The sequence below is a fragment of the Hemiscyllium ocellatum genome, chromosome 20, assembly GCF_020745735.1.
Source record: "Hemiscyllium ocellatum isolate sHemOce1 chromosome 20, sHemOce1.pat.X.cur, whole genome shotgun sequence".
Lineage (NCBI taxonomy): Eukaryota > Metazoa > Chordata > Chondrichthyes > Orectolobiformes > Hemiscylliidae > Hemiscyllium > Hemiscyllium ocellatum.
Window position 1 is genome coordinate 12545536 of NC_083420.1, and position 72089 is coordinate 12617624.

At 41.6% G+C, this 72089-nt stretch overlaps 1 protein-coding gene across 1 annotated transcript; it reads right to left on the bottom strand.

Annotated features, from left to right (window-relative positions):
* Positions 1 to 5053: 5053 nt before the first annotated feature.
* hapstr1a (HUWE1 associated protein modifying stress responses a) lies at positions 5054 to 22306 on the bottom strand. The gene is made up of 4 exons (XM_060840500.1): positions 21494 to 22306; positions 20881 to 20961; positions 18048 to 18326; positions 5054 to 6105 (listed from the first exon to the last, which is right to left on the bottom strand). The coding sequence occupies exons 1-4, from the start codon at positions 21732 to 21734 to the stop codon at positions 5861 to 5863; spliced, it is 846 nt and encodes a 281-aa protein (XP_060696483.1). The 5' UTR covers positions 21735 to 22306; the 3' UTR covers positions 5054 to 5860.
* Between the last annotated feature and the right edge of the window lie 49783 nt (positions 22307 to 72089).

Genomic DNA, 72089 nt, shown 5'->3' on the forward strand with positions numbered 1-72089 from the left:
TAAGAAATAGGGATAGGTTGGCCTGAACAGAGAAGCACCAGGATAATAACCAAGCAGTTGGGAAAAATAGTAGTGTGTGTGGTGCTGGAGAAACACAGCCAATGGAGTAGATTGGCTCACAAGCCTCATTCCTGATGGACTCTTGCCCGAAACTGATCCTGCCTGACCTGCTGTGCTTTTCCAGCACCACACACTCAACTCTGATCTCCAGATCTGCAGTCCTCACTTTCTCTATGTTGGGAAAAATAGTAGACACACCCGCTTTCACGTGTTCCTGCTCTCCAAACTTGCCCTACATCTTCAGCTAGACCTGTTACTGTACCACTAATCCTATTAAAAATTGACACCAGCTATCTTCAAGGATATACAAGCAAAATTGTTTATTTCTGAATCAGATTCCAAACTCCAAGAATTTTAAAAGAGGAGGATTGGCAACCCATTGTTCAATCTAGTGCCTTTCCTCCCCCCTGCCCCACACCCCAATTATTCCATATCAAAATTTTATTTCACATTTACACAAACAGGGAAATTGCAAAAATACTTATGTCACCAAATTGAACTAGCAGGAAATGCCTTTGTGAAACTGTAACAAATTGTCTCAAAATTGCAGATCGCAGGTTTATTTAGAAGTCTCTGCACAAATGGATTACTTGTGTCATCAAATCACGAAATATTGGGAGGGGCCAAATTCCTCTCCAGTCAATTGGAAGTGGAATTGGGGGGGGGGGGGGGGGGGGGGGGGGTATTCAATCATACAGCAAAACAATATTGTCAAGTCTGGCATAGCCATCACAGTCAAAAGCAGATTAAGTTAAAACCAATTGCAAGCCGCCAAGATCCTGTTACCAATATCCATATGGTTTTACAATGTGGCTCTTTCCCATAAAAGCATAACATCATTACTACAAGTGATATAGCCAGGGCTACTTTGCAATAAACTAGATTTGACTCAAAATATCTTCAACAGAAGCCACTCATCCAGTATCTACACTAGATTCTTTCCACTGCGCACCCACCCCCCACCTTACACCCCAAAGAGAAATTCAGCTCGCCCCACTCACCCACTTCCTCCTTGGGTGGTTCCACAATTCCTGTCTGAAAGCCATAAATGAATGAGCAATTGGCTCACTGTCAAGCAGCACATTCCTGCCTAAGTTGTTTTTTTTTAAAATACCACCCCTACTTTATTTACCAGTCGCCTTAAATCAGCTGTCTTTGCTGACCAATATTTTCACCAATGGGAATGTTTTTCTTCATTTATTGAATCTAGATTGGGTCTCAATTTTCAAGCCTTTGCTTGAATTTGGGGTCGCATCCCTAGTTCACAGTAGTAGTTGACTACCTGATGAACAAATCAGCAACATGGAAAATTTTATATAATCATTACTTTATCCAAAAACACCAAGACTGAAGTAATAATAAAGACATTTGGTTGTAAGAATTCAGAACAGTGCATAATATTACTGGATAGAAAATAGAAATGTTTTTAAAAAACTTGCAGATATAACTTGGATGCATAAGCACAACATGTAGTTGGAATTTTACAAATTACTGGCTGAATCAATGTGAAACTTATCAAGTGCTTTGCAGGAAGCACTGAATTTGCTTCTGTGTCATTGCAGTAAAGCTACACTGCAAAAAAAATAACTTCCTTAACATAAAATGAATCTTTTAACTATCTGCATTGTATGTTCTACTTTGCAGGCAAATGATCTACATATAATGGCAGCATGCTATTATATTCAGCTTATAACAGTCTTTACACTTTGAAATTGCACAAAGGCTGCCATGGTCCAGATGGCTAAAGTTATGGTGACAGCTCACCATCACATTCAAGGTTAATTAGAATTGGGCAGTAAACACTGGCCTAGCACATCTCAACTGAATATAAACAAATATTCTAGGAATTGTAAAACTTTTAGTTGAAATATCAAAGCTCGGTGTTCCTGACTCTAATGTACCACAGATGTTGACGCAAATAAGCTTTCCACGTGCAGAAATACTAGCATCGGCCTGAAGTTTTCACACGTGACTTTTCAAACCAGGAGTGGAATGGGTTTGGGATTGAACGCGTCAACATTTGTAACAATAATTGCTGCATTACACAAATTAAAGCGTAGAGATTTGAACTTAGTCTGATAAATCAAGGACACGTAAAGAGATTTAGCTGTGATACTGAACTGTCACATTTTAACAACAGTTAAGCAGCTGTAATTGGCACTGATGTTGTTGCCTTTTAATAACTGTTTGAATGCCACTGTCCATATTTTGTTCCAGAAGGCTAGCTTTACAAATCTCAACTTTTCTCCACCCCAACAAAAAATGGCAGGGAAAAATTTACAAATTCTTTACTTCCACATTCAAGTGCTCAGAGGACCTGGTCAGGTTTGTGATTGTTCCATTCCCCAGTTACAAGAATTGTAATCAAAAGGGAGGAAACTTTACAGGAATTAACTTTTATACAAGTGTAATTCAATCAACCAAAAAGCAATGAGAACAATTTTCAGCAGTGCTCTCAATTAGTTAACAACCAGAAACTTGCAACTATTATCTACTCTGAAACACTCCGTCACGCAAACTGGACGCATAATATCATTCACAGTTCTTTATTACCATCATACTTAAATTAGACACTCCAGAAGCATAGTAATACTCATTGGACTGTTTAAGTGTGTCAAGTAAACATTTGGGGTAAGAGAGGCCAAAAGCTTCATTAAGCCTTAAAAGCTAATGTACTGGCTTCAAAACATTTTTCATATTTGCAATCAAAAACCTTTATAACTACGTTCAGCAATTAAAATGAACAAAACCTTATTACATGGCAAATACTGCACATCTGAAAAACTACCTGTTGACCCCTGCCCGTTGAACACTTATTTGGCACCGTATTACACACTTAAAAGACATTATAGCAAAGTGCACAATGCCAACACTTGTACATGGGAAGGACAGGAAGGGGGAAAAAAAATAAGGGAAAACCAAGAATAGGAAATCAAACTTTGTTTTGACAGTCAAACCAATTACCAAAACAGTCATCTTAAAGTTTCATTTAGAACTTCCAGTAACCCGAATTTTTTCCAGATTAGTGTTAATATTTATTTTTCAAGTTGAACTTTGAAACCCCCCCCTCCCCCAACAAAGCTGAAGTGTAACAATGGAAGAGAATGGGTGGGCAAGACAGAAAATTTCTAAAAATTAAGTAATTTTGAATTAATTCCACGTAAACAAGTGCAATTGAAAAAGGCAATGTCCGATTTGCATGGTGTTTATTCTTTCTCCAAGTGCACGCTACAATTAGATGAAATAACAGTTTGGTACAGTTAACTCATTAAAGTGAAGTGCTACCTATCCTTAAATGGTGATGACAGATTACAGTGGTTTCCACCAAATCAAAATGACTTAGCAAGTGAAACAAACAGCGTGCAACTTAGAAAGCCATCCATGTAGCTTTACACCATTAGGTAATACCTTTTCAGCACACTATTAAAATTCAAAATTTATCAAAACATTGTATGGAATTATATCAATTGCCTCAGTGGTGGTGGTCTACCCCTACTGCAATTTACATTATACTAGAAATTTACATTAAGCTAGAAAAGTGACAAAATAAAATTCCTGCAAAAAGAGCCATAGGAGTTTGTGGTAATAATGTGATAAAAGCAGACATGCAAATGTCATCGATCATTGTAAACTGAAAATCTGTTAGTGCAAAATTTACTGAAAGCCATATCTTGACTTTTAGAACGCACACAAGTTTTTCTCCCCTCTCCTGTCAACCTTTGATGCTTATCCTTCCCATCCTCACAGAAAACAAGTTCATTCAAAGGATTTTTTTCTCTGAAGGTGTAGCATAAGCAACATTATTTTACATTCCCCTCCCTTCCCCCCCCCCCCAATATAAGTTAATACATCTTTTAGCTCCACATAGTCTAAAACCAGTTAAACTGATTAAGTGACAGCATCCAGCACTCCCAATTTCAAAATGAGCCTAAGCATCTGAGAAAATAAACTAAAAAATTCATATCGGTTGCCAGTGTTTACAGATGGGCCCAGAGTTCTCACCAGACAACCCGTTGTAAGAATTCCGGTATCAGATGTCTTTTATACAGTTTCAAAGATCACTTATTTAAAATAAAGCTTCTTCAGTTATGCTGAAGCCATATTTTAATGTTATTGATATGACCTATAGATGGCTTGAGGTTGGTAAATCACAAAGAGGAGAAAATTGAAGAGGGAAGGTAACCACTCTAAAAATTATACTGTTATTGTACAAGGGGGGAAAAAAAGTGCTGTCTTACAGCATACCCGACTGCCTGACTGAAAAAAAAGACAACCTTTTAAGGCTGTCTGGGTCACATACTGTCAGTGGTGAGGGTAACAGCCAACCCTCCAAATTAGTATTACATAAAACAATTAAAATTGCACTTTGCATAGGCTTCCCAGTGAGAAAACAAGACAACTTAACATTTGCCAAGAGATGTATCTGCATGTGCAAATGGGCAAAATAGCTCAAGTTAGTGTGTACACATCAGCTCGTTTAAGTTCTATTCAAGCCAGTGATTACATGTAGTGACCTTGAGTTTTGATTTTTTTTATAACAAAAAGCAAATTCATTGAAAGGTTGTGCCACTATGTTTGCAGTAAGTGACAGGGGTTTTTTTGCTAATCCTGTTTACCACAGTGTAAATTCATCAGTTAAAATTTCTCCATAAACAGACTTTATAAGGCTAGGTATTCTTTCTCAAGCATCACTTCATAAAAATGCAAGCAGATGTGATAGAAATGTAGCATTTGCAACAAACGGGCTTGAAAATCAGGTTTGTGAGAGTATGTTTACACAAACATCAGCAAATGAAAATAAATCACCTCCATTAACAGACTACTGCAGACCATTTTGAAAAGTGAACGGTCGCAAGTAATTGACTACGTTTTTTTGAAACTCACTGTCAAAGACTCTGCCCCATGAATTATCTAACTGGACCAGCTCCACTATGTGAAGGAAATGCTTAAACCGAGCATGATGCAGTTCTGATTTTGGATATCCACTCCAGGGTTTGGTGTGCACATTTTATTTACATTATGTAGCACGAGTACTATACCAGCATCCAAATGCTTAGTATATACATTACATATATTTATATATATTTATATATTTAAACATAAGTTTTTAGAATTTTTATGGGAAAGTCAATATTATTGTTGTAATTTTTGCAACACTTAAAACACAAGAAGTGAATCCAATAAAGATCTTTTATGTTGATTTGATATTTAGTATTAATTGCATGACCATCATAGCACCATTTCCACAATCCACAGAATTAGCAGCTGCTTGAGTTTAACTAAAAATAGTCCAATATTGATACAACTTATACGCTTGCACTATACAAAAACCAGTAGTGTCTTAGTACAGTGCTGTAAAATGGAAGTCTGCAGATTTGACGGAAGATGCCATTTTAACAGACTATCAGTGATATACTGGCAATACTGTTGAAGCAGACAGTCAACACAAGGAAATAAAACGGGCAATTAACAGGTTTAACCAAATTAACATCCAATGTTACCCTCCCCTTTAAAAGGAAACAAGTTAAGGTCACTTTAGCTTGGAATCTAATGTGTTCACCTATGATGATCTTGCTAACTAGCACACAAATGATTGGATGTCCTCTGTCACAAGACCAGTATTGGAAAAGCCATAATTACAAGAGGCATCTACTGCATTAGTTAGAACTTCCTTTACGGCAATCATTATTGAATTCACTTGTACTTTCACAAATCAAACAAGTTATGATGGCCCTCCATTTCCATTCAAGAAAGTGTCGAGTATCAAGTGGCTTTCAAGTAGCACAGCAATCATAAAAGTTCAAAGCATTCGATTGCGCTTGTGCGTTGGGGAGTCTGTGATGACATCAGTACACTGGGCTGAGGTACGCTTCCTTGTGCCACCATTGTCCAAATGGAGTGCCATTTCTTCTGATATGAAAGTGTTCAAATCCACATCATGGAGTCCATTTCTCCTGCGGGAAGTGTTGGAGCTACCACTCACATGAGTGGGAGACCCTGGAGTACTTGAGCGCACACTTATACTAGCCATTGCTCCACTAAGACCTATGGGGGCAAAAACAAAAAGCATTAAAATCATCAGCTTAACGTGCAACACTCAGGCACAGTGCACTGACCACAAAATAGTTAGTTATTTTGCCAACCCACTAAGCTAGCACCAGATTTTGACAGCATTTCACAAGGACACCAGCTCAAATTTAATCATTCAGGCCAATAAATAAATGGGCTCAGATAACTGAGTGCGCACAACAGCACATGTTGTTCATAAGCTTGTCAATAGAGCAAAAAGTGACAAATTTAAATCAGCTTACAGTGACCAACACACTAACTATACCTTGCAAGTAATTAGCAAAGAGCTGTAACTGGGACAGGAAAGTGAGTGACAGGCAGGTGAGAAGGAGAACAGTGTGAAAGACACTCAGAACAGGCCAACTGAAGAGAAGAAAACACAAGTGAGGTGATGAAAAAGGGGTGAGAAACAGAAGTCCAATTTTTTTTTGGGGGGGTGAGAGAGAGAAGAGAGAGAGAGGAAAGAGAGAGAGAGGAAAGAGAGAGAGAGGAAAGAGAGAGAGGAAGAGAAAAGAGGGGCAGAAGAGTTCAAGGAAGGGGTGGGGAGAGAAGGATGGCAGAGATGAAACAAAGGAGATGGGTGAAAGAAAAGGATTTACTTCAGTCATACAATACCTTTCACAATGTCAATACATCTTCAAGTTACCTGTAGCCAATAAAGTACCTTTGCCATTACAGTGGATTACAGAAGGAATTACAGTGATTAATACATACATAGCCACCTCCAACAAACTTATCTGATGGAAGCAGTACTGCACTGGCTGTCAACCAGGATTCAATACTGGGGTTGAGGAGTGAAAAGGGATGGAGGGGGAAGTGTAAAAAAAAGTAAAATCCCACACTGACATGCATTTCAAGTGTCATAACCTTGCATTCAATACCATTTTGTAAATACTTGTAATAGAAACTGCAGAGTGTGGACATTTTGTAAACAATCTTGTGATTGTAAAGACACAGTGATGCTGGCAAAATATCAGAACTCAAACAAATATCATATATTTCATCGAGTCAGACATACAGCACCAAAACAGACCCTTTGGTCAAACTATATGCCAACCAGATATCCCAAATTAATCTAGCCCTGTTTGCCAGCATTTGCCATATACCTCAAAACCCTTGCTGCTCATATACCCTTCTAAATGCTGTCAAATACCTTCACCACTTCCTCTGGCAGCTCATTCCATACACAAAAGTGTGGAAAAAGTGCCCCTTAGGTGCTTTTTAAACAATTCCTCTCTCACGATAAACCTATGCCCTCTAGTTTTAAGCTCCTTCTACCTGGGGGAAAAAAAGACCTTCAATATTCACCTGATCCATACCCCTCATGATTTTATAAACCTCTCAAGGTCAGTCTTCAGCTACCAACACTCCAGAGAAAACAGTCCAGCCTATTCAGCTTCTCTCAATAGTTCAAACCCTGGCAATATCCTTGTAAATCTTTTCCGAACCCCTTCAGGTTTCGGAACATCTTTCCTATAGCAGGGAGACCAGAACTGAATGCAGTATTCTAGGAGTGGCCTAATGAATGTCCTGTACAGCCGCAAGGTGGCCTCCCAATTGCTCAGTGCACTGACCAATAAAGGCAAACATACCAGATGCTTTTTTCACTTCCCACATATATCTACAACTCAGTTTAAAGTATGAATATGCAACAAGGTCTCTGTTCAGCAACGCTCCCCTAACCTCAAGCATACAAGTCTTGCCCTAATTTGCCTTCCCAAAATACAGCACCTAATTCCATCTACCATCCTCAGCCCATTTGCCCATCTGAACAAGATCCCATTGTACTCAGAGGTAATCTCCTTTGCTGCCCAGTACAGCACCAAATTTGGTGTCATATGCAAACTTAATATCTCACAAAAGGCCATCATTTAGAATTATGTGGCCATTAAACTGAACATATTTCCCCAATAATATTTGATCAATTAGCCAGCTTGCCAGGTCAAAGTAAAAATGCACACAAACCTTGGAGTGGAATATATATTCTAGTATACTGAATTTGCACAGTCAACATAATTAAAAAGTCACTACTTACAAACTGCGCCATTTCTCCCAGATGAAGACATTAGCAAGATTTGCCTAAAGCAGTCTTGGAAATTTTCAACTTATATCTTAACAGGCTGTCATTCTTTCTGATAAAAGAAACCACTGAAGTTTAAAGTTTATACAAAGAATGTCTACATGGGCAAACACGATGGCCACACAAAACCCGGTGTAATGTTCCCCAAAAACTGGTCCACCACAAGACAACTAAATGGAAGTCAACAATTCAAAACAATAACCATTTCATTTGGAATACTAATACAGGGAGTTTCAGTTCCTAAAGTCTCACCTAAAATTACAGACAGACATTCTTTAATAATGTAAGTTAATGGTTTCTTGGCATCATTTAACCATGGTTTTCTCAATGGAGGTGGGAAAGGGGAGCACACACGAGAGAGGGGGAGAGCGTGCACGCGCGAGAGAGATGTGGAGATGCTTAGGCAGAGAACTCAGATTTTGGTGCCTAACCAGCTGACAGCATAACCTCCAATGGTAAAATGGCTAAAAAGGGAAGCTCAGAAATCCAGAATTACATGAGCACAAATTTTTCAGATATGCTTAAACACTAACTAAATTGGCGCCAAACAAACTTGAGTTAATAAACAGCTATGATCTCAAAGGATACACATTGCAGGTAGTTGATAAGCTTAGATTTACCACTAATTAAATAACCTGGGCTAATTCAACAAGAAAATAAAACCAATTTTCAGAACTCAAGTTCATAAAATTCTGGCTTGAAGAGTTAGTTGGACTGAATTGGTATTTACATCACTAAATATAGAACGATGTGCCACCAATTACTACACTACCTAATGATACCGAGGTCAAGATTTCATCACTCTTCAATTCAGAGAATGTGCAAAAACGAGGTATAGAGGGTCAGAACTAGCTCAGTCAGTGCTGAAATCATGGGGTGTGCTGGGGGCAAGAGTTAACCTATAAGGAATTGGGTGAACATGGATGAATTCACCCACAGATAATAATTAACCCAAGATTTAAAATCTCGTCCCATATACGTTAACAGCACAACAGCATAATTCTTACATAATAGAAACCAATTGGCAAGACTGTACAATTTTTTTGATGCATCTAAAACATAGCAGAAACTATGTCCAGTGGTGTTCACACTAGAACACCACAGACTATTGTAACTTCAGAATTGGAGGTTTAAAAATAATTCTCTGTACATGCTAAGTGATAAGAATTAACAGACCAATGTATACTGCATAAAAATGCAGCACCTGTTGCAATTTCAAAACTCATTAATAACTCACATGCACATCAACAGCAATAGTACAGTATCTGACATTTCTCTAATTAAAAATCAGACCAACCACACTTCGTTGCTTCATGTGTTTCATTTCATAAATGAAAATTAAATTGACAAAGATCAAATGAAACATTTTCCACCTGAATTAACAGAGGCTAAGAATCCATTTAAAAGGGGTACACATGAATCAATTGTGACAACATAATTTATGCTGACCCACATTGCAAAGATATGCACGACACAGAACACTTTCTGCAACACAAAAGCAATGCCACATTGACGTTTTCTTTGCTACCCAAGTTATGGATTTCAGTTTAAAGGTTTCTGGGAAATAGGTCTCAAACAAACCTTCACAAAGCTGTTGCGTACAGCTTCAAAACTGATAAGACTGTGAAACCATAAGAAATAGGAATGGAAGGCAGGCTATTTGGCCCATTGAGTCCACTCTGCCATTCTATCATGGCGATGGACATTTCAACGCCACTTATCCACACTCTCCCCGAAACCCTTAATTCCTTGCCAGATTAAGAATTAATCAATCTCTGCCTTGAAGACATTTAAAATCCCGGCCTCCACTGCGCTGAGGCAATGAATTCCACAGGCTCACCACACACTTGCTGAAGAAATGTCTCCTCATGTCCATTCTAAATTGAGCGGACCTCACATTTGTCCACATTGAATTTCGTCAGCCATTTCTTGGACCATTCTCCTAAACTGTCTAAATCTTTCTGCAGCCTTCCCACCTCCTCAGAATTACCTGCTTGTCCACCTAACTTCGTATCATTGGCGAACTTCACCAGAATGCCCCAGTCTCTTCATCCAAATCACTGGAGTCCCACTTGTCACCAGCTGCCATTCTGAAAAAGAACCTTTTATCCCAATTCTCTGCCTTGTGTCAGACAGCCAATCCCCAATCCACGTCAGTACCTCACCTTGAACACCATTGGCCCTCACCTTACTCAGCAGCCTCCAGTGAGGCTCCTTATCAAAGGCCTTTTGGAAGTCTAGATAGATAACATCCACCGAGTTTCCCTGGTCTAACCTATTGTTACTTCAAAAGAATTCTAGCAGGTTTCTCAGGCACAACCTTCCCTTAATAAATCCATGCTGACTTGTTCTAACTTGACCCTGCACTTTAAGAATTTAGAAATCTCATCTTTAATGATGGATTCTAGAATTTTACCTACAACCGAGGTTAGACTAATCGGCCTATAATTTTAAATCTTTTGTCTTGACAATGGATCGAGTCATTTGCTCAAAAGCTGAAAACTGAGCATTTTATTCCATTAAGCGTGCATCTCCCAGCACCCAAACATTAAAAAAGTCACAATTTCTCCTCAGACAAAGACACCTAGCAATTGACAACCATCATGCATCAGTCTACCCATTTCCTCCATCGCTGCCTTCCGACTAAGCTCAGCGCTGCAGTTCACATGTACTCATCTCTCCTGAGATTAGAATTAGCACAGGTGAACCATGATTCATAAGGGTAAGAAAGAGAGAAAAAAATATATAGGCAGGAAATAAACATTTCCAAAAGCAGCTACCATTACATTTGCTGACAGTTTCTTAGAATCTACATGAAATATCAAGAGGGAAAGCTCACGTTCTGCACCTATTTCACCATAACTAATTTTGATCTCACCCCCACCCACTTGCAATCTCTTCCATTTCTCCTCCTCAGTTCAGTCTTAAATAACAGTAATTTATTACAACAACCTGAATTTATGTAATGCCTTTAACGTAACAAAAGAGCTTATTATCATTTCAAACAATTTGACAACCATTTATAATTTCAAAATCTTGGTAAATGAGCTAGGTTTTAAAGAAAAATCTTAGAGAAGTAGCAAGGCAGACAGGTTCAGGGCCTCAACATCCAAAGACATGGGTAGCCTTGGTGGAATGATTAATCCAGGAGGTGGAAGAGGTCAGAATTGAAGCAGCATGGATCTCAGAGGATTGAGAAGATTACAGAGACAGGGATTAAGAAACCTTGGTACATCAATTCCCTCATCCTGTGAAACACGTTTTATACGAGTAGGTTTGAATCCTCAGACTGCTGCTGATATTTTCAAAAGTAATTTCTTCCGATATGCAAACAAATAAAAAACTTTAAAAGACCAAAATGATTCACATTCTAAGTATGCAACCTGAGAAGGACCAAAAACTTACAGTAAGTAACTTTGCAAAACATCGTATGGTGCTGCTCAGAAATGTTGTGAAGCAAAATTTGACACCAAGCAACATGAGCAATAATAAGGCAGATAGCCAACAGCTCAAAGGCTTGGTCAGAAGGTCAGACTTTAAGGAGGGCAGATAGAAAGGCTGAGAATTTTAGGGAATAGAAGGCTCTGTCACCAGTATTTGTGCAACTATAATCAGAAATGCTCAAATAATCAGAATTGGACCATGTTTGATTTCTCAGAAAGCTGGAAACAAAGATCGGAACAGACAAGATCAGAGCGAGATTTCACAATATGGGTGACGATTTTTACATCAAGCATTGCACACTCAAGAGCCAATTCCGTTCAACAAACAAACAGGGGTTGGTGTCCAGGACTTGATGCAAATCATGACATGGGCAGAGTTTTCAACAAATTCAAGCAAACTGAAGTCAAAACATAAGAGAAAGTGAGAACGGCAGATGGTAGAGATCAGAGTGGAAAAGTGTAGTGCTGGAAAAGTACAGCCAGTCAGGCAAACAGAAAACGAGAACTGTGGATGCTGGAGATGAAGTCAGAACATGGGGGTGGTGGTCAGCAACGCATCAGAATAATCAAATTTGGAAGTAATTAAGCCACGAAGAACAATTCTGCACCAGATGAGGGGGGCTAGGGTAGTTTCACAAATGAAAATAGATGATCTTAGTAATCTTATAGATAACAATCACAAAGTATGTTTTTCAGAAAATGTACAAAATTTAGTAAGATCTTAGCAAACATGACAAAAGAACTTTTGAATATGAGCTAAATTTGTATTGATCATAATGCCATACAAAGTTAAAAAACAGTAGAAGGAAGCTATTCACCCTTTTGAGCCCGCTCCGCCATTCAATGATCACAGCTGATCATCCAATTCCATACTCTGTTCTGGCTGTCTCCTTTTAGCCCCTTTGTCGAGCTCATTTACAAGATTCTATGTCTTAGCCCCCTCTACTTTTTGCAACAAAGGCTTTCACAGGCTCACCACTTTCTGAGCAAAGAAATGTATCCTCATTTCAGCCTTTAATGACCTACAGCCTAATGCGACCCCTGGTTCTGTACTCCCCAGCGACATCCTGTCTTTACCATCTGATCCTGTGAGAATTTTGAAAGTTACAATGAGATACTGCCTTATGAATACAATGCCAACCAAACCAGTACCTCTTCAAATGTCAGGAACTGCCATCCAGGGAACCAGCCTGATACACTTTTGATGCATTCCCTTCATAGCAAGAACATCCTTCCTTAGATTAGGGAGACCAAAACTGTACACCACATTCTAGGTTTGGTGTCATCAAGACCCTGCACCTTTAGAGCATAACAACCATTCTTCCATGCTTTAATCCTCTTGGCATGAAGGCCATCATACAATTCATTTTTTTCATCTGCACACTTACTTTCAGTGACTGGTATATAGAATAATCTCAATTATCCAAATGAGACATGCGCGGAGTATTTTGCTCAGATAACAGTTTGGAAAACAGGTTGTTCGGCTAATGAATAGCGCTTTTATGGGACCTTGAGAGCTTGTTTGAATAATCCGAAATTCGGATTACTGATGATTGGATATCCAAAGTTGTTCTGTAAAAGGAGATCCAGCTCTGGTTGAATCTCCCTTTTCCAAAGCCATCACCATTCAGATAACCTTCCTGCTTTTATGACCAAAGCAGAAAGCCTCAGTTATCCACATAAAATGTTCTCTGCCATGCATTCCCTCACTACCTCAACTTGTCCAAACCACCCTGAAGTATCTTGATCCTCCTCACATTTCACTCACTTGGCCGGTTTTGTCATGTCTGCAAAACTGGAGATATTATCTTTAGTTCCCTCATCTAAAATCACAAACATTTATTGTCAACACTTAAGTCCAAGCAGTGATCCCTGCTGAACCACTTGGAAAGTGACGCACTTATTCCTACTCTTGGTTTCCTGTCTGCCAACCAATACTGTCTCCATGTCAGTGCACAATCCCAATCCCATGTGCTTTAATTTTATATGCTAATCCCTTGTGGGATCACATCAAAAGCCTTCTGAAAGTTCAAGTAAACCACATCCACCAGCTCCCCCCTATAAACTGTATTTGTTACATCAAAAATTTCCAATAGATTTGGCCAGCATGATTTCCCTTTCATAAATCTGTGCTGTCTCTGACCAATCCAGTCACTGTTTTCCAAGTGCTCTAATAGAGTCCATTACAAAAGATTTACTAACATTTTCCCTGCAATCCATGTCAGACTAACCAGTCTAGAATTTCCATTTTTCTGTTTTTTTAAAGAAATACAGGTGCCATACTAGCTAGCTTCCAATACACAGGAATTGTTCCAGAGTCAACAAAAGCTTAGAAATGACAACTCAGGCATCAACTGTTTCTGGGGCCACTTCCTCAACTACTCTGGGATGTAAAATCAACCTTATCAGCTTTTCATCACAATTACCCCAACCCCACTTCCTTCAGTGCCTCCCTCACTATACCTTATATTTCCCAATATTTTTGGAATGTTATCCTTGTTTAAGATGACAAAACCAAAAACACATTTTGCCAACTCTGCTCCCCATTATAACAAACATTGGGACCTATATTGCCTTCACTCATTGTGAAATTCTCTGTAGTTTTGTGAAAAGAAAACAGTTTGTATGTTCCCCACGAACTTACTCTCACGCTCTATTTCCCCCTCAAATCAAATTTTAGTCACCTGGGATACTGAGATCAATTGAATAAGTCTAAGTGCAGCCACAAAATAAGACAACAAAAAGGAGGTAGAAAGATCCATGCCAAAAAAGTTGAAAAACCAAAACATATTGAACATTGTGACAAATATGCATATTAAAAACTAGTTGCAATAACAATGAAGTTATTAACCATGTAAAAGGTTTTGGTAAGCAAAGTAAGGAACGTAATTTCCATGACTTTAATCTGTATAACAAGAAGAAACTAAACTGAGAACACACTTAGATGTCTTTGCAATGAATGCAACGTCAAATCTGTACAATATAAACAGACAAATTAAGAGTGAGGGGAGGTCATTTGGCACCTTGAACCTGACACCTTCAAAGCAGATCTGATTGATCTGACTGTCTTGTAGAACTTACACAGAAATATGGGGGAAGAAAATCATAGCACAAACACGTAGATGACTAAATGGATAACTGATTTTTCATAACTTGCTCCCTTAGTTAGAATCTTTCAATTAGGATAGGCAATTAAATCAACAATTTCTGAATGACTTAATGAGCTAATTAAATTTGTGACAATGAATTTGAGAAAACAAAACAGGTCAGAAACCTTCACACTTAGAATTTCCTCAACACACGTACACTTTCAAAGAGCACTTCAAAGGTTTTTTCTTTCATCAGTTCATTAGCTGGACACTTCATTAGCTGGGCAAGACTATTATCCTCTTTCTTTGCAAAGAGGATCAGAAACAATTCTTAAGTAGCTCCATTTATCATTCTCAGGAATACAGTCAATAGATCACTAGCAAATGTATAGTATGGCAAGACACTGATCAAGCACCTACACATTTGACTATAGTACACTAAAAACAATACTTTTGAGTGTCCACACAGAAAGCAACTCACATTCTACTCCCAGCACATGCATGTTGGTTTTAGTAATACTAATGCAGGTTGCCACCCAATAAAACATAGAAACATGGTACCAAAGTGCAGGAATAGGCCATTCAGCCCTTCGGGCCTGCACCACCACTCAATATGACCATATGTGTAATTTCAGTATCCCACTCCTGTTTTCTCTCCATACCTCTCAATTCCTTTAGCCACAAGGGCTACATCCAGCTCCCTACTGAATATATTAACAAACTGGTCCAATAGCTTACTGTGGGAGAGAATTCCACACAAAATCTCTAAATGAATGAATGAATTCTTCCTCACTTCAGTCCCTCAGTCTTGGGCTGTCACCCCTACTTCTGGATTTGTCCAACACTGGGAACATTCTTCCCACATCTAGCCTGCCCAGTCCCCATCAGGATTGTTTGTTTTCCTATGAGATTCACCCCCACCCCCAGACTCTCTCAAGTCGCAAGAGTCTCCTTCCTCAGACAAGGCAACCACAACTGCACACAATACTCAAGGTAAGGCCTGAGGCCCTGCTTTACTGCAGCAAGACATCCATACTCCTGTACTCAAACCCACTCACTCTGAAGACCAGCATGCCATTAGCTTCCCTTACTGCCTGCACCACCAACAGCAACTTTCAGCGACTATTCCATCATGACAACCAACTCTTGGTGCACCTCACCTTTTCCTAAACTCCCATCATTCAGACAATAATCAGCCTTCCTGTTTTCACCAAAGTGGATAACCTCACATTTATCCACATTGAATAGGTAAATACTTGGCAAATGCAATGCCATCAGCCATCCAAAAATCATCTTTGCATTCTCCTCATAACACACACTGCCACTCAACTTAGCGGCAGCTGCAAATTTGGAGATGTTGCATTCAATTCCTTTGTCCAAATCGTTAATGTATATTGTGGACAGCTGGGGTCCCAGCACTGAACCCAGCAAAGGGTCTGTTTATTCCAAATCGCTGCCTGCCAACCAGTTCTCTATCCACATCAATACACTCCCTCCATAGCCATCAGCTTTGATTTTGATTACTATTCTTTTGTATGGGACCTTAAAGGCCTTTTGAAAGTCCAGATACACAACAACCACTGATTCACCCTTGCCCACTCCACTGGTCACATCTTCGAAAATTTCAAGCAGATTTGTCAAGAATGATTTCCCTTTACCAAATCAGTGCTGACTTGGTCTGATCCTGTCACCACTTTCTAAATGCTCAGTTATTAAATCCTTAATAATTGATTCCAGCATTTTCCCTACCAATAATGTTAGGCTACACTGCCTGGAATCCAGTTTTCTCTCCCTCAAGAGGGGTTACCTTTCAGAAAATTAGAACTTTTTGGAGTCTATTGCATGCTTGAAAATGATTGAAGTGTCCACTATTTGTAGGGTCACTTCCTCAAATACTCTGGGCCACAGAGCATCAGCCTTTGGGACTTAGCAAGTTTTCATCCCAATTTCCCCAATACCATTTCATGACTAATAAGTATCTCCTTCAGTTCCTCTTTCAAGCTTGACCTTTTGCTGATAGCATTTGTATAAAGCTATTTGTGCCCTCCTTAGCGAATGCAGATCCAAAGTATTAATTAACTGGTCTGCCATTTCTTTCTTGTCCATTATGAATTCACCTGATTCTAATTGTAAAAGGATCTGCACTTGTTTTCAGTCTTTTTCTAGTCACATATCCATAGAAACCTTTTCAGTCAGTTTCTAATATTTTCTGCATGCTTACTCTATCAATGAACACTGATCTACAACCCAAACTCCAGGAGTACCATTACCAATGCGGTTATCATACAGGACCCTCTCTTGTGAAGCAGCAGCATGGGAGCATACGGTTTCTACTGTATCAAAGCAGACACTGGCTATGTTCCTTGTACCCATCAAAAACATCTGCAAATACGTACACCCTGATGAAAGACTCCTATTGCCTGGATACATCATGAACAATGAGGGCTTGTGGTGCAGCAGATAACATCTCCTCAGAGGCAGAAGTTGAAAAAGTTTTGGCCAATAAGGTTGCATTCATAACTGAGCCAACCAGGTTGATTATCAACCTGCAAATCTCTCTAATGTGCCCACAGCAGACAGCAAGAATGAGATCCTTCTAATCAGTCATGTTTAAAGGAAATGGTACCACTCAAGCTGTAGCCTCTGGCTTCATACTTGTTACACGAAAAATAAGTCACAAAATCAGATTCACGAGTTGCCGCATGTATTTCTGGATCTGGAAACCTCTCAAGTTCAAGTCTATCTTGAACTAAGACTTGATTCCAAAAAACTTAACCAAAATTTATAGGGATATATACATTAATCATTTGGCTTTATTAAGTTAAAAATCACAACACCAGGTTATAGTCCAACAGGTTTATTTGGAAGCACTAGCTTTCGAAGCGCTACTCCTTCATCAGGTGGAACTACCTGATGAAGGAGCAGCACTCAAAAAGCTAGTGCTTCCAAATAAACCTGCTGGACTACAACCTAGTATTGTGTGATTTTTAACTCTGTACACCCCAGTCCAACACCAGCTCCTCCAACTCATGGCTTTATCAGAGCATACAACTATAATTACAGGAGCAGAAAGCAAATTAACAAATTCAGATGAATTGCTGACATAGCTGTCCTAAACATTCGTTATCTGGTTGTATAACTTCATGCATTTGAATTGGATCCTGAGACCAGTTAAACTATTTTGTACTCAAAGTTGAGATCGGACCAAGTTGACAAGGTGAAGTTCTTCATGTGCATATCAAACGTATCCGACCCATCTCCCACCCTCAACCACACAAACGCTTAATCACTTAACAGTATAATTACCATGCAGTGCAATGGCTTCACGAAAAGGCTGCAAGTCAGTCTCTACAGATGAACTAGTTTCTGTTGTGGGTGTTCTAGTGGGTGAGGTTACTACTGTCAGTCTAGGGGGTGCTCTGGTGTTGCGTGGTGGTGGAGCTTTTCCACACAAAAAGCTGATCAAATCTTCTCGTCGAATAGTTCGTCTCCGCTTTTTTACCCAAGCTAACACATCCTTATTACGCCGTTGATAACCGAGCTGAATTCCTAAGTCATAGCTTCGGCGATGAGCTTCAATACTTTCTGAAACAAAAACAGTGACAAATTTCTCAGCATAGCTAGGCACTTCCAGAATCAAAAAATTCTAGACATCACAGTTTAATTTGCAACAGTTTTGGAATTAAATTTTTCATCAAATCGAAATGCTGCACAGTTCTGCACTGGAGACACAACCTCGATTTTTGGAATCAAGGCTGTGGAACAGGACTTGCGAGCAAGTGTACCAAATGAACCAAGAAATGAAAAGCACCAATAAAAATGACAATTTAAACGTGTTATCACGCTGCTGGACACAAACTTAGGTAAAGTAAGGACTATGTCCTCAATTAATTCTTGTTTTTGAAGAGTTAACGTACTTATTTTCATGTACAGCTCACTTGAGAGGGGTTAATTTGCTGGAATTCTAACCAACAAGGCTAAGATACAACTAGCTTTGAACAGTCCGCTTGCTCAGCTCCTTTGATCACTAAAGTAAAACATGCTTGTGATTGCCAGTTTTACAAGTGGAGTTGATTTTGAAATTTTGCGTGCACTCTTACAGGGATCAAACTTAATGGAAACTGCCTAAAACTGAAAATATACTTAAATGTTTTCATTACTGTAGTAGTTGCATGGGAAATTGTGCAATAAATTTTCAAAAGTCAGAAACAAAAAAAACAAACTCATAACATGGAAGCCAAATATGTTAGATTTGCCACTTGAGGTCATTGTAAATTTCTGCTATGAGCTGCATAGTTTAAACTACAATTGTTTCGTTAACAAATTTGGAAAGCTACTTAGAAACTATAGATTAAAAAAACCATGACCAGCACAGCTGACTAAATTTCACTGGTCAAATATGCTCCCAAGAGGTCCAAAAATAAAACCACATTGGCTAAAATGACCAATTGCAGTCTACAGAACTCAGATGTTTTCAAGTCAAATAGTATAGACCACATCGCTATAAAGCTTTATCAGTGCAACTGCAATAAGTTTAAAAAAAAGTAATTTCATCTTTAACCATCCAAACTGTTAGCAAAAGCATTCCTTTCATAAAATGTTTTCTACTCTTGTGAAGTTGGTTAATCTTTGTGCCACTTTATCAAATTGCTTAAATTTAACCATTTAATGATTCATCTTTTTGGAGAATTTTCTAAGTATAGCAGTTCACAATCAGGTTTTAGCCAGTAGACGTCATCTCCATGTCATTGTGGTGCTCCTATGTCCAAATTGTACACTATTTCATAAAATCAGAAATATTTCACCATAAAACCAAAAAGCATTATTTTGTCACTAAAACAAAAGTACAGTAGTGCTCAAATATAAGATCACTAATGCCAATTGAATCATTGGCAGTATGCTTATTATTCCAATATGCTGTGGTAAGGTGTGACATGTTTCATTTGTGTTTTCAAAATTCTCTTGAGATTGAGAGCATTGCAACGCAAGGACAGGTGTCACATTTAAGATTAGGCCACTGTGCAGCTTATGTTAAGGATGAAGCAAATGATTATGCTAGAAAATAAATTACATCTAGCTAAGAACATTCAGAAACCTGACATGACCTGCCACAAATAGAGACAGGATTTTTAAAACACATTTTTTAAATCGAAAAACACACTTGTTCCAAAAACATCAAATCTTAGGAAATGCTGCATTTTTTTACTTCTTCACTTTGACCCCTCTCCTATAATTACTCAGTAAAGGCACTGCATATTTGAGAAGTATGAAGACCATCTTTCTTTTGCAATCAATACAGGTTAAATATTCCTAAGACAAAATTAAAACCAATGCTTCAGTATGTATTATATACACAATTCTGCACAACTGAGTCGATGTAATTGATTTGCACAAAGGATTTGAGGGGGAAAAAGTCACCTAACTAATTTAAGTGTAGGCACATGCCTGAACTGAAATTCAACTGTCAAATTAAAACCATCTCACTGTCCCACAAAAGAAATACACTCTGCTCCATGTTAGATACCAAGTGGAACAGAATGTTAATTTAATGAAAAATATTAAAATGGAAGTAATCAGTGTCATGTGAAAAAAAAAACTGGATAAAATAGGTTACAAATGCTTTGTGTAAGAATGGAAATATGTTGCAGCAGTTTTGTTTTGACGGCACTATCTAGAAGTCTGAGTCATTGGAATGAGAAGGGAGGGAGTTCCTGGGCTTAGCCCATTCAGTAGAATAATTCAGAAAAGGAAACCATTTGAAAAGTCTGATGAATACAATTAATTCAGTTTTTGACAATTACACTTTCAAAAGAATAAAGTGTAGTAAGATAGATTTATTACAAAGTTACACTTCAACTTCTGCATCGGAGCCTTTAAAGGAGTTGAACCTCAACATTTCACCTTCCACCCTGACAATGCACCGAGGCAGCTGTGTGCTGCTGGTCATTACTAGGAACTTCAATTATATATGTAGCACCTTATTTTTAAACTGTACTTCTAGTAGAGGGAAGGCATACACTTTCTTTTTGGTAAAAATAAAGAGCTCATGCCTCATTCAAGTGCAAAGTTGAAACAGTCCTCCTCCCAGCCCACACAGTGACAGATGAGTGCAGCCAACAGGAGGGGGGTTTGAATTTACCTTTATACACATTGGTGACAGCCGAAGCGGCATTTTGAAAGGGGACCCAGAGTGACAGCCCTTGTTGTTGACAGACTCGATCTACAAAAAAAAGCACACATACACACACACATACACACACCACAGGGAGGGGAAGGGAGGAGGGAAAGTGTTGGGGAAAGGGGGAAAAGAGGGAGTGGGGGGGTACAAAAATTAGATGATCAATCCATGCAAAGTCAGTACTTAAGATGCACACAATAATCAAAAAGGCGACAAATGGACAACCCTCTTGAATAGATAAAGGGGGGAGAGAGAGACGGCCATGTTTGATTTCGCCATTTTGGTTGCGACTGTTTTTTTCAAAAATAAGGCTTCCCAACTCTCTCTCAAACCCTCAACCCGACGCGTTATATATATATTTTTTTTTAAAAAATAGGATTCCCCAATTATTTCTCAGAAAACCCCTTGCCGCGTCCGCCGGTGTAGAAAGAAAGAAAGTTTACTCCCTGCCACCCTCCCCCCTCCCCTCACCCTTCTGAGGAGATAATAAAAAGAGAGAGAGAGGTTAAAAAATTAAATACAAGCCGGCCGAAACAAGAGAAAGCAGAAGGGCGGACACCTCGCCGGTCGGTACCTTTGTATAACTGGGCGACGGCGGTGGCCGAATTTTGAAATAAATGCCAAAGTTTTTGCTGGGTCTGCTCTTCCTCTAGCGACGCCCTCTCCTCCTGGGTCTGCTCCTCTTGCTCGCTCTCCGCCAGGCACTGCCTCTCCCATTTGGAAAACCAGTGTTCGGGGCAATGTTCCTGTATCTCTGACTCGTGCTCATCTTTCTTATCCTCCATGATAAATCGATCATCCACTATCTTTTTCATATAAATATTTATTGGAGGGGTGGAGGGGGGGGGTGGAGGAAGAGACAGACAGACAGAGAGATGGTTGTTGCGCTGAGCCTGTCTTGTTGTTATATCATTGGATATCCTCTTTTTTTTCCTCCTCTTCCACCTTCCCTCCCTCACTTCTTGGGGGTTTTAAAAAGGGGGAGGAGAGAGGGGTTTGGGAATGGGGGGGGAGGGGAGAAGGTGGGTTTGATTTTCTTTCTTTTAATCCCTTGATTTTTTTTGGCTTTTCTTTCCCCAAAAAAAATAACAAATTCCTCCCCCCTCCCCACCACCTCCTCCTCCTCCTCCTCCTCACATGGACACACGGAGCCACATTAAAAAACCTTGTCCGCGCCGTCAACAATCGCCCCGCTTGTACTTTTCGCTGACGTTATTAAACTGAAGGGAGGGAGGTAGGGCGGGGAGGTGGCTGCGTTTAGAGGAGGGACGCTGGGGTTGGTGTGGGGAAGATGAACGCACCGCCCGTGTGCACACACAGAAGGGGGGAGAGAGAGAGAGAGAGAATGTGCGCGCACAGCCCTGCCCTCCTGCTCCACCGCCCGCCCTCCTCTGTCTGTCCCCCTTCAACCACCGCCAGTGGAGGCCGCGCGGGCAGCCCCACCCCCACCAAGGGAGACCCAACGCCCATGCGCGATTCGTCCCTTTCCCCCTCCCCCCTTCAGCCGCAGCCGCCTCTCCAACGAAACCCCGCCTCCTTCTTCCCCTCCGCCGGCGGTGTACTCGCCCCTCCCTCTCCCCACCACCCCCGCCTTCCCGATTGGACGATCCCACCATCTTTTGCCGATGGAGGGTGGCAAGGTTCGGACCCCGGATTGGTGGAGGCTCCCGTTGTTCATCTGACGCATCGCAAGCGTCGGGGTTAAAGGGCGGGGCTTAGGGCGTGAAGCCAGGCAGCGACGCATGCGCTATGATGGCCGGTGAGGAAGAAGGAGTGTCACGTGATATAGGCCTAACTAATTGTATTTGTAGGGGGAGGGGATGGAGTCTTGAGAAGCTAATTTGGGGTTTGCATTTACTCACTAGAGGGATCTCGTTTAGAGATGACTATTTTACTCCAATGAAATGAGAAACATAGGTTTTAGGAGTAGAAGTAAGCTACTTAGCCCTTGGAGCCTGCTTCCCCAATCAGTCAAAGAGAATCAGAGAGGATTTGATAGATGTCAACATGGGGCAGACTGTCATACAGAAGATACCAATTTGAAACCAGCAAAGAAACACAATTCTTTCAGAATACCCGTCTGCAAGAAAAAAGTATAGAAAAGGAACTTGAGAAAGGAATGCCAATGGTCTAAAGGCCAAGGACCACTTCCAGCTTCTGGAAACACTTCCCAAATGTGTGCTTGGAAGTGTTGCTCTAGATTTGGGCTCATCAGCCAGACAAGGACCCACAGAACCATTGGAATGTCCTAGTTAGACAATCATACTCATGAGTGAGTGACTGCAGATGACAGGGTTCAATGATACCCCTCAGTCCATCATGCCTGTACCAGCTACCAAACATCCACACTTTAGACCATGTTGTAGGGGCTGCGGTGGCAGTGTCCCTGCTTCTGAACCAGGAGGCTCAGATTCAAGTCTCAACCCCTCCAGAGGTGTGTAATAACATGCCTGGAAAAAACCTTCCAGCTCAATGAGCAAACTTACATCCAGAACCCCAATTTGAGTTACAAATCTTCTCAAAACTTGCTAATCCCTGAAGAGGTTGATGAGGAAATCCAGTATAAGATAACATTGATCTGGTCGTGACCTCAGCTTCACTTTTCTCCCTGAACTCAATATAGGTTTGCATTCCAGATATTTTCAAATCGGCATGTTCACAGGCTTCACTTCTGGAGCAGGTAGGACTTGAACCCATGTCTTTAAACTCAGAGGTAGGTACACTACGACTGTGCAATAAAAAACACTGTTAAGGTTTGCATTCTATTTTGCCTTTTTATTTTAGTGTGCAGACTTCCAAAGTTCTTGCATAGGTGTCCAGGAAGCAAAGTGTTTGGCATAGTGATTGGCCTGGGCAGGTCTGTCGAGTGGGTACATGGCCACACAGCTTAGACAGAAGGTTTCTAGTTGTATATGTGCCACTTTTCACAACAACTGAATGTTTTAGAATGCTCCGTAACCTAGTTTTTGAAGCGCGTTCAATGTTGCAATGCATGTACAGAAGGCACACAGCAAATTCCAACAACAGCATTGTGATCAGGACCAAATCATCCATTTTGGTGAGATTGGGTGAATGATAAATGTTGGCTAGGGCAACAGGAAGAACTCCCCTGCTCTGCTTTGGATTAATGCCACAGCATCTGCACATTCACCAGGCAAGCCTAAAGACCTCAGCTTAGTGACCAAAGGAAAAGAAAGAAAATGTTTCTTTTTTGGGTAGAGCAAAACTAGAATATAAAATAATCACAAATAAATCTGAGTTATTGTAAAGAAGCTTTTCTACCCAAAAAAGCATTAAGAAAATGGAACTTGTAACCGACCTCAGGGACTAGTTGATGTGAATAGCTTAGATGCACTAAAGAGGAAGGTTGGTTACAGTCGTAGCTTTGAATGATAAGTGATAGGAATATAAACACCAGCATAGACCTGTTGAACTGCTAATGTAGTGTAGACTGAAAGCATTCACATTCCAGTTACTTTTCAGTTTAATCACTTTTGTGCATTGTTAGTATCCCTACCTCTAGGAGAAAGTGAGGACTGCAGATGCTAGAGATCAGAGTCAGTGTGTGGTGCTGGAAAAGCGCAGCCGAGGAGCAGGAGAATCAAGGTTTCTGTTATAAACCCTTCATCAGGAAGCCCTTCCTTATCTCTAGTATGGAAGACTTGGGTTCAAGTCCTACTTGCTCCAGAGATATATTATAACAGGTTGATTAAAAACATCTAGTCCTGTTCAGCTGATAGGCTTGTCTCAGTGCTATACATCCTATAAAAGATACCACCAGCACACCCAGAGTCTGGGAGCCTCTGGGGAGGAGAGAGAGATATGGGAGGGGCTGGGGCTGGGGCTGGGGCTGGGGCTGGGGCTGGGGCGAAAATAGCTGAGAGTGCAATAGATGGATGGAGGTAGGGGTGAAGGTGATAGTTCGAAAAGGAAGGTGGAGTGGCGAGGTGGGAAGGAAGATTGACAGGTGGGACAGGTCATGAGGACACTGCTGAGCTGGAAGATTGGAACTGGGGTAAGGTGGGGAGAGGGGAAATGAGGAAACTGGTGAAGTCTACATTGATGCCCTGGGGTTTAATGGTCCCGAGGCAGAAGATGGATGTCGGGTGGTGAGGGAGTGGCGATGGAGGAGGCCCAGGGCCTTCATGTCCTTGGCAAAATGGGAGGGAGAGTTGAAATATTCGGCCACGGGGCAGTGGGGTTGATAGTTGTGCGTGTCCCGGAGATGTTCTCTGAACCGCTCTGGGAGAAGTTGTCCGGTCTCCCCAACGTAGAGGAGACCACATCGGGAGCAACAGATACAGTAAATGACGTATGGGAGTGCAGGTTAAAATTATGTGGAGGCTGGTGAGGTGGAAGGTGAGGACCAGGGGGTATCCTTAACAGGATAGAAGGACAGAACTCCTCTGGTCCTCACCTGCCACCCCACCAACCTCCGCATAAATTGCATCATCCACTGACATGTCCGCTACCTCCAAACGGACCTCATCACCAGAGATATATTTCCCTCCCCACCCCTATCCACTTTCTGTAAAGACCGTTCCCTCTGCGAATACCTGGTCAGGTCCACATCCCCCAACAACCCACCCTCCCCTCCTGGCACCTTTCCCTGCCACGGCAGAAATTGCAAAACTAGTGCCCAAATCTCCCCCCTCACCTCCATCCAAAGCCCCAAAGGAGCCTTCCACATCCATCAAGTTTCACCTGCGCTTACACACATCATTTTATTTTATCCACTGCTCCCGATATGGTCTCCTCTACATTGGGGAGACTGGACGCCTTCTCACAGAGTGCTTTAGGGAACGTCTCCAGGACGCCCGCACCAATCAACCCCACCACCCGTGGCTGAACATTTCAACTCCCCCTCCCACTCTGTCAAGGACATGCAGGTCCTGGGCCTCCTCCACCACCACTGCCTCGCCATCCAACGCCTGGAGGAAGAACGCCTCATCTTCCACCTCAGGACCCTTCAACCCCAGGGCATCAATGTGCACTTGACCAGTTTCCTCACCTTACCTTACCCCAGTTCCAACCTTCCAGCTCAGCACTGTCCTCATGACCTGTCAATCTTCCTTCCCACCTATCCACTCCACCCTCCTATCCACTCCCACCTCCATCCACCTATCGCACTCTCAGCTACCTTCTCCCCAGCCCTACCCCCCCCCCCCCCTCCCAATTATGTCTGCCCCCAAGGCTCCCAGCCTCATTTCTGATGAAGAGCTGTGGCCTGAAACGTTAACTTTCCTGCTCCTCGGATACTGCCTGACCTGCTGTGCTTTTCCAGCACCTGTGGTACCCACCTCTACCTATGCCCATAGTCCTGTCCGTTTCAAGCCAACGGCACAAACTCAACGGTCTTAAGTATAAAACACATTATACTTGGAGACATTTTGGCCTTCAACTGTAAATTAGCAAATGGCATTCCATCATTACAGAATCTGGTAACTTGCCACATCCTCATAATGATTTATTTCTTGTTGTAAAGCTGTCAAGTTTAGTTAAGGGGGAATTGTAGTTACATTCAATGTGCCATTTTCTATGCCTATTGTTTCCATAATTAATGCATTTAGATATTTAAGCATTTGTTATACTTGCACAGCTTGATTTGCTAATAATTTGTCAAAAGTGTCAGCTGAGTGCTTATTTGGAATTATGAAAATAAAACAGCTTAACTCACTGCTTTACTTGCTGAAAACAAACATGGCTTGAACGATTTAATTTTTTTTCAATGTTGGCCATTATTTGTTCCTCAAAATGTTTCCTTTATGTAAATTAAATTGACACCAATGAAAGGTAACTTGTAGTTGACAAAGTATTGTGAAACGTGTATAGCATCATAATGTTGAAAAGATTAATAAAAGGAAAAAGACAAATTTATCAGGTTCTTTGCAGTATCAACCAGTTATGAACAGACTCTTGAAAGTTAGGGCTTTACTCAAGAGTTGAGAAGGTTGCAAGGGAACCTCAGAGAAATCTTTTGAGATTAGCAGAGAATGTGACAAATTGTTTTCAGTGATTGATGAGATGATAACCAGAGGTGCAATTTTCAAATAATTAAGCTCAGAATTAAAGGGGAAATTAGAAAAATACATCTTCAAATATAGATTTGTTTCAAATATAGAATTCTGTATGGTTGAGTGCTGTTCATCCAGAATCCATAAAATGCAAGGAACAAATTAATTGTTGTAAAAAGTGGAATACAATGGGTATGAAGATTAATTTAAGAGAGCAGAAGTTGGAGGCTGAGGGAAGGCATTAGAGGTTTATGAAATGATGAGGGGCATAGATAGGGCAAATAGACAAGGTTTATTCACCGGATTGGGGGTGTCTATAACTAGAGGGCATAGGTTTAAGTTGAGAGTGGAAAAGTTTAAAAGAGACCTAAGGGGCAACTTTTTCACACAGAGGGTGGTGCTTGCATGGAATGAGCTGCCAGAGGAAGTGGTGGAGGCTGCTACAATTACAACATTTCAAAGGATGGGTATATGAATAGGAAAGATTTAGAGTGATATGGGCCAAGTGCTAGCAAATGGGACTAGATTAGGTTAGAATATCTGGGTGGCGTGAACGAGTTGGACCAAAGGATCTGTTTTGTATTGTATATCTCTATGACGCTAATTAAAGTAGACCACTCATAGATTTAACAAAACCCCGGTATAGACATTGTGACACATCCTAAATCTGTGTTGCATTACTCAATGGTTCCATCTGCACTTGCGACACCAAGGCTATGACGCAAGTGCTAGAAAATGTAATTAGAGTAGTTAGGGGTTTGTTTTTGACTGGTGCAGACTCAGTGGGTCAATGACCTCGATGGCTTGATGAAAGGAGCAAAAATTGAACTGGAATGTAATTTGAAAAAGTAGAACATAACAGATAATAAGACCAGTTAAAACAGATTAAGAGAAAACAATTTAGTCAGCTAAATCTTGTAATCTTCAGTCAAATGATTTCCTGTTATACAAACTAGATTAAAAAAAATGGGAAATAAAATATTCAAGTGATAAAGAATGAACAACTCTGACTACATGATAATGGGAGCATTGATGTTCAGATGAATGTGGAGCCTTGTGTTAAAATACATAGCTCTTCTTTCAATATATCTCTGCACATTGTTGAATTGAACTTTTCTCATGTACAGTACATTAAAAGTCTCACGCTAACATGTATTTCCTGTTGTCACACTTTTGTCATCATTGATTTCCTCACATAAATTGCCTAAAACCAAAATAAAATAAAAGTTGAACTGAACAATATTGCAAATACATGAAGCCAAAGAGCAAAAAGGTGACTAATAATCAATGGTTAAATACTTATATTAATTGCCTGATATATATGGCAAAAAACAGGCCATTTAGCCCTCATAGGCCCAAGTTCAGGCCTATGTTTCACCAAAGTCTACTTCCAACCCCCCTTCATCAAACACCATCAACATATCATGACATTTCTTTCTCAGACATCCATATCCAGTTTCCCTTTAAATGCATCAATGTTTGTTACCTGAACTACTCCTCATGATAACCAGTTCCAGAATATAACCACCATCTGGGTAAATTCATTTCCCCTGAGTTTCCCATTGAATTCGTTCAGGACTATCTCTTAGATATGGCCCTGAGTTCTGGTCCCCCCACAAGTGGAAACATCTTCTCTAAGACTATTGTATCAAATCCTGTCATAAAGACCTTAATCAAATCAACCCTCTGACCTCGCCTCCAGAGGAAGCAGCCGTAACATGTTTCATCTTTTCTGATAGTTATGGCCATATATAACTGATAGTCATAAACACAAAAGTGCTTTGTACTTTTTATATCCTTTTAATACTGTAGTTACAAGATCTACTTTACATACCCCAAATGTCTCCTGCACATGATGAACAAACCTTTTCTGCTTTTGAATTCAAATCATCCAGAAATGGACCCAGTGCTGTGTTTGCTTTTCTAGTGGATGTATTAACCTAAGTCACTGCTTTTCATGATTTTTGTTTCTGCCTACCCATGTCTTTCTGCTCTTCTGTCCCTGTCAGGCACTTATTTTAGAACCTTATGGCCTTAATTGGAATGATGGGTTAATTTCAGATTTACTACATAATTTTCTCTTCAGTGAGCTTTGCTGATAAGGCCCTCTCTCAAAACAATGGTAAGAGTATCCTGCCTCTGTACTCTGTAACTAACTATGGAGGGAAAGGATGGAATGATGTACCCATTTTGTCAAAGGAAGAAAGTCAAAATGAAGGGGCCACAGCATAGATTATGAAGGTTCATCAGCACTTACATTTTTGGATGAATTTTTGTAAGCCTGTTGCCCCTTTTCTAAAGTGATCTTTCTGTGTGTGGTGGGTGCCCTTCTTAACCCTAGGAGTCATAACAATAATTGCAGCATCACAATATTTTTGTCAGCTCTAAAATAAAATGATTTGAAACTTCAACTTCTCATTGACTTGATTCACACACAAGATCTGAAAACAGGTAAAGAAAAGTACAACATCTAATATCACTGTGTCATTTTCATGACAGGTCTGTAATTTCTTAGATGAGTTGATTTTTTTCAGTGAAGCAAAGGTTCTAAAAAACAGATGTTTTTCTGTAAGTTGGGAGGCTTCTTGTAGTTGAATTTCCAGGAGGTTGATCTTCAGATGAGCTTGAAATTTGAACAGGCTAGTGATAGTCCTTTTCCCATTCACATGTTAATGTTTATTACCTTGACTGCTGAGTTCCAGTAGTTCAGTGGTTTTTCTCAGGGATTCTGACAGAACTCTATGAACAGTTGCTAGTAAAATTTTTAAGGTAGGCAGGAAGTTGATTTCCTCACTATGTGATAAATACAAGTTCAAAGAGCTTTTTCAAAAGAAAGATGGCGTGTTAATAACACACACGATGCTTTGATTGAGATTATGAAATTGCTGTATCTCATCTCGGTCAGAAGACGATCAACAAGAGCAGATCCATGATATTTAAAATGTCACAGTATAAGGAGACAGAATCAATGTGTTTTTATGAAAGTGAAATAATGTTTAATAAGTTTATTAACGACCTGGGTATGGAGCAAGGGGAATTTGTATATTTGATTTGATTTATTGTTGTCACATGTACCTAAGTACAGTGAAAAGTTTTGTTTTGAGAGCAGTACAGGCTGATCATAACCTACAAGGACATACAGATCGTCAGGTGCTTTGACAGAGCGAGACATACTAGTTACAGCTGCACTGGAAGTATGCAAAGCTAGATCAATATTATTTGAAGTTATAGAGTCCATAATGTTGATTTTTAATGTATTTAGATTTCCAGAAGGCATTCAGTAAGGTGTCACATTAAACATTACTGCAAACTGTGAGAGCTTCCAGTCATAGAGTCATACAGCATGGAAACAGACCCTTTGATCCAACTCTTCCAAATCTCCTAACCTAATTTATGCCCTTTTCTTTTGGAATTAGAATCCCTACAGCGTGGAAACAGGCCCTTCGGTCCAACAAGTCCACACCAACCCTCCAAAGAGTAACCTACCCTATGTTTACCCCTGACTAATAACCAATTTAGCATGACCAATTCATCTAACCTGCACTTCTTTGGATTGTGGGAGGAAAATGGAGCACCTGGAGGAAACCCACACAGACACAGGGAGAATGTGCAAACTCCACACAGACAGTTGCCCGAGGCTGGAATCAAACCCCTGGTGCTGTGAGGCAGAAGTGCTAACCACTGAGCTGCTGTGCTGCCCATTTGCCAGCACTTGGCCCATATCCCTCTAATCCCTTCCTATTCATATAGCCATCCAGATGCCTTTTAAATGCTGCAACTGTACCAGCCTCCACTACTTCCTCTGGCAGCTCATTCCATACACGCACCACGCTCTGTGTGAAAAAGTTACCCCTTAGGTCTCTTTTATATCTTTCCCCTCTCACCCTAAACCGATGCCATCTAGTTCTGGACTCTCCCACCCCAGGGATAAGACCTTGTCTATTTACCCTATCCATTCCCCTCATGATTTTGTAAACCTCTATAAGGTCACCCCTCAGCCTCCGACACTCCAGGGAAAACAGCCCCAGTCTATTCAACCTCTCCCTGTAGCTCAAATCCTCCAACCCTGGCAACATCCTTGTTAATCTTTTCTGAACCTTTTCAAGTTTCACAACATCCTTCCAATAGTCCAAAAGTGGCCTAACCAACGTCCTGTATAGCTGCAACATGACCTCCCAACTCCTGAACGTAACTCTGACCAATAAAGAAAAGCATGACAAACGCTTTCTTCACTATCCTATCTACCTGCAACTCTACTTTCAAGGAATTATGAACCTGCACTCCAAGGTCTCTTTGTTTAGCAACACTCCTTAGGACCTTACCATTAAGTGTATAAGTCCTGCTATGATTTGCTTTTGCAAAATGCAGCACTTCGCATTTATCTAAATTAAACTCCATCTGCCACTCCTCAGCGCATTGGCCCATCTGATGAAGATCCCGTTGTACTCTGAAGTAACCTTCTTCGCTGTCCACTTTGATGTCATCTCTGCATACGTACTAACTATACCTCCCATGTTCACATCCAAATTGTTTATATAAATGACAAAAAGTCATGGACCCAGCACCAATCCTTGTGGTTACAGGCCTCCAGTCTGAAAAACAACCCTCCACCACCACCCTCTGTCTTTTACCTTTGAACCAGTTCTGTATCCAAATGGCTAGTTCTCCCTGTATTTCGTGAGATCACACCATGCTAACCAGTCTCTCATGGGGAACCTTGTCAAACGCCTTACTGAAGTCCATATAGATCACACCCACTGCTGTGCCCTTATCAATCCTCTTTGTTACTTCTTCTTACAACTCGTTCAAGTTCATGAGAAATGATTTCCCACACACAAAGCCATGCTGACTATCCGTAATCAGTCCTTGCCTTTCCAAGTACATGTAAATCCTGTCTCTTAGGATTCCCTCCAACAACTTGCCCACCACCGACTTTTCCTTACCACCTTTCTTAAACAGTGGCACCACATTAGTTAACTTCCAGTCTCCTGGCACCTCACCTGTGACTATCGATGATACAAATATCTCAGCAAGAGGCCTAGCAATCGCTTCCCATAGAGCTCTGGGGTAGACCTGATCAGATCCTGGAGATTTATCCACTTTTATGCATCTCAAGACATCCAGCACGGCGACCTCTGTAATATGGACATTTTCAAGATGTCTCCATCCATCTCCCTACATTCGATATCTTCCATGTCTTTCTCCACAGTGAATACTGATACAAAATACTGGTTTAGTAGCTCCCCTATCTCCTGTGGCTCCGCACTAAGGCTGCCTTGCTGATCTTTGAGCGGCCCTATTCTCTCCCTAGTTACCCTTTTGTCCTTAATGTATTTACAAAAAACCCTTTGGATTCTCCTTAACCCTATTTGCCAAAGCTATCTGATGTCCCGTTTTTGCCCTCCTGATTTCCTTCTTAAGTTTACTCCCTTCTAGGGATTCTCTCAATCTATCCTGTCTATGCCTGATATACGCTTCCTTCTTTTTCTGAAACAAAACCTCAATTTGTCTCGTCATCCAGCATTCCCTACACCTACCAGCCTTTCCTAACAGGAATATATTATCTCATTTTTGAAGGCTTCCCATTTTCCAGCCGTCCCTTTACCTGTGAACATCTGTCCCCGATCAGCTTTTGAAATTTCTTGCTAATTACAGTCAAAATTGGCCTTCCCCCAATCTACTATTTCAACTTTTAGATCTGGTCTATCCTTTTCCGTCACTATTTTAAAAACAATAGAATTGTGGTCACTGGCCCCAAAGTGCTCCCCACTGACACCTCAGTCACCGGCCCTGCCTTACTTCCCAAGAGTGGGTCAAGTTTGCACCTTCTCTAGTAGCTACATCCAAAAACTGAATCAGAAAATTTTGTTGTACACACTTAACAAATTCCTCTCCATCTAAACCCTTAACACTATGGCAGTCCCAGTCTATGTTTGGAAAGTTAAAATCTCTCACCATAACCATCCTATTATTTTTACACATAACTGAAATCCCCTTACAAATTTGTTTCTCAATTTCCTGCTGACTATTAAGGGGTCTATAATACAATCCCAATAAGGTGATCATCCCTACAGAACTGAAAAAGCAATTTGGTTCATCAAGTCTCGTGCTGGTCAAAAACAAGCACCCAATTATTTTACTCCCTTTTTCCAGCACTTGGCCCATAGCCTTGTCTGTTGTGGCATTGCAAGTGCAGATCAAAATACTATTTAGATTTTTTAAGGATTTCTGCCTCTGACAGACAGTGAGTTCCAGATTCCTCATCTACATACCTGGTCACCTCTTAGAAAGATTCAGTCAAGTTGGTCAGACATAACCTCCCCTTAACAAAACCAGGCTGACTGTTCCTGATTAATCCTGGCTTCTCGAAGTACAGGTTAATTCTGTCCTTCAGAATTGCTTCAATTGGACCCCTGTCCCTGGCACCCCCATTTGAACGTTAAACTTACTGGCCTGTAATTCCCTGGTTTACACCTTTCTCCCTCCTTGAACAGCGATACTACAATGACATCTCTCATGTGGTCAGAAAGGAATTGAAAAAGATTGTCAGTGCCTCTGCCATTTCCTCCCTTGTCTCACTCAACAATTTGAGGTACATTTCATCCCACCTTGGATCGTTATCCACTTTTAAGCCAGCCAGAAACCTCAGGACAAAAAGAGCCTCCGCACTTTATATTCTAATTTAATTAATTACATCACAGTCATTCCTCATTGATCTCTTTACCCATATCATTCCTCTCTTTGTTCAAAGTACCACTGTTTCCTTAATAGGCCCTATTCTTTTCCTTTTTATTTTTTATCCTTAATGAAATTGTAAATAACTTAGGACTTCCCTTCATTTTGCCTGCCGTTATCTTTCTGTAACCACTTTATGCTCTTATAATTTCCTTCTTAAGATCTGCCTCCGACATTTTGTACGCTTGGGTGTAATATTAGCATAGACAGACCATTGGCGAAATAGTATAAAATATAAGTTCAGGCTAAATGGGTTGTTTTCACAATACCAAACTGTATTTAGTAGCATGTCACAACTGGAATCTCAACTTATTTACAATCTATATTAAATACTTGAATAAAGACTGACCACACTGTAACCAAAATTTGCTGATTATATAAAGGAGTTTGAGGTGTGACCTTACAGAGGTTTGTAAAATCATGGAGAGAGATAAGATGAATTGCAAAGATGTGTTCCCAAGGGTAAGGGCGTTCAAAACTAGAAGACATAGGATTAAGGTGAGACAGGAAAGATTTCAAAGAGACCTGAGGGGCTATTTTTTTCATACAGAGAGCATTGTGTATATGGAATGAACAGACAGAGGAAGTGGTAGATGTAGGTATAATTACAACATTTAAAAGACAGCTACATGAATAGGAAAGGTTTAGAGGGTTATGGGCCAAATGTAGGCAAGTTGGATGAGTTTGGTTTGTGAAACATGGTCAGCATGGACGAGTTAGACCAAAAGAGTGTTTCCATGCTGTATGAGTCCATGACTCTACAGTGGGAAAGAAGATTGTGACAAGAATGATCGTGTGTCAGAGAGATTGTATGTCCAAAATTTGGCAAATGGAATATAATTGAGAAAAATTTGAAGTTATCCATTTTGGCAGGAAGAACGGAAAAGTGGAATGGAGAGAAACTAGCAAATGCTGCAGTACTAAGGGATCTGTGTCTCTTGCCCATGGAGACTAAAGGCAGCATATAGGTACAACAAATAATTAAGAGGATAGATGAAAGGTTGGTCTTTATTGCAAAAGGAATGGAGTTTTTTTTTCGTGATGTCATGCTACAACTAGAATGCACATTGGTGAGTAATGCTTGTATTGGAGGTAGTTCAGGGAGGGTCCGTGAGGCAGATTCCTGGAGTGATGGTGTTGTCTTATGAGGAAAGGGTTGATATATGTATTTGACTTCAGAAAAATGAGAGATAATATTATTGAAACAAATAAGATTTTGAAGGATCTTGACAGCTGAGAGGCCATTTCCTCTCTTGAGATACTCTCAAACTGGAGAACATAGTTTCACACCAAAGCACCTCCAGTTTAATATTGATATGAGGGGAAATCACTTCCCTTTGAAGGCAATGAATCTTTGGAATTCTCCATCCCAGAGTACAATGGAGTCTAAGTCATGAGTTTGCTCAAGGTTGAGATAGACAGATTCTTGAGCAAGGTTTTAAGGGAGACGTGGGTTTGGGGAAGCAGACGGAACAGTGGAGTTGAAGCCAAGATAGGATTACAGCTGCAAATGTGTTGCTGGTCAAAGCACAGCAGGTTAGGCAGCATCTCAGGAATAGAGAATTCAACGTTTCGAGCATAAGCCCTTCATCAGGAACAATTAACCATGATTTTATGATGGAGTGATGGGGCAGGCTTGAGGGGTCTGAACAACCTTCTCCTGCCCCTTGTTATAATTAAGCTAAGTCTTTAGAGGATCCATTTCACAATCATGTGACATAGAACATAGAAAGATACAGCGCAGTACAGGCCCTTCGGCCCTCGATGTTGCGCCGACCGAATCCTACCTAACCTACACTAGCCCAATAACTTCCAAATGCCTATCCAATGCCCGCTTAAATGACCATAAAGAAGGAGAGTTCACCACTGCTACTGGCAGGGCATTCCATGAACTCACAACCCGCTGTGTAAAGAATCTACCCCTAACATCTGTCCTATACCTACCACCCCTTAATTTAAAGCTGTGTCCCCTAGTAACACCTGACTCCATTAGCGGTAAAAGGTTTTCAGTGTCGACCCTATCTAAACCCCTAATCATCTTATACACCTCTATCAAATCTCCCCTAAACCTTCTCTTCTCCAATGAGAACAGCACCAAGTGCCTCAGTCTTTCCTCATAAGATTTTCCTACCATTCCAGGCAACATCTGCTGAATTTGTCCATGCTGAAACAGAGATGAGTCAGCTGGTACATTATAGCTCTTTTCTGTATTGATAGCCTATCCTGACATAAAGGGGTGTACAAATTTCCTAATGACTGTGAATGTCCATATTTAGTTAGGTATTTGTTTGAGACTCATGACTGTCTGAGGTCAGTGGCAGGGGTGAGGGATGTGTCACATGATTTGCAGCACCCTTCTTAATATACTGTTTGTGTTCAATTTATCTGAGAGTTCATAATGTATTGGATCATGATGTGCCCATCCCCTTCCACCTTCCTTGGATCTCACCTGGAGATTGTTGTCATAAAAAAAAGTAATTTTAATGACTAGACAGAACCCACCAATTAAAAGCTAAACTACTCAAAATACTCATTGAGAATAATTCCAACATCTTTTATTCCTGAGTGCTGCAAATAAAACATGTAATATTCTAATGAAAACATTTTACATTTAAATTTATACAGCTTATCATTTACAATTACATGATTACATGCACTAATTGAGTGTTTATTTCGCTTGGGCTGAGACATGATATTACAGGCCTAGGTTTTGCCTCTTTGCACTTTTACATTCTGCATATCTGTGGTTTCACACAATTGTGCTGGAATACATTGAGAACATTTAGTTAATCTACGTGCTCTGATGTTTCTTTTCACCTCCAGGCTGTATGTTCTTGGCTTTTTTGTTTAAAATCATTGAAGATGAATTAGAGGACAAATTTCAGCACCTTTATGTCATTGAAATTTCAATATTTTTGGGCAGTACTGTATCTTCAAAGATACATTCCATCACACATATTGGAGAACAAATACGTCATTTGGCTCCTCAAGCCAGCTCTGCCATTCATGAAGATTATTGACTGTTCAGTTTATGTTACATATTCTCAAGTCCCATCTATTCGTGATGATCTTTGATTCATAGAGTCATTAGAGCCATACAGTACAGAAACAGACCATTCAGTCCAATTCGTCCACACTGACCTGATATCCTAAATTCATCTAATCACATTTGCCAGCATTTGGGCCATATCCCTCTAACTCTAAACATACCCATCCACATACCTTTTAAATATTATAATTGTACCAGCCTCCACCACGTCTTCTGGCAGCTCAATCCATACATGCACCACCCTCCATGTGAAAAAGTTGGCCCTCACAGGCCCTTTAAATCTTTCCACTCTTACCTTAAACCTAGGCCCTCTAGTTTTGGACTTCCCCACCCTTGAAAAAAGACCTTGTCTATTTACCCTATCCATGCCCATCATTATCTTAATTAGCCTCTATAAGGTCACTCCTCAGCCTCCAATGCTCCATAGAGAATAGCCTCAGTCTGTTCAGCTTTTCCCTCGAGCTCAAGCCCTCTAACCCCGGTGACATCCTTGTAAATCTTTTCTGAACCTTTTCAAGTTTAATAACATCTTTCCTGAAGCAGGTAGACCAGGCTGAATGCTGTATTCCAAAAGTGACCGAACCAATGTCCTGTACAGCCACAACACGACATCGCAACTCCTCGACTCAATGCACTGACCAACAAGTGTGGAGGTGCTATAAATTCAGTGTCTTATGATCATGCCCCATTAACTACCTGATGAAGGAGCAGTGCTGTGAAAGCTTGTACTTTCAAATAAATCTGCTGGAATATAACGTGACGTTGTGTGATTTTTAAGTCTGACCAATAAAGGCAAGGGTTCCAAACACCTCCTTCACCACCCTGTCTACCTGCAACTCCACTTTCAAGGAACCCCCTGCCTAACAAGAATGTATCTCTGCTTTAAAAATATGCAATGACCCCACCTCCATCACTATCAGGGCCAAAGTTGCCCAGCCCTCTGAGAGAAAAAGAAATTTGCCTCATCTCTGTCCTATAAGAATGATCCCTGATTTTTAAACAGTGCTGCATAGTTCGAGACTCACAGATAAAAGGAAACTGCCTTTCCATATTCATCTTCTCAAGATCATTCAGGATCTTATATACATTGATCAGGTCAGCCTTCACTATTTGAAATTCCAGTGGGAACATGCCCACTCTATACGACCTTTCCTCATAAAACGACCTGCTCCCCCAGTTATCAATCCTGTAAACCTTCTCTGAACTGTGGTCTGCAGATGCTGGAGATCACAGCTGCAAATGTGTTGCTGGTCAAAGCACAGCAGGCCAGGCAGCATCTCAGGAATAGAGAATTCGACGTTTCGAGCATAAGCCCTTCATCAGGAATAAGGCTTATTCCTGAGATGCTGCCTGGCCTGCTGTGCTTTGACCAGCAACACATTTGCAACCTTCTCTGAACTGCCTATAACACATTTACTTCCTTCCTCAAACAAGGGGACCATACTGCACGTAGAATTAAGGATATGATCTCACCACTGTCCTGTACAGCTGAAGCATAATATTTTTATATTCTACTCCTGTCATAATAAAAGATAGCATTCCATTAGCCTTCGTACTTACTTGCTGTATCTACATCTGTCTCAACAATCCCTTTATCTACATATTGTCTTGTTTCTTGGATTATTTATCCATAACATTAGAACAATTTTATCCTTCTGCTTTTTCAAAATAAGATTTTTGGACATTTTTTAAAATAATTTTGCATGTGAATGGCACCAAAATTAACACCAGAATTACTTTCAGTGTGTAATAGTTTAAATCATCCTGTTTCAGACATGTGGAAAATATTAAATCGATTTATTTAAAATTCTGAACATTTTCCACTGCAGAAATACTTCTTAATTCTCCAATATGTACATAGAGTCATAGAGACGTGCAGCATGGAAACAGACCCTTCAGTCCAACCCGTCCATGACAACCCGATATCCCAACCTAATCTAGTCCCACCTGCCAGCATCCAAATGCATTTTAAATGTTGCAATTGTACCAGCCTCCACCACTTCCTCTGGCAGCTCATTCTGTACACGTACCACCCTCTGCGTGAAAACATTGCCCCTTAGGTCTCTTTTATATCTTTCCCCTCTCACCCTAAACCTATGCCCTCCAGTTCTGGACTCCCCCACCCCAGGGAAAAGACTTTATCTATTTACCCTATCCAAGTCCCTCATAATTTTGTAAACCTCTATAAGGTCACCCCTTAGCCTCCGACACTCCAGGGAAAACAGCCCCAGCCTGTTCAGCCTCTCCCTAGAGCTCAAATCCTCCAATCGTGGCAACATCCTTGTAAATCTTTTCTGAACCCTTTCAAGTTTCACAACATCTTTCCGATAAGATGGAGACCAGAATTGCGCACAATATTCCAACAGTGGCCGAACCAATGTCCAGGATAGCCGCAACATGACCTCCTAACTCCTGTACTCAATATTCTGACCAATAAAGGAATGCATACCAAACACATTCCTCACTACCCTATCCAACTGTGACTCCACTTTCAAGGAGCTATGAACCTCCACTCCAAGGTCTCTTTGTATATAAATGACGAAAAGAAGTGGACCCAGCACCAATCCTTGTGGCATTCCACTGGGTCACAGGCCTCCAGTTTGAAAAACGATACTTCTTCACCACCCTCTGTTTTCTACCTTTGAGCCAGTTCTATATCCAAATGGCTAGTTCTCCCTGTATTCCGTGAGATCTAACCTTGCTAATCAGTCTCCCGTGGGGTACCTTGTCGAATGCCTTACTGAAGTTCATTTAGATCACATCTACCACTCTGCCCTCATCAATCCTCTTTGTTACATCCTCAGAAAACTCAATCAAGTTTGTGAGACATGATTCCTTACGCACAAAGCCATGTTGACTATCCCTAATCAGTCCTTGCCTTTCCAAAGCAATGTAGATCCTGTCCCTCAGGATTCCCTCCAACAACTTGCCCACCACAGATGTCAGGCTCACTGGTCTATAGTTCCCTGGCTTATTCCTATTATCTTAAACAGTGGCACCGTGTTTGCCAACCTCCAAGTCTTCTGTCACCTCACCTGTGACTATCGATGATACAAATATCTCAGCAAGAGGTCTAACAATCACTTCCCTAGCTTCCCATGGAAGTCTAGGGTACACCTGATCAGGTCCTGGGGATTTATCCACTTTTATGCATTTCAAGACATCCAGCACTTCCTCCTTTGTAATACGGACATTTTTCAAGATGTCATCATCTATTTCCCTACATTCTACATCTTCCATATCCTTTCCCACAGTAAATACTGATTCAAAATACTCGTTTAGTATCTCCACACAAAGGCCACCTTCCTAATCTTTCAGGGGCCCTATTCTCTCCATAGTTACTCTTTTGTCTTTAATGTATTTGTAAAAACCCTTTGGATTCTCCTTAGTTCTATTTGCCAAAACTATCTCATGTCCCCTTTTTTCCCTCCTGATTTCCCTCTTAAGTATATTCCTACTGCCTTTATACTCTAAGGATTCACTCGATCTATCCTGTCTATACCTGACATATGCTTCCTTCTTTATCTTAACCAAACCCTCAATTTCTCTAGTCATCCAGCATTCCCTGTACCTACCAGCCTTCCCTTTCACCCTAACAGGAATATACTGTCTCTGGACTCTCCTTATCTCATTTCTGAAGGGTTCCCATTTTACAACTGTCCCTTTACTTGCGAACGTCTGTCCCCCAATCATTTTTTGAAAGTTCTTGCCTAATACTGTCAAAAATTGACCTTTCTCCAATTTAGAACTTCAAACTTTAGATCCGGTCTATCCTTTTCCAACACTATTTTCATACTAATAGAATTGTGGTCACTGGCCCCAAAGTGCTCCCCCACTGACACCTCAGTCACCTACCCTGCCTTATTTCCCAACAGTAGGTCAAGATTTGCACCTTTTCTAGTAGGTACATCCACATTCTGAATCAGAAAATTTTCTTGTACACCCATGTGACAATAAAGCGAATTCAATTCAGTTCATTATCAATTCTAACTCTTAATATTCCTTTTAAATTTGTTAATAAAAATGTCAAAAAAAATCAAAATATATCAAGAGTACTGAAGTACAAGGATGCAAACGATATGCTGGAGTTATATAAAACCCTGGTTCGACTCCACTTAGAGTACTGGGAGCAGATCTCGGCACCACACCTCAGGAAGGATAGATTGGCCTTGCAAGGAGTGCAGTGTGAACAGGTGAATATTACAACGCGAGTGCAGGTCAGAGCCCCAGGCCACCCATTCGTGCCTCAGAGTTTGCAGCCCCATAGTTTCAGCTCACAATCCCACCCAGGATCCCAACCTCGTCTTTGAGTCTTTCGCGCTCTTCACCCAGAAAGGTGAAATATGCTGTAACCACCCGAGCCATCTGTCCTGCTATTTCTCACTGCTCTGGGGGAGGCAAAGTAGTGGAACTGAAATAAATTGGGTGAGATTTTAAGTTGTTCAAAATGTCGTCATTTTTAAATATACATTATTCATAAAAGTCATTGTATACACAAAATCACAACAACAGTTCAATTCTGTACTCAGTCTTTATATATGTAGAACAAACAAACCCAAAGGCACTTCTTACTTATACAAGACTATATTTACATACATTAGAGGCAGAGGGAGGATCTGATAACTGAACGGACCCCCATTTACCTCCAGCAGAAAGACCTCTGATGGTGGTCTTTCCCCACTGCACCTTGGTGGCAGCTACCCCAAGCCCTAGTGCATCCGTCAGCACATCATCCTGGACCTTGGAATGTGCCAGGCTGCAACACTCGATCAGGGTCAACTCCTTGTTCTGGAAGACCAACACGTTTCAAGCAGATCAAAGAGCATCTTTCACAGGGTTGAGGATCCTCCAGGTGTAGTTGGTGTTTGTCTCGGTGTGCATCCCAGCGAACAGCCCATAGGGCATGGAGTCCTGCAACACAGAGCTGCTCGGGATGAACCTTGGGAAATGCTACTGGATCTTTCTCCAGACTTCTTTTGTAAAGGCACGTTCCAAAAGAAGGTGTGTGACAATCTCGACCATCAAACCGTTCTCCCATTGCAACTTCAAGGGCAGCATGTTGTGGCATACAGAGACCAGGTGTGCATGAAGGATCTGATGGGCAGTGCCCTCATCACTACCAGCCAAGCTATGTCTTGGTGCTTGTTAGAAAGTTCTAGTGATGAGCAATGACTTTGACCAGTTATACGCACAAAGTCAAAGTATTAACGTTGCTTCTGTGTACACTAGTGTTTCTTGCCAGCTGAGTAACTGTAGCAGTTTCCGTCTTCCCAGTAAAGCTGGGAAGTGACGTGGAAGCAGCATTGGGTAGAGCCCAAGTACAAGGACTTGGACTGATTGGCCTGCCTCTGTGCTGCCCACTCAATATGAAACTAGTGCAGGAGGTCAGAAATCACATAACACTATGTTACAGTCCAACAGGTTTATTTAAAATCACAAGCTTTCGGAGCTCTGCTCCTTCTTCAGGTGGAGTCCACCCAGTTCAACACAGGCAACTCCACATCATAGCGTGGAAGAAGCAGAGGAAGTTGCTTGTAGGAGGCAAATACAATTGAACACCAATTTTACACCCACCTGGTATTACTCATGCCACTAGACCTTGGTTCTGGTAATAATTCTGTCATTATCTTGGTAGCCCCAGTGCCATCTTTTATTTCATAATGTGACTCATGACCACTTGCTTTGGTCCTGCACCATTATCCTTTTCTCTCTTTATCTCCCTTTTCGTGTTCAATCATAGCTTTTTTTTATGATCTTCTCTCTCCTTCCCTCCTTTCCCCGCATCTGTAATTATTAAAAACAGTAACATCAGGAACATTTATCAGGTTTGGTACAATGTCACAGACGCGAAGATCATTGGCTAAATCCCCCATCCTGGAGTGAGGAACATACTCCTGAAAATTTCCAAATACATTGTGAGGCCTTGGGAAAAGGTGAGCTGGATTGGGGGAGTTTAGCTTAAGGAAAGGGTGGGGCAAGTAGGATGGAATGGGGCCAATTGCACACACCCCCAGGGCTTATGCCCGAAACGTCGAATTTCCTATTCCTTGGATGCTGCCTGACCTGCTGCGCTTTTCCAGCAACACATTTTCAGCTCTGATACTCCAGCATCTGCAGACCTCACTTTCTCCTCTACAATTTACCATAGCCAATCCACATAAGATGCAGACCTCTGGACTGTGCTAACTACTGAACCACATTAAAGCACAATGTCACTTCTGGGCTCTTGTGGTGAATTTGTAGTGTCCCTCCCTCTAAGCTAGATGGCCTGGATTCAAGTCCCACTTGCTTCAGAGGTGTGTGATCAAATTTCTTCGTACGTTGTTTGGAAAATATCAACATTATTGCATATTTTGAAACAAAATCCCAGAATACAAACCAGGTTGAGCCAGAGTAATATAAGATGAACACTGAGCACAACGTGAATGTGTTAATTAAGTGGCTCCCTCAGAGATCAGGTTTACCTTTTCACCCATGAGCAACTCAGAACAAAGTCAGATGGAGCAGCAGAAGGAAAACACTTACATCAGATCTGTTTGCTAATCTCGAGGAAGCTGTCAATGAGGGATTGAACAAGGTGAGGAAGGCAGGTACCATTTCAGAAAGGAAGCAAGGGAGATCACACCCCCTCGTAGCTGTCAGTAAAAAACAACAATGAAACTCTTCCCCTTCTCAGGCTTGCTGCAGTGCTCCAGCAAAGCTCAGCACAGGCTGGAGGAACAGCACTTCATTTTTCACTTGAGAAATCTACAGCCTTTAAGACTCAAGGAAACACTTTTAACACTTGTAGTGCTTGAGTCACCTTATCCCATGTCCTTACCCCATCTCTTATACACCAGACCTTGGTATCACATGGTCTGCCATGACACATTACCCATTGTAAGTCAATAATAGTCCCCATTTTGCACCCAGTCATTCCTCTAGGCTGACTGTTATCCACGCCTTTGTCTCTGCGACTGTTCTTCTCTCTCTTTGGGCTCTATTGCCATCTATCATTTGCTCCTTACTCTCTACCCCATCCTATCTTCTGCGTAGAAACCAACATTTTCCTAGCTACAATCAGTTCTGAAGAAGGGTCACTCAATCCGAAATGTTAATTCTGATTTCTCTGCACATATGCTGCCAGACCTTTTGAGCTTTTCCAACAACTTCTGTTTTTTTGTTTCTTACAACTGTCATCCCTGATCTTGTTTCCTTTCTCAACTTCACATCCGCAGGGAGACTGCACAATTTTGTTGTTAATAGCTCTGGATTTTGATTTATTTCCATGGGAGCCCTGGTGATCAAGCTGGATGGAACCTAACATCAGTTGTCCAGTTATTGAAAAGAAATGGAAAAGGTGTACACACATGGAGTGACCTAGGCTGTGATGAGACAGCAGTCAATGAGTGTCAAGGTGAAAAGGTTTCAACTCAGATTTAATCCAAAGAATCCTGTCAAGAGGTGATTCTAAACAAAGTCCCAGAAAACATGAGAAATACAAAGCACAATGTTGGAAACGCTGCCCATTGGAAGCAAACCCAGCTAATTTAACAGATTAGGTCAGAGAAAGTGAGGACTGCAGATGCTGGAGATCAGAGTCGAGAGTGTGGTGCTGGAAAAGCACAGCAGGTCAGGCAGCGTCCGAGGAGCAGGAGATGTTTCGGGCATAAGCCCTTCATCAGGAATTCCTGACTTGCTGTGCTTTTCCAGCACCACACTCTCGACTAATTTAACAGATTAGTCAATGTCAAATCAGATGTAAAGATAGGTTAAAGTTCTGGACAATGTCACATCTTTCACTCCCCTTCCTTCCTCTCTTGTCGAGAAATATTCAGAAACCTGCACCAACTACTCACTTCCTTGCATTAACCCAACTCTCCTGTTGCCTTTTCTTCCAGCTTCATGCTGTTTCACCAGGTATAATATTCATCCATTCATCACCTCCCACATCTCTGTCAAAGATCCCAATGTCTTTCACAGCAGTTTACCCTGTTGCTATCCTCTCTTGTCACAAACGTACTGGACATACAACCAGGTGTGGAATTTTAAAAAAACACTGACGTTATCTTTGTTTGAAGGGAAGGCTACAGACAAGACAAATGCTAACCTTGCATGCTAAAGAGCCCCATCTGGTCTGTTGCATTGCTGCTTCATTTGTCTGCATGGTCATGGATTTGCACCTTACATCTTAAGGTTAGTGCTGGACAAAACCTTAGCTACTCACCCTTAAAGGTATACGTACGCCACATCACAACATAAAACCCATCCTCTCATCTGGTCATCTGCTGCCCCCGACTGGAATACGGTCCTTGGATATGCACACTGTACCTATTTTTTAAATTCACTTGTGGGATGTGGGTGTCACTGCTCATTTCTTGTTGCCCTTGAGAAGGTGGCACTGGATCCCAGGAAAGATATGTGGATGCTGAAGGACATTTCTGCTCAAAATAACTCGGACGGTACCAGGGTTTTAAAGTAGAATGGGAGGGAATGGGCATTATCACTCATGGTATTAATTCAGGAAACTCAGCAAGTGTTCTTTGGACCTGGGTTTAAAATCCACTATGATGGTGGAATTTAAATTCAGGACAGAATGTGGAATGAAGAATCTCGTGATGATTGTGAAACCATTGTGAATTGTTTTGGGGGGAAGAGCTCTTCCGGTTCATTAATGTCCTTTAGGGAAGACAATTTGCTGTCCTTACCTGGTCTGGCCTACATATGACTCTCAACCATAACAATGGTCTTAACTGCCCTCTGAGCAAAGACAGATGGGCGATAAATGTTGGCCAAGCCAGAGACCCCCTACATCCTGTGAGTGAATAAAAAAGAACATATTGCACAAATGCTGCTCATGTTTTTCTTGAGTATGAGTGATTGAGGCATGGTTTAATGAATGTGTTTAAAATATTGCAGGGATTTGAGAGGCCGGATAGAAATTATTCTCAGCAGAATCAAGAATGAGAGGACATCATCTTAAAAGCACTACCAGAGCATTCAGAAAAAAATACAAAGAAATATTTTTTCACACATTGGCTAGAAGACAGTCAGTGGCCATAGGAGAACCCTGACTCTTGTGACTATGAGGTGACATTCGACTCTCCTGCTCCTCGGATGCTGCCTGACCTGCTGTGTTCTTCCAGCGCCACCCTTTTTAACTCTGACTCTCCAGCATCTGCAGTCCTCACTATCCCCTGACCCAGAGTGTTCTGTGGTTCACCAGTTAAATCACTGGCCACTACCATCAACGGTTACTAGAACAGAATAGTTATAGAATAGAACAGCAATTTATTTTCGCTTATATTTATGAAAATATGGTGAGGTGTGCACAAGTCACCATAATTTGGTGCCATTCTAACTACGGAAATTATGAGAAGAAATAATTGAAATAACGTTAGGATAAAGTTAATCTTTTGTTCCCTCCATGGCTTCTGGGTTTCTGGCATGGCTACAAGCCCTTGAGGCCGCCAAAGCAAGGATTCCTGGACCTGACCCACCCCATTGCCACAGCTGAAGCCACCATAGGTAGGAGGGACAGAGCAGACCCACCAAGGCACCGACACTAAAGCTTTCTCTCAAGCAATCGCCACTTCGTCACTGCCCGAAGGCGCCACATTGCCACCATAGTCATGAGGAACAATGCAGAAGAACCATCCCACCACCACTATAGCCCCTGCACCAGGTCAGATCCACCAATGATGGAGTGTTTGATAAGTTCTCAGTTTGCTTTCCTCCACTTAGACAAAGTGTTAAACTCTGCAGGATGCCAAATCTATTTGTTCTTCATAGAATCCCTACAGTGTGGAAACAGGCCATTAAGCCCAACAAGTCCACAACGACTCTCCAAAAATCCCACCCAGACCCATTTCCCCAGTCCTATTACTTTTTTTTACATTTTCCCTGAATGATGCATCTAACCTACCCACCCCTGGATACTATGGGCAATTTAGCATGGCCAATCCACCTCAGCTGCACATCTTTGGAGTGTGAGAGGAAACCGAAGCACCCAAAGAAAACCCATGCAGACACAGGGAGAACGTGCCAACTCCACACAGACGGTCAGCCTAGGCTGGAATTGAACCTGGGTCCCTGGCACTGTGAGGCAGCAGTGCTAACCACTGTGCCACCTTGTTGTGACCTTGCCACCTTTGACCTCATACACCATTCTGTCCAAGCTGATTCTGAAGAGGAGTCATCAGACTCAAAACATTACCTCAGCTTTTCTCTCTCCACAGGTGCTGCTTGACCTGATGAGTTTCTCCAATATTTGTTTTAGGAATGGTCTTTCATTTTTATTCAGGGACTTCGGTCATTCTGTAGTCTGAGCATTGACTTACAGTACTATTAAATTTTAGCTTTTAATTTCAAGAACAAAGCTTGAAATTAGTGGAACTGATTATATACCAGACACAGAAGTTTAGGAAAGTCCAAATTCAAGATATCAGCAACATTGTGCAATTCCTCTGGTATAAATTGTTGTGATCATTTGAGATGTGTCATTATTGCAACTGATTTGATGAGCACAAGTTGAAATTTGTTTTTGCAATATTCCTCTCTCTCTCTTTCTACAATTTTACATAACTAATGTCCTGAACTCAATGTCTAATTTTACATGTTGGACACTAATAATCTGTTAACTTTTTAAAAAATGGTTAATAAATAAAAGTTTCAGGTTAAGTGAAATTTATAAACAGAAACATTAAATGAACTACATTTAAGTGTACTATCCTTTTTATAAAGGGGCATCATCGTTTGAATAGTTATTCTAATATTCATTAATTGTTCAAAAATAAAAGCAAGGGTATTTCTGGTGCATTACCAAATTTCAGTCAATCTTATCAAGTTCATATCCATTCAGTTTCACAGCTGGTAAAACATCTCCATTCACAAAATCATTCTTGTAAGTCAGGGTGAACATTACAACCCATGGCACAGATTTCTGCCTCCTAGTGGCGGGCTTGTGGTAAACCTGTTGAAAAACCCATCATTTCTGAGACTGGAATGAAAGATCAAGCAAGAGATCCAGAAGTAGAAACATGAATAACATTGTTTAACGTTCCCATGAAAGCTGGTTACATTTTAGAATTTCTTGCTTGAAAAAATAAAGACTTGTGACCAGAAAACAAATCAGCCAACAAATTACCTTGAGTGCAATCTGTTTACTTTTCTGTATTTTTGATTGTGGACTGTTTGGGAAAAGGACTGTGGGAGACTCTGGGACTTTATAAATCACCTACAAAAGTAGGAAGGTTATGATGACCAGACCCACAGCAATGTGTGGTTGAGTCTTAATTGCCCTCTGGATAATTAGGATAGGCTATAAATGCTGCCTAGCCAGTGATGCCCACATCCTGTGAATGAATTAAAAAAAAGAACCTGCTTAAAGCATGGGTTAACCTATACCCATATTATTACATCCGGCAGGAAGGAGGTGAGCGTCATTGACTGCAGATTTCCCAAATGCTTCCCGGGCTGAGACTTTTCATGACAGGTCAGACTGGAAACATTGGGGTTGTCCTCTTTGGAGCAAACCTCTCTGGAACACACACACGAAGCAACCCAACCACTCTGTGGCAGAACACTTTAACTCACCCTCCCACTCCACCAAGCACATGCAGGTGCTCCATCGCCAAACCCGAACCACCTGACACCTGGAGGAAGAACACCTCATCTTCCGCCTTGGGACCCAGATTATTGTGGATTTCACCAGTTTCCTCATTTCCCCTCCCCCCCACCTTATCCCAGATCCATCCTTCCAACTCAACACCACCCTCATAACCTGTCCTACCTGTCCATCTTCTTTCCCACCTATCGGTTTCACCTTCCTCTCTGACATATCACCATTACCCCAACGTTCATCTACCAATCGCACTCAGCCACCTTCCCCCCCCCCCCCAAGCTCTACTCCCTCCCATTTATCTTTCCACCCCTGATGAAGGCCTTATGTCCAGAATGTCAGTTCTCCAGCTCCTTGGATGCTGCCTAACCTGCTGTGCTTTTCTAGCATCACACTCTCAACTCTTTGGAGCACAGGAGATTGAAGAAAGATGTAATGGAGGTAGGCAAGAGTATGTCAGACTTAGATAATGCAAACAAAAACAGTTGCTATTAACTGACTTCCTAAGGACTAAGGGATATAGGTTGAATGATTTGGCAAGAGATACCTTTTGTGAGGAAAGAAAATATGAGGAAAGCCAATGCCACGCTGGTTTTCACAGTGAGAGGATTTGACTATCTGAGTAGGGATGTATTTCTGCAATTATACAGGGCCTTGGTGAGGCCACAATTTGAGTATTGTGTGCGGTTTTGGCCTCCTAATCTGAGGAAGGACATTTTTGCTATTGAGGGAGTCCAGTGAAGATTCACCAGAGTGATTCCCAGGATGGCAGGACTGATGTATGAGGAAAGACTGGATTTATAGTTGGTAGAATTTAAGAAACTGAGCGGGGGGTTACTCATAGAAACATATAACATCCTGATGAGACTGAATAGGCTAAATGCGGGAAGAATGTTCCTGATGGTGGGGAAGTCCAGGACAAGGGGTCACAGTCTAAGACTAAGGGGTAAGATGAGGAAGAATTTCTTCACTCAGTGAGTTGTGAACCTGGAGAGTTCTCTCCCACAGAAAGCTGTTGGGGCCAGTTCATTGGATATATTCAAGAGGGAGCTGGCTGTGGCCCTTGAGAGAAAGCAGGAATGGCATACTGAGATTGCATGATCAGCCATCGTCATATCGAGTGGAGGTGTAGGCCTTTTTCTGCACTTACTTTCTATGGCTCTGTGTTTTTAAGGAGCAAGTATTAGTGGTGACCTTGAACCCATTGCCTATGAGGAAGGTGGAAGTGAAGACAATCAGCGATATTAAAAGAAAAAAGGAGAGACTCTGAAAGGGAAATAAGGATGACAGTGAGAATAGGAGAGAGGGATTCTTTAGATTGCTCTGCAGAGAGCCATCACGATGGGCAGAATGGCCTTCCACTGTGCCACATTTGACTTTATAATGTCCACTTAAATACAAAGTCCCTGGGACACAATGGTTGTTTAATGTCCGTTCTCTACTCATTAAAAAAAGGCACCGAATTCTTTTTAGAGTTTCAGGCCCTACTCAAAGTGGATACGTTGTAAGTGAAAATAGTGGCTTTCAAGCAGAGGGTTTAAAAATAACAGAATACTTTGCCATTGGGGGCAATTGAGATCATAATGTCATTTAAAAAGTGAATTTAAAAAGGAAACGAGATATAGAAACACTGTGGAGAAGTGGCCTTCTTGCAGATTGCTCCAGAATATTAATGATGTTATTGTTACAATGGGCCACTTTTACATTCTCTTGTTACCATAACAAAACAACTGCTTTCATAGAATCCCTACAATATGGAAGCAGGCCATACAACTCATAATGTCCACACAACCCCTCTCAAGAGCATCCCACCCAAACCCAGTCCCCTACTCTATTCCTGCATTTCCCACAACTAATCCAGCTAGCTGCACATCCCTGGATTCCACGAGCAATTTAGCATGGCCCATCAGCCCAGCCTGCACATCTTGGGGGTGTGGGAGGAAACCTACACAGACACAGGGAGACTGTGTAAACTCCAAACAGAGAGTCGCCCAAGGCTGGATTTGAACCCAGGTCCCTGGCACTGTGAAGCAGCAGTGCTAACCACTGAACCAGCTTTGATTGCGTGCCATGTCATACTGGGACTTCCCAAAGGCAAGTTCTTAGCTCATTGCCTCCAGATTGTCTCTCATCCTGAGCTGCCCCTTTCGGCTGTTTTTGTCCATGGTGGTTCACCATTGTTTCCCACCAAGGTCAAGGCTCAGCCAAATCTAGCTTCATCTGAATGGGAATCAAACCTATGCTATTGACATCATCCTGAACCACACAGTTGTTCTGAAGACAACTGGCCAACTCTTGCTTTTGGACTATCAAATCTACTGTGGGGAAGGAGAGAAACAGGTTTTTAGAAAATATTGTTTGCACCATTACTGTCCAATACTGTTGAATCATTCTCTGGCAAAGCTAAGCATGAGTTCTGAAGACCTCAGCCTGTTCTAATGACCTAAAATGAAACATTTTAATGAGAAAGGTTTAGCTTCTATGGAGTGAAGAAAATCTTTCCAAATATCCACTTTGATTAGGTTGGAAGAGTCTAGGGAATGTGGTTTACACCTGCACTAAAAACAAGAAGTCTTGGTTAAGAGATTTGTAACCCAAATCTCTGGAGACAAACATTCTGATATCTTCCAGACTGATCAGGGAGATAAAAAAGACAAGTTGAACTTTGATAACATTTACATGCAGAGCACTCAAAGATGTGAAATCTCCTCCGATTATATTAGAGTTTGGCTCTTAATCTAGAGTGATACTATCAGTGAAATAAAAGCCATATCAACAAACCTCTTAAACTGCAGTGAAATAGATAAGATGAATCGTGCCAAATGGTGAATGTAGTCAATGTTTTCTTTTTAATTCGCTGTTAAGTTCTGTTGAAGAACATTGTCCTTGGTGAGGTGATTTACAGACACTGCTCTCCAATAATAATTATAATTTGACAAATGCTCACTAAATAAGCAAGACATGATTCTAACAATGACAGTTTGCTCTTCCTGTCTCGTTCTCTCAATGCTGTGAGTCTTGGTTTAACAGTGTGATCCAAGTGTATGTAATCCAACACAACCTTGTTACAAAAAGTAGGTTTAATTCTTGTTGGCTGAAAATGTGTTGCTGGTTAAAGCACAGCAGGTTAGGCAGCATCCAAGGAACAGGAAATTCGACGTTTCGGGCATAAGGGCTTATGCCCGAAACGTCGAATTTCCTGTTCCTTGGATGCTGCCTAACCTGCTGTGCTTTAACCAGCAACACATTTTCAGCTGTGATCTCCAGCATCTGCAGACCTCATTTTTTACCCGTTAATTCTTGTTGGAGTCACCAGGATTAGCATTAAAGCTGAATTGCATCTTCCCTCTCTGGTGATATAATCGATCCCCCGGCACTGCTTTATGATAAGAACAGGAAAGTTATCCCTATTGTCCTTGCCAATCCTTTGGCCAAATTTACTGCTACATTTCCTACATTTCAACAGAAAATAGACTTCAAAAGTACTCAGTTGGCTCTTAAGCACATCGAAGCATCCTGAGACCAAGGAAAGCACTGCATATTTTTTCCCTTGTTATGCTCCAGTTTACTTAACTCATTCTATTGACCAATGAATAATTGAACATCCTGTACAAGCGTTTCCAGATGCAAAAGTCACCTATATGCCTAAGCAAGAATGAATTACAGTGTGAAGGTATGGTTGATAAACCCATAAATCATTCCCAAAGACTGGCAGTGTTAGACTGCAGAACCAGACTGTGAATGAAATGGCTGCAGTATTATAGATGACTATGTATTGATAAAGGAATGATTTGGAGATGCCGGTGTTGGATTGGGGTGTACAAAGTTAAAAGTCACACAACACCTGATGAAGGAGCGGCGCTCCGAAAGTTAGTGCTTCCAATTCAACCTATAACCTGGTTTTGTGTGATTTTTAACTTTGATAAAGGAAGGCCGATAAGGGACAGTAAACAGGATATTTGTGCTGCAACAGTTTCTGATGATGTAGTTTCTTCCTTATCTCAATGAAACAAAATAAACATTCCCATGGTGGTAATGTTGTTATTTTCATTAGCACCATCATCTCACTACCTAAAATAACCAGCTACCACTTTCTTTTTGGGTGAGGTTAGCTAATTTGGTTGGATAGTACCTTTGTATTGCTGAGTAATAACGGCATGGGTTCAGTTGCTGAGGTTACCATGAAGGACTTACCTTCTCAACCTCTCCCATTATCTGAGGTGTGGTGACCCTCAAGTTAAACTCTCTCTCTAATGAGAAAGCAGCCCTTTGCTACTCTAGGATGATGGTAGCTTTACCTTATTTTTAACGTTAAAGATTGGAGGGATGATCTCTGCACCAGCATTCTTCAAAAGCCAGGTGTGAGATGAGACAACAGCTCTGAAGATTAATATTGAAGCTGCATTAACCTTGACATCTGCAATGGCATCACACAGTTATTGAATGGAGAACAAGCAGGCTAGCACAAGATCCCGATGGAGATAGACAAGGCATTTCTGAGTCCTGTTCGTCATTATTATTATGGTGAACTAATCAGTGTAACTTGTACCTATTACAATCATGTGATAAACTGGTTATTGTTCAGTAAGACAAGTGCCTTTTCTCATTAAGACTCAGCACTTGTTTATACTTTACCACTGCTAATTAGACAGGCTTTTAGACTCAACATAGTAAGGAGGACTAGTGTCAGCTCTCTATCCTAACTACAAGTCACCAGCAATGTTCCTGTAAGCAATGCTACAGAGGCTCCACACATGCTAATCAATGTGTGAATACATTGACTTCCTGTTCTGCAAACCACTACCATGCACGGACCTTAGAGGTCTGCAGAGCAGTAAGAAAATTCAAGGGAACATAGGCCCCCAGTAATTTTCCTGCAACATATGACATGGTGATCATTACAAAAATACCTTAGGGCAACAACAGTGAAAAAAGTCCATTTCACCCAAAAAGCATAGAGTCATAGGGTCATATAGCATGGAAATAGACTATTCAGTCCAACCAGTCCATGCCAAACCTAATCCCAAACTAAAGTCGTCCCACTGTTTGGCCCATACCCCTGCAAACACTTCTTATTCATATATTTATCCAAATATTATATAAATGTTGGAACAGTACCGCCATCCATCACTTCCTCGAGAGTTCATTCCACACACGAACCACTCTCTGTGTAAAAAACGCTGTCCCTTATGTCTTCTTTAAAGCTCTCTCCTCTCACCTTAAATGTATACCCTCTCCAGTCTTGAAATCCCTCATCCTAGAGAAGACACCTGCCATTCACCTTAGCTATACACGTCAAGATTTTATCAACCTTTATAATGTCACCCCCCAACTTCCTTCACTCGACTGAAAAATGTCCCAGTCTATCCAGCCTCTACTTATAACTCAAATCCTCCACTCTGGCAACATCCTGGGAAATATTTTATGAGCCCTCTCCTGCTTAATAATATCCTTCCTATAACAGGGTGTCCAGAACTGCACACAGTACTACAAAAGAGGCCTCTCCAATGTCCAATACAACCTCAACATGACATCCCAACTCCTATATTCAAAGGTCTGAACAATGAAGGCAAGTGTGCTAAACGCTGCCTTCACCATCCTGTCCACATAGACTCATGGAAGTGTACAGCACAGAAACAGACCCCTCGGTCCAACATGTCCGTGCTGACCAAACATCCCAAATAAATCTAGACCCATTTGCCAGCATATCTCTCTAAACCCTTCCTACTGTGGCGTAAATTTCAAAACAATTATGTTCCTGAACTCTAGGTCTCTCTGTTCTACAACATTACCCAAGCCCCTGCCTTTAACTGTTCCTGCCCTTGTCTGTTTTACCAAAATGCTTTACCTCGCATTTAGAGCGAACTACTTTGAAAAGACTCAGAGTGAGTCAGCAGCTGCCAGCAATTGAGGACAGGAGCAGTCAGCAGCATTTGTCGAAGCATCAGCGGGACAGATGCAGCACTCCGGAAGGAAAACATAACCCTCAGAGCTGGCAGGACACACAGGAAAAATGACAAGGAAGACAGTCGGAGGCAATCTCACTGGAAAGTTTCAGAGTCCTTCAAGAAGAAGGATCTGTTGGAGCAGCTTAGATCACCATGAGTACATTTCAAAACCCCCATGGGCAATGGGGAGAAGCTTTAAAATGACAGCACAAATGACTGGGCTAGGAAGGTTAGAAGTGAAAGGAGGACTTACCCTTCCAAAGGAGCATTGCCTCCAGTGTGAGCAGGCTCCATGAGGCATGGTTACAGCAACAGAGCATGGGCCAGCACATTCATTCATATAGGAGCTCCAGTAATGGAAAAGTTGCAGAAGGAACTTGAGGTGCCAAGAAAGCATCTTAATTTTTTTTATCATAGAATCGAATAGAAGAGGATACTTACAAGAACGTTAACATTTGCAATTTAAACCATAATTTTGACAGGGAGATTTGTTACAGGATGTAGGTTTGCTCGCTGAACTGGAAGGTTCATTTTCAGACGTTTCGTCACCGTACTAGGTAACATCTTCAGTGAGCCTCCAGACGAAGCAGCACTTTCTATTTATATGTTTGGGTTTCTTTGGGTTGGTGATGTCATTTCCTGCGGTGATGTCATTTCCTATGCTGATGATATTTCCTGTTCTTTTTCTCAGGGGGTGGTAAATTGGGTCCAAGTCAATGTGTTTGTTGATAGAGTTTTAAATCAAAGAGACTACATTGAAAAAGCGATCGCACTACTTGCAGATACCGACGCTTGCCAACAAGTGGTTACAGACTAGACCCCACAATAAAGAACCAAATCACAGCTCTACTCAAAAAACTTCAGAATTCTGGAGAAATGAATAAGACCAATTTCCAAAAAATGTAACCAGACGGATCCAATGCACCACGCTTCTACAGATTACCGAAAATTCACAAACCAGGAGCCACCCTCAGACCCATAGTCTTGCTACCTGGAAACCAACTTACAGATTGGCCAAGGAGCGACACCAAAGACTAAAACACTGAGTAGAAGACTCACATCACCCAATCCACTCCACCCAAGAATTCCTGAAGACTATCAACAGCACTAAGATAGAAGAGGATGAATGAATGGTCTCCTTTGATGTAACAGCCCTGTTCACATCAATCAACATCAACCTGGCCAAGGAAACACTGACTACACTATTGGAAGATCCAAAGACACAATCACCAAACACCACCAACTTCATCAACAAGGACAGTATCGTCAAGCTAGTGGACCTATGCCATACCACCCACTTCACCTTCAACAATAAAACCTACAGACAAACCAATGGAACACCCGTGGGATCTCCGATATCAGGGTACTTAGCAGTGGCAGTAATCCAGAGACTCAAACAAGTAGCTCTGCTAATCATCCAACCCAAACTTTGGGTCCGCAACACCTTTGTCATCACTAAATGAAACAAATTAGAGGAAACTTTCAAGACCATCAATAAATCCCTTACTGGCATAAAATTCACTAAAGAGAAGGAAAACAACAATAAACTGCCATTCCTAGATGTCACAGTAGAGTGAACAGCCAGTGGGGAACTTTAAAACAGCGTCTACAGGAAAACAACACATATGGGCCAAATATTAACTACAGAAGCAATCATCCCAACACCCACAAACGAAGCTGCATCAGAACATTATTCACAATGAACCACCACACACTGCAGCACAGAGGAACTACACAAAGCAGAGGAAAATCACCTATACAGTGTGTTCAAAATGAACAAGTACCCAATGAACACAGTCCACAGATTTCTCAGCAACAAACCCAAACAAGCAGACAAAATGGGTCCAGAAACCCGAGCCACTCTCCCCTACATCAAAGATATCTCAGAAATGACTGCCAGACTACTCAGACCCCTTGGCATCATGGTAGCCCACAAACCAACCAACACACTAAAACAGCAGCTAATGAACTTGAAAGACCCTATAAAGACAACAAGCAAAACTAATGTCATTTCCAAAATGGCATGCAAGGACTATAACAAACACTATATTGGACAAACAGGCAGAAAACTAGCCACCAGGATACACAAACATCAACTAGCCACAAAACGACATGACCCTGTCTCACTAGTATCCTTACATACAGATGAGGAAGGACACCACTTCGGACAACACATCCATCCTAGGACAAGCCAAACAGAGACATGCACAAGAATTCCTAGAAGCATGGCATTCCAACCAACAAACACATTGACTTGGACCCAATTTGCCATCCCCTGAGAAAAAGAACAGGAAATGACATCACCAACCCAAAGAAACCCACACATATAAATATGAAGCAGGAATCGTCAGCAATGCTTTGTCTGGAGGCTCACTGAAGATATTACCTAGTATGGTCATGAAACGTATGAAAATGAACCTTCCAGCTCAGTGAGCAAACCTACATCTAGAACGTCAAACTGAGCTACAAATCTTCTCAAAACCCGCTAAGATTTATTACAGCCACAGCCTCAAAGATGTGCAGGTTAGTTGGATTGGCCATGCTAAGTTGCCCATAGTGTTCAGAAATGTATAGGTTAGGTTGAATTGGCCATGCTAAGTTGCCACAGTTGAACAGTATGGTGCTGGAAAAGCACAGCATCTGAGGACCAGGAGAATCATCATTTCAAGCATAAACTCTTCATTCAGAACATTGATTTTCCTGCTCCTCAGATGCTGCCTGACGGGCTGTGCTTTTTCTGCACCACAACCTTCGACTCTGATCTCCAGCATCTGCAGTCCTCACTCTCCCTAAATTGACACAGTGTTGAGGTATGTGCAGTTAGGTGCATTAGTCAGGGGCAAATGTAGAATAATAGTGTTGAGGAATGGGTTTGGGTGGGTTGCTCGTCAGAGGGTTAGTGTGGACTTGTTGGGCCAAACGGCCTGTTTCCACACTGTAGGGATTCTATGATTTCTATTAAATGATTATTTAAAAGTTGTACAAGGGAAGTTATAGTATGACAGGTGAGAAAATATACATCTTACTTGTGAAGAAGCAGGAAAGCTGGAGAAGGGAAACATGAATAGGAAAGGGTTAGAGGGATATGGCCAAATGCTGGCAAATGGGACTAGATTAATTTGGATTGTCTGGTCAGAATGGAAGAGTTGGGCCAAAGGGTCTGTTTCCAAGCTGCACATCCCTATGACACTGTGACTCTAAGATGGTAATGCCTCCAGAAAGCATGGAAACAGAATTCTGATGAGATACAAGACAGGAAAATCCCCATGAAGCAGTGCAGATACAATATTACAAAATAAAGGAATCTCAAATTTAAAAGAAGCAAAATACTACAGCATTGCCCATAAAGCAGAATGGACGACTTGTTTGGAAGAATGTGGAATAGTATCACTGTAACACAATTCAAATGATTGCAAACGTAGAAAATGCATAAGAGAAATAATATTACCCACAAACTTTAATTTCAGAGAAAGACCAACATAACACAGGCATTGACATTTTGGAGAAACTAGTACTGAAGGTACAGAATTTCTTTCAAATTAAATACGAAATCTGAAGCAAAAACGTCAATGTAATGTCATGATTAGTAGGCCCTGCAACAGATGATGTTATAAATTTCCAAAAAATTAAATGAAAGCATTGATATTTTGAAGAAATTCCATCAGATTTTGACAATTATTTTATTCTGAGAATAAATAAAATCCCTGCAAGGGCAAGATTTGGCAGAAGAGTTCAGTATGCAGGGAATCTGTACATAATCTTGATGGTAATCTCCATAGAATAATAGAAAACTGTGTCTACGGAATTTTTATATCAGCATTCATAAAAGACAGAGTCATTGTTGGAATTATTGATGATTCTCTGTCAGATTTAGTTCAATCCAAAGCTGACTTAACTTTGAAGGAAACTCTTCAAAGCAGAAACCCAAGATAAGTACAGAGAGATGAGGGAGAACCTTACCACACCTATCCACGTAAGAATACCCTACAGACACGTGTGATAAACCAACACAAGGAGAAGGCCAAAGAGCAGATACAAAGATAAAAACAGGAAGTACTGGAGGAACTCAGCAGGTCTAGTAGCATCTATGGAGAGAGATACAGAACTAATGTTTCAAGACTGATACAATTCTCCTCTAGAACTGAATCTGGCAGAAATTGGTGATTCAATTGACTCAAGCTTAACATAATTTGTTTATATCGATGGTCACCTCATTGATTTTAAGCTTGTTGCAGGGGTGAACGTCTCCATACTAACTGATCAAACACCATGACCGAAGAGCGGAAATTACAGCCTTCAGGCTGATAGGAGACATAGCCCTTAGCATTAAACATATGCAATATGTATCAGAAGTGTTACTATGCAGAAGAAGCCATTCAGCCCATGATGCTTGCACTGGTTAGTAAAATGAGGATCATTATCGAGTGGTCCTTGGATTCTGCCTGAACTGCTGTGCTCTTCCAGCACCACTAATCTAGAATCTGTTTTTCACATCTGCAGTCATTGTTTTCAAGTAGATCATTATCGAGTGCCAATCTCCTGTTTTTCTGCCTACATCTTTGCACATTATTTTCATTCAAACAATCACCCAGTGCCTCTCTTGAGTGCCTCAACTTAACCTGCCTCCACCACATTTCCAGGCTGTGCATTCCAAAGCCTGAAAAACACAAAATACTGTGATGCTGGAAATCTGAAACAAATTAATGGTAAGGTCCGAGGGAGTGTTGCTGAACAAAGAGACCTTGGAGTGCAGGTTCATAGCTCCTTGAAAGTGGAGTTGCAGGTAGATAGGATAGTGAAGAAGGCGTTTGGTATGCTTTCCTTTATTGGTCAGAGTATTGAGTGCAGGAGTTGGGAGGTCATGTTGTGGCTGTACAGGACATTGGTTAGGCCACCGTTGGAATATTGAGTGCAATTCTGGTCTCCTTCCTGTCGGAAAGATGTTATGAAACTTGAAAGTGTTCAGAAAAGATTTACAAGGATGTTGCCAGGGTTGGAGGATTTGAACTATAGGGAGAGGCTGAACAGGCTGGGGTTGTTTTCCCTGGAGCGTCGGAGGCTGAGGGGTGACCTTATAGAGGTTTACAAAATTATTAGGGGCATGGATACGATAAATAGACAAAGTCTTTTCCCTGAGGTGGGGGAGTCCATAACTAGAGGGCATAGGCTTAGGGTGCGAGAGGAAAGATATAAAAGAGACCTAAGGTGGCACCTTTTTCACACAGAGGGTGGTACATGTATGGAATGAGCTGCCAGAGGAAGTGGTGGAGGCTGGTACAATTGCAACATTTAAATGGCATTGAGATGGGTATATGAATGGGAAGGGTTTGGAGGAATATGGGCCGGGTGCTGGCAGGTGGGACGAGGCTGGGTTGGGATATCTGGTCAGCATGAATGCGTTGGACTGAAGGGTCTGTTTCCATGCTGTACATCTCTATGATTCTATGAAATCCGACAGGAACAAAAGAAATTCTGAGAGTGTGGTGCCATCCATCAGTAACGTATTTGAACGTTGTCTGACCAAAGTCTCAATGGGTAGCCACGAAAATCTATTTTTGTGTGACTGTGACCATCTGCGAGTATGTCTGGAGCTGGGGGTGTGGGTTGAGGAGAGTCAGAGTGATTATAAGGTCACAGAGGTCAACAGTACAGACAAAGGCCTTTTGGCCCATCAAGTCTGTGCCAGTCAAAAACAAGCACCTAGCTATTCTAATCCAGTACTTGGACCATTAAATTGTGAATGGACATCTGAATACTTTGTAAAAGTTATGAGGGTTTCTGCCTCCACAACCCTGTGAGCGGAGATGATCAGATTCCCACAAGCCAGTGGATAAAAACGTTTTCCTCACCTCTTGCCTAAACTGCCTGCTCCTTACCTTAAATCTACACCTCCCCTGGTTATTGTGCTGGCTGTTTGAAAGAACTTTCAATGAGTCCTCATCTCCTGCTCTTTCCCCCATGACGTGACAGCACAATGGAAAAGTCTTTTCTTGTTCTTTTAACCAGCCAGCACAAACATGTAGGTGTCACAGGCAGTCAAGAAGGCAAATGGTATGTTGGTCTTTGCCGAGAGAGGATTTGTGTACAGGAGCAGGATCTCTTACTGCAGTTGTACAGTACCTTGGTGAGACCACACCTGGAATATCAAGTGGCTGCCAGTTGGGCTGTGCAATTCCTTGAAAGATATAAACAATGAAATATTTCATCCCAAATAGGATTGTGCATCTTGAATCAAGTTTCCACCTGAAGCTTCAGCACTGCAAAGTTTTTATTTCTTGTTATAGAAACTTAAAAAAATAGAAAATAAGAGCAGGAGTAGGCCATTTGGCCCTTCGAGCCTGCTTCATGCCTCATATGATCATGGCCGATCATAAAACTCATTTCAACTCCTCCTCCCACTCTGCTGAGGACATGCAGGTCCTGGGCCTCCTTCACCGCCGCTCTCTCGCCACCAGAGGCCTAGAGGAAGAAAGCCTCATCTTCCGCCTTGGAACACTTCAACCCCAGGGCATCAATGTGGACTTCAACAGTTTCCTCATTTCCCCTTCCCTCACCTCACCCGAGTTCCAAACTTCCAGCTCAGCACTGTCCCCATGACTTGTCCTACCTGCCTATCTTCTTTTCCACCTATCCACTCCACCCTCTCCTCCCTGACCTATCACTTTCATCCCCTCCCCCACTCACCTATTGTACTCTGCTACCTTCCCCCACCCTCCCCTCTGACCTATCACCTCCATCCCCACCTCCATCCACCTATTGTATTCTTTGCTACCTTCCCCCACCCACCCCTCTGACCTATCACCTCCATCCCCATCTCCATTCACCTATTGTACTCTTTGCTACTTTCCCTCACCCTCCTCTCTGACCTATCACCTCCATCCCCACCCCCATTCAACTATTGTATTCTTTGCTACCTTCTCCCCAGCCCCCCCTCCCCTTCCCCACCAACCCCCATTTATCTCTCCATCCTGGAGGCTGCCGGCCTCCATTCCTGATGAAGGGCTTTTGCCCAAAACATCGAGTTTCCTGCTCCTCGGATGTTGCCTGACCTGCTGTGCTTTTCCAGCACCACTCTGATCTAAAACCCCATAAAACCCAACCTGTTCCTGGTTTTCCCATTTCCTTTGATCCCTTTTGTCCCAACTGCTACATCCAACATTTTCCTGAAATCACATATTATTTTGCCCTCGACTGCTTTCTGTGGCATTGAATTCCACAGGCTCACCACTGTCTGGGGAAGAAATTCCTCCTCATCTCAGTCCTCAATAGTTTACCCTGTGCCCTTAGACAGGGATGCATGATTCCCTGATCATCAGGAACATCCTTCCTGTGTCTATCCTGTCTCATTCTGTTGGTATTTTGTAGACTTCTATGATATCCCCAATTCTTCGAATCTCCGAATCCGAACTGATTCAAGCTCTCTGTCAGTGCTGTCATCCCAGAAGTGTCTGATATACCTACACCGCACTCTTTCCATCGTTAAAACATCCTTCCTTAGATAAGGAGACCAAAACTGCACACAAAATTCCAAGTGTGGTCTCACCAAGGTTCTGTATAGCTGCAGTAAGAGATCCCTGCTCCTGTACTCAAATCCTCTCTCTACAAAGGCCAACATACCATTTGCCTTCTTGACTGCATGTTTACCTTCAGTGACGGTGTATGAAGACACAAAGGTCTTGTTCCACGTTTTGCTGTCAATTTATAGCTATTCAGGTCATAATCTGCCTTCCTGTTTTTGCTACCAAGATGGATAACATCACATTTATCTAGATTAAACTGTATCTGCCATGTATTTGCCCACTGACCCAGTATGCCCAAATCCCATTGAACCATCTTTGCACTCTCTTCACAGTTCACCCTCCCACCGAATGTTGTGTCATCTGCAAATTTTAAAATATTACATTTGTTCCCTCACCTAAATCAGTAAATTTATATTTGTACATATACATATGCATAAAATTGAAACCCATCCAAATATCTGAAATATAAAGAGAGTGATATTCTACGAGTGCTTTATTTCCAATGGGCAAATATATCAGAAGGTATTCTTTACCAATTTACAACAATACATTAAATGAAACACCATACAAACACCTAGGTTAATCTTGCATCCACAGTAAGTTGTCATTGGCAAAACCCCTTGTGTTTTGTACCTAGAACTCCTGGTTTGTGGAGCTGGGTCCATACATTTCCATCTTTCATATCCACCATTCTGATGAATGTTCCAGCCAGTGCACTCCAGGATCACGCATGGAGGAGGGTGACATGTATTGTACTCCAATGGTGGAATGTGGCTTTCTGTGTCAGAGAGCTGTGAATTTAACCTACGATCCAGACTGGAGTATAAACTCCACTGCAGTACTGACGGAGCCTGGTAAGCATGACATGAATACCCCAGTTGCTCTCTCAGGTGCATTTAAAGGATCCTATTTGAACCAAGAGTGGAGGGGTTCTCCCCAGTGTTCTGGATAATATTCATTTATTCCTCAGCAAACATTAAAGGCAAGGTGGCTCAGTGGTTAGCACTGCTACCTCACAGCGCCAGGGACCCGGGTTTGATTCCAGCCTTGCGTAACTGTGTGGAGTTTGTGCATTTACCCCTGTGTCTGTGCTGGCTTCTGCTGAGTGCTCTGGTCTCCTCCCACAGGTTAGATGGATTGCCATGGGAAATGCAAGAATAGGTGGGATGCTTTTCGGAGGGTCGGTGCAGACTCAATGGGCTGAATGGGCTCTATCTGCACTGTAGGGATCCCATGATTAATAAAAACAAAATAGCTGGTCATTAATAACTTTGCGAGTCATAGAGATGTACAGCATGGAAATAGACCCTTCAGTCCAACCCATCCATGCCCGCCAGAAATCCCAACCCAATCTAGACCCACCTGCCAGCATCTGGCCCATATCGCTCCAAACCCTTCCTATTCATATACCCATCCAAATGCCTTTTAAATTCTACAATTGTACCAGCCTCCACCACTTCCTCTGGCAGCTCATTCCATACCACCCTTTGTGTGAAAAAGTTGCCCCTTAGGTCTCTTTTATATCTTTCCCCTCTCACCCTAAACCTATGCCCTCCAGTTCTGGACTTTCCCACCCCAGGGAAAATACTTTGTCTATTTGCCCTATCCATGCCCCTCATGATTTTGTAAACCTCTATAAGGTCATTCCTCAGCCATCCAACGCTCCAGAGTACACAGCCCCAGCCTGTTCAGCCTCTACCTATAGCTCAGATCCTCCAACCCTGGCAACATCCTTGTAAATCTTTTCTGAACACTTTCAAGTTTCACAACATCTTTCTGATAGGAAGGAGATCAGAATTGCACACAATATTCCAATAGTGGCCTAACCAATGTCCTGTACAGCTGCAACATGACCTCCCAACTCCTGTACTCAATACTTTGACCAATAGAAGAAAGTATACCAAACACCTTCTTCACTATCCTATCTACCTGCGACTCCACTTTCAAGGAGCTATGAACCTGCACTCCAAAGTCTCTTTGTTCAGCAACACTCCCTAGGACCTTACCATTAAGTGTATAAGTCCTGCTAAGATTTGCTTTCCCAAAATGCAGCACCTCGCATTTATCTGAATTAAACTCCATCTGCCACTTCTCAGCCCATTAGCCCATCTAGTCAAGATCCTGTTGTAATCTGAGGTAACCCTCTTTGCTGTCCACTACACCTCCAATTTTGGTGTCATCTGCAAACTTACTAACTGTACCTCTTATGCTCACATCCAAATCGTTTATATAAATGACAAAAAGTAGAGGACCCAGCACCAATCCTTGTGGCACTCCACTGGTCACAGGCCTCTTGTGGTAAATTGGTTGTCATATTTCCTACGTTACAGCTGATAACAATGCACAGATGCTTAACTGTCTATAATACACTTTGAGGCATACTGATGGCCTGAAAACCACTATATAAATGCAAATCTTTATTTCTTGTATGCCCATTAATGAACCTTTTATTTTAATGCATCAATATATTTCTTTTTGTCAATTTTGTCAACTTATTGTTTGAGGGGTGTCCTGGCAGCTGGTTGACTTTGTTCTAACAAAACCTCAGCGGGTGCATTTCCATCTAACCTCAGCCATTGTTAACCTGTGCCGGGTCAACAGTAATACCAAGTGCGGTTATCATGTTATGCAGAATGTAACAGGAAACAAAGTATTGTCATGTCAAAGGTTATTCTGTAATCAACCAATGACATACAGATAGTTTTGTTGGATTTTCATTTTATTGTCCAATACTTAGAACTGAGGCACTTATATATTTCCCGAAGTGTTATAGCATTGTCAGTTTTCTAATCCACAAAATGAACAAAAATTCCCTTCCAAAGAAAATTGAAAATTGAACATGATAGAAAAGCCTTACTGCAAGCTATTTGACAGGGGCAAGTCCCTATACACTATATTGACCAGTAAACAGAAACCCAGATAAACCACTATCACACTAGCATTGGCCGTGGACGGTGTATGTGATATCTCTCCAATTTGTACTTCGTTCCGCGATATCTCCTTGCTATATCACCCTAGTCTCTTGTCATGGAATCATAGTCATAGAGATGTACAGCACGGAAATAGACCCTTCAGTCCAACCAGTCCATGCCGACCAGATATTCCAACCCAATCTAGACCCATCTGCCAGCACCTGGCCCATATCCCTCCAAACTCTTCCTATTCATATACCCATCCAGATGCCTTTTTAAATGCTGGAGTTGTACTAGCCTCCACCACTTCCTCTGGCAGCCTATTCGACACACACTTGTCCTTCTTTACTCTTCCATATCTGACAGTTTCTATTCCCAAAGTAAAGTCACGTAATTTCAATAACTTCAATAGGTTCCCAGACTGTGCACTGAATTCAAATGAGCAAGGAACAGGGGAGCGCAAATTGAAGATGGCTCTTCATAAAGGGTTGCAGTTCCTTGCCACTGTGATTAAGTGACTGTTTTGCTCAGGAAGGAGGTAAGGTTTCACCAAATGCCTGAACTTCCCTTTGACAAGCAGAGGATGGGTGTATTACTTGAGTACGAACTACAGAGTGAAATGTCAGAGTCTGGGACAGAGTGAAACCCTCCTTGCAGACTCACTGAGCATGCAGCAAGGATAGAGTATGGGGTCCTTAGACCTCAGTAATCAGAATGGCTGAAAAGAACAATGCATACTTCAAACAGAAACAGAGAATGCTGGAGAAACACAGCAGGTCTGTAGAGAGAAAACAGTTAAAGTTTCATCAGCAATAACAACATTGTTCTGTGTTGGATGCTGTGTGGCTTGGAGGATAACTTGTAGGTTACGGTCTTGCATGCACCTAATGCCTGTCCAGTGGCCTGGACTGCAGGCCTGAGAGGTTCCATCAAAGAAACTGGACTGGGCTCTTGCAATGAACATCAATCAAATTGGCAAGTGATCCAACTTTTAAAATGTACAGTACAAATGGAGAATGAAAGGACTGGAGAATTTGTTTTGTCCAACACCATACATCCTCTCCATTAGCCAGACCAATGTGTTTCACAGCCAGTTAGTTACACTGAGGTGCAGTCACTACTGTTAGATAAAGCAGAAACAACAGCCCAACTCTGTGCAGTCATGTCTTTGAAGCAGTAGAGAGATGAATTGCTTTTTTTTAACGTCCATCTCCTGGTATTAACTAAGGGGAATGGACAACAGGAAAATCCTCGGGCATTTTTCAATATTGCCTTGAAATATCACACATCCACTGCCGCAGGCAGAAAGGTTTAGCATTTCACTGAAAAGATTACATTTCCAGCAATATTGCACATCTTCAGTCTAACATGATTGGAGCATTAGCTTAGACTGCATGCTAATTGTCCAGAGTGGGGCCTGACCCCAAAACCTCAAACCCAGTGATGAGAATGTCTAAGCTGACATTGTACTAGTGTAATTCGGGGTTTTTTTAACTGACCGACTATTACAGAATTTTAGTGACATGAAATTTCAATGTAAAATCAAATAGGACCAAGCAGGAAAGTAAAAGAAGGCCAAAAATTAATGTTTCAGATTTGAGAGCATCCATATGGAATTCTTGTGCCTGCTGGTTTAACTGAGATACTAAGCTGTTTGAAGCAACTAATGATTTTTTCCAATAGTATTCAAACATTTCACACATGGCTATGTGGGCTTAATGCAGCAGTTCCATGATCTACCAGCAGGGGGCCAAGTTCCCAGCAACTACAGCTCAGAATGACAGCTCCTGTTTGGTTTGGTCTTGTGCTGTCCTGCAGCTCCCTGTGAGCATCACACTTGTACTTCAAAGCCAATATTTTATTCAAAGCAAATACCTATCAGTGAAACTTAACTAGAATTAAAGACCTGTTACAGCTCTGGAGGAGGTCATTTGGCCTTTTGTATCTGTGCAATCTCTCTCATTGAGCATCTGACTTATTTCCATTCTCCACTCTCTGCCCATTACCCTGCACATTTTTCATTTCAAGTAATCATCAAATTCCCCTTATTATGTAGAATACAACTCACCTACCTTCCCTAACAGTACATTCTGGGCTCTAAACACTCAGAGTGGAAACATCTTTGCTCATTAGTCTTTCCCCTTTAATCAATTACTTTAAATCTGTGCCCTCTCCATTCTCGATGCTTTCATGAATGGGAACACTTTACTCTGTCCAGAACTTTGAATAGTTCAATCAGATCTTTTCTCTTCTCCCTGGAAAACACCTCAGCTTCTGTAATTTATTGCAAGTGTAAATTGTTTCTAAGTATTCACTGCTTGAATTGACAAAAACTTAATCTGTGTTGCACTTTTAATACATTGTGGCATTAGGGTGTATCATAAAAATGCAAATTCTTGTTGTTATTAACATAAAACGTCCCTTGGTGCTATTTGCAAGGTATAAAACAAGATTTAATATGTGGCCCCCACGAGAGGCTGCATAAGGACAAGTCGATGAAATCTGAGTCAAAGAGGCAAGTTTTGAAAAGCATCTTAAGGAGAAAGGAGGTGGTGAGGTTTACAGAACAAATCCCCAATACACCAGGCAGCATTTACCATCCAATGGACTGCTTGGTAGCTGTGAGTTGCCATCTTGAGGTCCACAGGGTGCAGGTACACCCAGAGTGCTGTTTGAGAGCAGAATGGTGACCCACCACCAGCGAAGCAACAGTGACAGTATTCCAAGTTGGGATGGTGTGTAACTTGGAAAGGAACTTGGAGGTGGTGATGTGGCTCTGCTGTCCTTGTCTTTCAATGGCCGTGGAGGTCACGGATTCAGAGGACACTTTTGCAGAAACCCTGGCATTTTGCTGCATTATGGTTGATGAATTCCCTGAGGTCAGAGTATTTTGGAGAATGGTCACACTTCACATCATACTGTATCCTAGTCTTTTACATAAAAGTAATCTATATCTCAGGCTGTGAATCCAAACTGATCTTCCTCATCCATAGCCTAGAAGTTATTTGAGACCTCTAATTAATCACGTCTTGAAGTTAAGTTTGTGTTAACTTCAGTTATTGGCCAGAACAACAGGAGTGGAAACAATAGCAGATATGTTGGTTACATCCCACATCAGGATGCCTTTCATTTATTGATTTTAATGGGATGTGGGGTTGTGGCTACTGCCCATCCCTAGTTGCCCCTTGAGAAGGTGGGGGAGAGCTGCCTTATTAAACCACTGCAGTCCATGTGCTGCAGATATACCTTCAATGGCCTTGGTGAGAGAACTCTAGGATTTGGACCCAAATCCAGGGATAAGTGGTATCAGTGAAACAATGCCACCTCATTTCATTCCCTTTTAGCTATCAGAAGGAAAAGGTTTTGAAGCTAACCTTGAACTGATTAGGATCTTAATTATTCAGTATGTGGACGTACCTACTAGAGAAAGAGCAAAACTTGACCTTCTCTAGGGCAAGTGACTGAAATGTTGGTGGGGGAGCTTTTCAGGACCAGTGATCACAATTCTATTAGTTTTAAAATAGTTATGGAAAAGGATAGACCGGATCTAAAAGTTAAAGAAAAACTTTCACAAGTTGATTGGGGACAGGAATTCACAGGTAAAGTGACAACTGAAAATGGGAGGCCTTCAAACATGAGATAACGGATCAGAGGCAGTATGTTCCGATTCATGTGAAAGACAAGGCTCTTAGGTGTAGGGAATGCTGGAGAAATGAGGTTGGGACCAAGAAAAAGAAGGAGACATATGTCAGATGTGGACAGCTGGGATCGAGTGAATCCCTAGAGGAGAATAAAGGCAGTAGGAATGTACTCAAGAGGGAAGTCAGGAGGACATAAAAGGGACATGAGATAGCTTTGGCAAATATGAATAGGGAGAATCCAAAGAGATTCTACAATAAATAAGGGCAAAAGAGTAACTACAAAGAGAATAGGACCCTTTAAGATCAATAAGGCTCTCTTTATGTGAACTGCAGGAGATGGGTGAGATATTAAACAAATATTTTGCATCAGTTTTTACGATGGAAAAGGTTATGGAAGCTAGGGTACTTGCAGAAATAAATGCTGATATCTTGAAGAGTGCCCATATTGCAGAGAAGATTTTGGTCAGAGACAAAGAACTCACATTTACCAGCAGGGAATTCAAGTATTCCCAAAGCCGAATGGCGTTCAGCAAGTAAGGACAGCTCATACCATCCATCATCCAACTGTCTGGCAGAAAGAATAATCCAAACTTTGAAGGAAGGCTGAAAAAAGTCTACAACTTCACAAGATACCAAACTGTCCTGGTTCCTATTTGATTATAGGACCATCCTTCATACAACCACAGGGATAACTCCAGCAGAGTTGCTAATGGGGAGAAGACACTGCACCAGGTTAAATCTGATCTTCCCAGACATGGGGGGGAGGGTAAAACAGCATCAGGAACGTCAATGCCAGACACAAGACTCTGCCAAGTGAGAGGCACAGTTTAAGGGATGATATTGGGTGGAGGAACCTTGAGAATTGCCCTGAATGGGTAAGAGGCATTGTTGACACAAGGTCAGTGGTATATAAAGTTTGGGTAGGTGAGGTGATCCTGAACAAGCATGTGGACAACATGAAACATGAAAACTCAAAAATAGGCCAGGATCAAATCATACCTAGATCCTCAGAACAGCTAGAGAGGCTGTCAGAACCAGAGAATTCTCCTTCTCAGTCTCGCGATGAAGAAATCTCAGGGTCTGAGCTGGACTTGGCAGATGTCTCAGCCTCAACACCTTTACTGCCTGAAAAGGAGGATGAATTTCTTCTGTGACACTCCAAATGCAAGAGGTGAGCTGTGGTCCTATACACGCTGCCATATCCAAGGCTGAGTCAGAGGAACTAGACCCAGTGCAAAAACTTCCCAGGAGAGGTGACAAGAAAAGGAACTTGCCTACATCCCCATACTTAGAGAGGCAGGGATGCAGTGATTGAAATTAGATCAGCCAAGTGGACCTCATAGAATATGAGTTCCCTGATTGGGACTGTTAACCTGGTCCAATCAGGGATCCCTGGCTGACAGATATAAACAGGAGTGTCAGGGTCTCTGTTCACTCTGAGTGTTGGCTCTGAGGGAGGTGGATCAGTTCAAGAATGATGAGATACCAGCCTCTGTGGAGTTATTTCATAGATGAACCAGTTTGGCAGCAATCTTCTGCCATTTACAATAGTTACTCCCCACCAGACAAAACCTCACTGGCTTTGAAATTTCCTCAGTTTGTGCAAGGAATTAAATCATTGAATAATCGTGATTGGTCATTAATGAGGAAATATTGTACTTAGTATAGATTGGTCAAAATCAATGACTCTTGATATTAAAGGAGGTCAACCATTTTTAATCAATCATAGGATGTGGGCATCACTAACTAGGCCAGCATTTATTGCCCATCACTTATTGCCCAGAGGGCCGTTCAGAGTCAACCACATTGCAGTGGGTCTGGAGTCACATGCAGGCCAGATCAGGTCAGGGTGGCAGTTTCCTTCCCTAAAGGACATTAAGGAACCAGACGGGATTTTCCAACAATCGATTCATGGTCATCATTAGACTCTTAATTCCAGATTATTATTGAATTCAAATTCTACTACTGCTGTGGTAAGATTTGACCCATGTCCCAGAACTTTACCTGGGTCTCTGGGTTAACATTCAGCAATAATACCACAAGGCCACTGTTTTCCCTGTCAACTCTGGTATCCTCATCAGAATATCACCACGTTTTGCACAATGTGCCAGTTGAGGATCTCAGTTGCATCAGCTGACACTTTCCTGCCATTAACCTATCATTTTTAGACCTGCCCAGCAGACCTGGATAGATAAATTCAAAGTTTACAGTGGGGTAAAAACAATGACTGCAGATGCTGGAAACCAGATTCTGGATCAGTGGTGCTGGAAGAGCACAGCAGTTCAGACAGCATCCAAGGAGCAGCGAAATCGACGTTTCGGGCATTCCTGATGAAGGGCTTTTGCCCAAAACGTCGATTTCGCTGCTCCTTGGATGCTGCCTGAACTGCTGTGCTCTTCCAGCACCACTAATCCAGAATCAAAGTTTACAGTTACATTTATCGAAATCTTGATTGACATAGGAGGTTCCATTTCCCAATAAATTCAGGGGGCCAAAGTTCCAATGGATAAATCTGGCATCCCTGCATTAAAGGTACTGGAGAGACGACCAGCTGTTAGAAGTTGGGAATATCTCTGTAAGACTGGGAATATCATGGATCAGGCATGGATCCCATTTCCTAATCAATATTCATGGCTGAATGAGGTTCTCTATCAGGAGGGCACCAGTTTGAAGGAATGAAACAAAAATTCACTGACGACAGATCGATTTGTTATTTGGTGTATGTATAACTCCGATTGCTGGGTTTAGGTGGAACTGGATAGCGTTGAAGTGCCCACAAAATAATTTCTTGTCAGCTTCTATGGGAAACTTACGTGACTTATAAGTCCAATGAGATTGTTAAATTTTTTAAAGCAATCCTAAAAATAATATCAAAAAAGTAATGATTGGCAAGCAGTGACCCTCAGTGCATTTATTTAAGTGCATTATGCATTGCAGTCAAATTGTTTCACCCATCTCGTAAATGGAAGTGGAAAACAATATATCAGACGGCATTGCCTCAGGAAGGTGGAAACATAATTTGTAATGTTGAGCAGAGAGCGCAAAAGGATTCTTTAGAAACTTTGTACATTCCAAGAGTCAACGAACACATCACTGAATACCAACCAACAGGGCAATATTTTCTGTCAAGCTATATTGGAGGATTGACCAGGAGCATAAAACAGATTGATAGCAAACCAACAATTCATTTTGCTCTTTTTCTTTTGATTCCAAGTGGAAAGCAGACTTACTGGAGTACAATTCCTTCCAAATCCATAGCAAGCAACCAGCATTCATCAATTTCACATCCAATGTGTTATTCTTCTTTCAGGATCAACAAAGATGTATACCAAGCATACTCAGATGATCTGGTCATTTATCTCAGTGTGGGCTCTCGGATCTCAGATTGTGCAAATTACCTGCCACATTTTCCTGTATTACTGAGGCTACTTCTACTCCTGATGAAGGGCTTATGCCCGAAATGTCAACTCTCCTGCTCCTCGGATGCTGCCTGACCTGCTGTGCTTTTCCAGCACCGCACTCTCGACACTCTTCTATGGTAGCTCACTTTCTGAGACATTCTCCAACATCGAAAGCATTGGGAACCTCTACGTACCATCCGCTTCTATCCTTTTCAATTGAAGAAAAAAGTTATGACATTAAAAATGTCTTTCCTCTCTGCTGGTGCATTTTTCACTGGGGTGGTGGTGTCCAGAATTAGACGGCATAGTTTTAGGATGAGAGGGGAAAGATATAAAAGGGACCTAAGGGGG

Coding starts and splice junctions, on each gene's coding strand:
- hapstr1a (XM_060840500.1), bottom strand. CDS start 21,734: ATGAAAAAGATAGTGGATGATCGATTTATCATGGAGGATAAGAAAGAT. Junction 18,327..20,880: donor TGTCACCAATGTGTATAAAG/GTAAATTCAAAC, acceptor TTTTTGTTTCAG/AAAGTATTGAAGCTCATCGC. Junction 6,106..18,047: donor TGAAGCCATTGCACTGCATG/GTAATTATACTG, acceptor TTGCCCCCATAG/GTCTTAGTGGAGCAATGGCT.